Genomic DNA, 61503 nt, shown 5'->3' on the forward strand with positions numbered 1-61503 from the left:
ATTAGACACTGACACGTACCCCCCCGTCCCAGCAATTGGCCACATCTCTACAACAGCACCTGTTGCGTGTGTACAGAGTTAAGAGAGTACCGTAAGCTCAGTCCACAGCTAGCTTGAAATGTCGCCAATAGAGCTATCAAATTAGATGTTTCGACATCTCAAACGGCTGGTACGTTGTCAAGGAGGGTCACGTGTGTTAAGATCAGAGGATAACGGGTTGGAACCCAGTATGGGGACAGGAAGCTATACTGTTAGCAGCACATCTGTTTCACGTGTGGGTTTTTTTGTGGTTGTTTTTTTTTACCCCTTTTTTCTCCCCAATTTCGTGGTACAGTCTTGTCTCATCGCTGCAGCTCCCGTACGGACTCGGGAGAGGCGAAGTTCGAGAGCCATGCGTCCTCCGAAACACAACAGCCGCACTGCTTCTTGACACAATGCTTCCAACCCGGAAGCCAGCCGCACCAATGTGTCGGCTGGCGACCTGGTCAGCGTGCACTGCTGGCGACCTGGTCAGCATGCACTGCGCCCGGCCCGCCACAGGAGTCGCTAGTGCGCGATGAGACAAGGATATCCCTGCCGGCCAAACCCTCCCTAACCCGGATGACACTGGGCCAAATGTGCACAGCCCAATTCTATTAGAGACAGTTTGCTCTGTTCTGTGAAGGGAGTAGTACACAACGTTGTACGAGATCTTCTGTTTCTTGGCAATTTATTGCATGGAATATCCTTCATTTCTCAAAACAAGAATAGACTGACGAGTTTCAGAAGAAAGTTCTTTGTTTCTGGCCATTTTGAGCCTGTAATCGAACCCACAAATGCTGATGCTCCTGATACTCAACTAGTCTAAAGAAGGCCAGTTTTATTGCTTCTTTAATCAGAACAACAGTTTTCAGCTGTGCTAACTTAATTTCAAAAGGGTTTTCTAATGATCAATTAGCCTATTAAAATGATAAACTTGGATTAGCTAACAACGTCCCATTGGAACACAGGAGTGATGGTTGCTGATAATGTGCCTCTGTACGCCTATGTAGATATTCCATAAAAAAATTAGCCATCTAGCTACAATAGTAATTTACAACATTAACCATGTCTACACTGTATTTCTGATCAATTTGATGTTATTTTAATGGACAAAAAAATGTGCTTTTCTTTCGACATTTCTAAGTGACCCCAAACGTTTGAACAGTAGTGTACATTCAGAATGTTTGACACTTTCTCACATGTTTGTAACAAACATGAAAATGAAATCAATTGTCTTAAGATAAGTTTTGCATTGTTCTCTTGTTGCAGTTTGTTGCTGGTGCCAAAGAGATCTGTTATGCCCTGAGGACAGAAGGCTTCTGGGCTGACTTCATCGACCCATCATCAGGCATGGCGGTAAGACAACTCATAGCTGCTCAAGGATTAGCACTATGCTACAGAAATAGCTGTCTCATAACAAACAGTACATACAGTTGTGACACAGTGATGGCAATTGTGTGGTCTTCTTGCCAATTGAAATGGATTATAATTGTTAAACTAAAGTATTTCAAACATAAACAAGCAGTATTCAGATCTTTCCCTTAATGTCTTCTGTCTCTCTTCCAGTTCTTTGGGTCGTACACCAACAACACACTGTTTGAGACCGACGAGCGGTACTGTAACCTGGGCTTCAGCATCGAGGACCTGGGCTGCTGCAAAGTCATCCGCCACACCTTGTGGGGAACACATGTTTTTGTGGGGACAGTTTTCACCAACGCACCTCCCGATAGCCTTATCATGAAGAAGCTGCAAGGGAACTTAACCTGAATGATGGGAGAGTGTCTGGCATGTGGTTGCTATTATACCTTGATGTGTCATGGCCTCAACACAGGCCTCAACTACTGTTTGGAGAGCTGTTTGTTGTTCACATTTCTATAGAAACCCTCAAAATAGTGCTAGGGTGAAATACCCACACACATGGTCCCTGAGGGTATTACCATTAGAGTATATGTATTTTTTTGTGTCTGTGCCAGACAGTGTTTTTTTTCCCCTTCGGTGTGTTGTGGTTGAAGGCCTGATTTTGAAAAGTGTCTCTCGTGCAACATTTTTTTCTCAGAGACTTAACTGTAGAAATAAAGGTTATATTGAATGTGAAATAGAAAGTGGTTAAAGCTGGGTTGACTCTGTCCAGTTAGTAGAACAAGTCATGTAGTTATATATAAAGGTGGGTTGACTCTGTCCAGTTAGTAGAATAAGTCATGTAGTTAGATATAAAGGTGGGTTGACTGTCCAGTTAGTATAATAAGTCATGTAGTTAGATATAAAGCTGGGTTGACTCTGTCCAGTTAGTAGAATAAGTCATGTAGTTAGATATAAAGACAATAAGTCATGTAGTTAGATATAAAGACAACACGGGGGATCTGCTGCTGCACATGACTTGGGTTGATCACCCGCCATTTTTTTATCAGAAGATAAGGGTTTACTTTTCTGATGTCATGAGATGAATCTCAAGAGCTCTTATTTGATCCATGTTACCTTCAGAATAGAGACCTTGTGTCTTGTTCACAGGTCCTGAGATCCAGTTAACCCTCAAATCCTTGAATATTGTGCTCGTGACAGTAATCAGTGCACTTAGGTCTGAAAGAGACGGGTATTGTCTCGCTCTACAAAATCAGCTGTTTTAGAAACGGGTCTGTGATTCTTGAGGCTGCTTTAATCCAGAAGTTCACACGTGAAATGCAATAAACCAAATAATCTTGTCACTGTGGTCAGTTCTTTCAGGGTGAAGGGAAAGAGGTTATTGTTGATTAACTAACCTTCATAGTACTAATACATTGATATATATACTGAACAAAAATATAAACGCAACATGTAAAGTGTTGGTTTCATGAGCTGAAATAAAAGCACACAAAACATGTATTCTATATGCACAAAAAGCTTATGTGTCGTAAAAGGGAGGGATATAAAACTAAAATTATAACATTTAGATTGTAATTATTTGTCATCATGACCCACAGCTCTCATTGACTGTAAGAGGCACGTGTTGAACTTGATAAGCTGAAATGAGCACCTGTCGGTTCAGGCTGTTTTCCTGGAAGGTGTCAGTAGTAGGGAGTGTATGTGGTACCATTAACATTCATTAACCTCTACTGTTCCAACAATCACACAGCAGATGGGACATAATCTTCTTTTAGACACCGGGATTATTCCCTGCATCATTTAGATGGGTCCCTTGTCAACACACGATCTGAGATGAATTGCCGTTGTTGTCTTTTGTACCTAGTGGAAATAATGCGTTCAAATTCACTATCCTTGTTCTTGCAGTCTGAACGTTGTAAGTACGTTATTGCTATGAGCCCAAAATCTAACTCTAACAAACACCCAACAACATAGCATAGGCCAGTAAACTATCCCACAAAATTAACTTGGTCAACTTTGGTATTTTTGTTTGTTGGTATTTTATTAGGATCCCCATTAGCTGTTGCAAAAGTAGCAGCTACTCTTCCTGGAGTCCAACACAGAACATTAAACAAGACATAATACAGAACATTAATAGACAAGAACAGCTCAAGGACAGAACGACATAAAAAAAAAAGGGGTACTTACTTGTAATTAATGAGTACATTCTTCAGGCAGAAATTTCACTACTCTGGACGTCTCTGACTTAGAATACGTGGACAACTACAAATACCTAGGTGTCTGGTTAGACTGTAAACTCTCCTTCCAGACTCACATTAAGCATCTCCAATCCAAAATTAAATCTAGAATTGGCTTCCTATATCGCAACCAAGCATCCTTCACTCCTGCTGCCAAACATACCCTCGTAAAACTGACCATCCTACCGATCCTCGACTTTGGTGATGTCATCTATATATTAGCCTCCAACACTCTACTCAACAAACTGGATGCAGTCTATCACAGTGCCATCCATTTTGTCCCCAAAGCCCCATACACCACCCACCATTGCGACCTGTATGCTCTCGTTGGCTGGCCCTCGCTTCATACTCATCGCCAAACCCACTGGCTACAGGTTAACTACAAGTCTCTGCTAGGTAAAGCCCCGCCTTATCTCAGCTCACTGGTCACCATAGCAGCACCCACTTGTAGCATGCGCTCCAGCAGGTATATCTCACTGGGCACCCCCAAAGCCAATTCCCCCTTTGGTCATCTTTCCTTCCAGTTCTCTGCTGCCAATGACTGGAACGAACTGCAAAAATCTCTGAAGCTGGAGACTCATATCTCCCTCACTAGCTTTAAGTGCCAGCTGTCAGAGCAGCTCACAGATCACTGCACCTGTACATAGCCCATCTGTAAACAGCCCATCTATCTACCTACCTCATCCCCATACTGTATTTACTTATTTGTCTTGCACCTTTGCACCCCAGTATCTACTTGCACATTCATCTTCTGCACATCTACCATTCCAGTGTCTAATTGCTATATTGTAATTACTTCGCCACCATGGCCTATTTATTGCCTTAACTCCCTTATCTTACGTCATTTGCACTCACGGTATATAGACTTTTTGTTTTCTTTTGTTCTACTGTATTATTGACTGTATGTTTGTTTATTCCATGTGTAACTCTGTGTTGTTGTATGTGTCGAATTGCTATGCTGTATCTTGGCCAGGTCGCAGTTGCAAATGAGAACTTGTTCTCAACTAGCCTACCTGGTTAAATAAAGGTGAAATAAAATAAATAAAAATGAACTCTGTCGTAACCAGCCATGACCGGGAGGTCAGTGGGGCGACGCACAATTGGCCGGTAGGGATATCCTTGTCTCATCGCGCGGGCCGGGCGCAGTGCGCGCTAACCAAGGTTGCCAGGTGCATGGTGTTTCCTCCGACACATTGGTGCGCTGGCTTCCGGGTTGGATGCGCGCTGTGAAGCAGTGCGGCTTGGTTGGGTTGTGTATCGGAGGACGCATGACTTTCAACCTTCGTCTCTCCCGAGCCCGTACAGGAGTTGTAGCGATGAGACAAGATAGTAGCTACTAAACAATTGGATACCATGAAATTGGGGAGAAAAAGGGGTGAAATTCAAACAAAAAAATAATAAATGTGATTTGATTTGATTTGACAGAGAAGAGCTTGGACTGGACTGAGCTGGAGCTGCCCTCCTGTAGGGGTGGGAGGGACAAAGACCTGAGGTGGCAGAATGGAGTGCTCAGTTGGGGTGTAGGGTTTGAGCATAGCCTGAAGGTAGGGAGGGGCAGTTCCTCTTGCTGTTCTGTAGGTATGGTTTTGTAGTGGATGCACGCTTCGACTGGAAGCCAGTGGAGTGTGTGGAGGAGCGGGGTGACATGAGAGAACTTGGGAAGATTGAAAACCAGGCGGGCTGCAGCATTCTGGATAAGTTGCAGGGGTTTGATGGCACAAGCGGGGAACCCAGGCACATCTAGTTCCGGAGTATGGAACTAATCATGGGGGCCTGGAACTAATCATGGGGGCCTGGAACTAATCATGGGCCTAGAACTCTGGAACTCTAGTCGGTTTAGTTGTGTGCTAATCATGGGCCTAGAACTCTGGAACTCTAGTCTGTTTAGTTGTGTGATTTCTCTCCCATCAGACAGTGAAAGGTTAATGGGCGAAGCAAGGCCCCATGCTGCTGACAGATCAGGCCATGAGGCACACAACAATTAGCCCAAATTCCAGGCAGGTTGCGAGACAGAGACAGTGATGGTTGGCGAGTGCCAGGGAGCAAACAACTTAACCTGGTTGTACTATCTCTGAATCCCGCAACTCTTCTGAAGTCTGGTACTACCGGGCATCTCTAACCATGGCCTCCTAGGTTTTAGTCTCAAGTTCTCATCACTACATACAGCAGGCCTACCGACTGTGGTTGACTGGGTCTGTCAGTCTCACAGATCAGTCTCGGTTCAAACACGAAGTACTTCTTATTTCTGCTCACAACTCAATGTTGACACTGGCTTTGTATGCCAGTGTCAACACTTATTTTTTTCTGTCATTGTGATTTCTGCTATTGTGTTGATGGAATATGACATGAAAGTAAAGTGTTTAATGTACGATTAGTCAATCAGTGTGTATTTCCATTTATCGTCCCCACAACTGTAACCAAGGGGTTAGTGTAAATATTATACATACTGTACAGTATGTGGATGAAAACTCTATGGTCCCCGTTTCCTGTCTAAAGAATAGAGGTCGAGGAGGTTGTTCTGTTAGTGATGAGAGGGGTTCTTGTCATTTCCTAAAGTCTGACTCCCTCCTTGGAATTACTTTCTTAAGGAAATGGCAATGGCCCGCCAGACAAGAAAAAGCTGTCTGTCGGTCTTGATATGAGCTGATTATGGATTGATCCTGTCAGCAATACAAAAAATATCCGATACTGTTACTGTGGGGTTTCACACATGCCGGCAGAATTTATTACATTAATTCATCTTTATTCATATTTAGTCAAGGTTGATAGCTAGGTCAGACTAGTTGCTTGTTAGTTTGCATTAAAAAAAAGAGTAATTAACATCAAACCTGACTTCCAAAGACAAATCATTTCCGACATTCAATTGAAATAGGATAAAAACATGTTTAGCCTGTATTTATTATTAAAAGACCCCATTAATCAACTGTATCACGCACACACTTCTTGTGATAAACAGGCTCCAAGGACCACGTGCAAAAACATTAAGCATACAGTCATGAGAAATCAGCGCTTGCTAAGTTTATTGTTTCAAGTTTACTGAGTCAGGGCCAGTGTTCAGCCAGGCCAGGAGGATGTACCTTATTGTAGGGAGTGGGAAAGAACAATGAAGAAACAAAACTATCTATAATTCATTATTTCCTGTTTAATTAACTGTCTGAACTCTACTGCATTCCTTCAAATTGACATGAATCTATTTCAAAACATATGCCGGTACCTCGTCTGCATTACATTCATGTACAGAACATCTCTGTGGCAGAGCTTTCATTCAGATCCCCAGAACCAGTTTTCATGATCCACGTTCCAAACGTTACAGACCTGCTGCTGGCCCCAGTCAGTGACAGTGTAGTCAGTTACAGACCTGCTGCTGGCCCCAGTCAGTCAGAGACAGTGTAGTCAGTTACAGACCTGCTGCTGGCCCCAGTCAGTCAGAGACAGTGTAGTCAGTTACAGACCTGCTGCTGGCCCCAGTCAGTCAGAGACAGTGTAGTCAGTTACAGACCTGCTGCTGGCCCCAGTCAGTCAGAGACAGTGTAGTCAGTTACAGACCTGCTGCTGGCCCCAGTCAGTCAGAGACAGTGTAGTCAGTTACAGACCTGCTGCTGGCCCCAGTCAGTCAGAGACAGTGTAGTCAGTTACAGACCTGCTGCTGGCCCCAGTCAGTCAGAGACAGTGTAGTCAGTTACAGCCCTGCTGCTGGCCCCAGTCAGTCAGAGACAGTGTAGTCAGTTACAGACCTTCTGCTGGCCCCAGTCAGTCAGAGACAGTGTAGTCAGTTACAGACCTGCTGCTGGCCCCAATCAGTCAGAGACAGTGTAGTCAGTTACAGACCTGCTGCTGACCCCAGTCAGTCAGAGACAGTGTAGTCAGTTACAGACCTGCTGCTGACCCCAGTCAGTCAGAGACAGTGTAGTCAGTTAGAGACCTGCTCTGGCCCCAGTCAGATACTGTAGCCAGTGTAATTATATATACAGATGAAGTCGTAAGTTTACATACACCTTAGCCAAATACATTTCAACTCAGTTTTTCCTGACATTTAATCCTAGAAAAATGTACTGTCTTAGGTCAGTTAGGGTCACCACTTTCTTTTAAGAATGTGAAATGTCAGAATAATAGTAGAGAGAATGATTTATTTCAGCTTTTATTTCTTTCATCACATTCCCAGTGGGTCAGAAGTTTACATACACTCAATTAGTATTTGGTAGCATTGCCTTTAAATTGTTTAACTTGGGTAATATGTTTCGGGTAGCCTTCCACAAGCTTCCCACAATAAGTTGGGTGAATTTTGGCCCATTCCTCCTGACAGAGCTGGTGTAACTGAGTCAGGTTTGTAGGCCTCCTTGCTCGCACATTCTTTTTCAGTTCTGCCCACAAATTTTCTATGGGATTGAGGTCAGGGCTTTGTGATGGCCACTCTAATACCTTGACTTTGTTGCAAGCCTCACCCTTTTCCCTCCAAACATAACAATGGTCATTATGGCCAAACAGTTCTGTTTTTGTTTCATCAGATACTTTCTCCAAAAGTATGATCTTTGTCCTCATGTGCAGTTGCAAACCGTAGTCTGGCTTTTATGGCGGTTTTGGAGCAGTGGCTTCTTCCTTGCTGAGCGGACTTTCAGGTTATGTCGATATAGGACTCGTTTTACTGTGGATATAGACACTTTTGTACCTGTTTCCTCCAGCATCTTCACAAGGTCCTTTGCTGTTGTTCTGGGATTGATTTGCACTTTTCACACCAAAGTACGTTCATCTCTAGGAGACAGAACGTGTCTCCTTCCTGAGCGGTATGACGGCTGCGTGGCCCATGGTGTTTATACTTGCGTACTATTGTTTGTACAGATGAACGTGGTACCTTCAGGCGTTTGGAAATTGTTCCCAAGGATGAACCAGACTTGTGGAGGTCTACAATTTTTTTTCTGAGGTCTTGACTGATTTCTTTTGATTTTCCCATGATGTCAAGCAAAGAGGCACTGAGTTTGAAGGTTGGCCTTGAAATACACCCACAGGTACACCTCCAATTTACTCAAATTATGTAAATTAGCCTAATAAAAGCTTCTAAAGCCATGACATTATTTTCTGGAATTTTCCAAGCTATTTAAAGGAACAGTCAATTTAGTGTATGTAAACCTCTCAACTCACTGGAGTTGTGATACAGTGAGTTATAAGTTAAATAATCTATCTGTAAACAATTGTTGGAAAAATTACTTGGCTCATGCACAAAGTAGATGTCCTAACCGACTTGCCAGAACTATAGTTTGTTAACAAGAAATTTGTGGAGTGGTTGAAAAACAAGTTTTAATGACTCCAACCTAAGTGTATGTAAACTTCCAACTTAATTTTTTTTTTTTTTTTACTAGGCAAGTCAGCAAACTCTTATTTACAATGATGGCCTACAATAATCCCAGGGTTGTCCAGAGCCAGGACGGGTGCTCTGTCTTTTCATTCTCATACCCACAACCACTTAATCCTGTTAGACCTTCACGCCAGGGAATTCATTCAATTAAGACACAGATTAGCACAGGGGTTTGCAATGAACTACAGGACTGGGTTTTGGGCAGACAAAAGCAAACACAGTTTACCTGACATAGACAGAGGGTGCTTCTGGGAAAGCTGCGGTGTGGGAGTGCTGGGCATAGAGAGCTTTGCAGCATGGCACATAGTTGGATCAGTAGAGCACAAATGTGTGTTGCCAAATTGGAGGTTAGTGATTTCCTTCCATACCAACTTTCATAACAAGCAAGCAATTTTCTATTTTTTTACACTTATAATCAGGTGTGAAAAGTTGGTTCTGTTCTTCTGTTTTACTGTAAAGGGGTCAGAGAACCCCCTCCATCTATCCGTCCGTCACGCTCTCCCTAACAAGTTGCCATGACGCAAACTTCCATAATGCATCTAAAACAGTTACACTTCCTGGATCACTTCCAAAACCAGAAACAACACCCATAAATATGTTGGGGTTTCTCACAACATGCTTCCTTACTGTCAATGTCTTACTTCAATATCCACTTTATTGTTTCGTCGGTTACGCCTAGAGACAATATAGCTGTGCCATTTTACCACGTTCCCACGGTAATGTCTTCATTTATAGAAATCCTTCTCAGCAAGGCTGACATTTTCCCCTCATATCATTTCCTACACTAATACTTCCTATATGCTAGAAGCATTAACAACGACAAATCAGGGTGTTTGATCTTTAGGGCCAGGGCCCGGTTTCCCAAAAGTATCTTAAGGCTAAGTTCATGTTAGAACCTTGTGGGAAACCGGGCCCTGGGCTGTTCACTGATAATTCTAACATGCACCAAAGCCTTTCATCGATTTAAACATTTTATTAGCCAGACTCTTGAAAAAATAACTGTTTTCCTTTGACCTTTTTCTGTTCCTTTTATCAGTGGTTTGATCTGGAAAAAGTAACACATTGAAATGATTAAGCAGTCTGAGTGAGCTGGTGATTACGGCAATTAAATAAATATGGGAAAGAGTTGGAGGAGAACTTGTGTTGGCCTCCTAGGTGGGCATGGACTCTACAAAGTGGATGGCATGGACTCTACAGAGTGGAGGGCATAGACTCTACAAAGTGGAGGGCATAGACTCTACAAAGTGGAGGGCATGGACTCTAAAAAGTGGAGGGCATGGACTCTACAAAGTGGTGGGCATGGACTCTATAAAGTGGAGGGCATGGACTCTATAAAGTGGAGGGCATGGACTCTATAAAGTGGAGGGCATGGACTCTACAAAGTGGAGGGCATGGACTCTACAAAGTGGTGGGCATGGACTCTACAAAGTGGTGGGCATGGACTCTACAAAGTGGTGGGCATGGACTCTACAAAGTGGAGGGCATGGACTCTACAAAGTGGTGGGCATGGACTCTACAAAGTGGAGGGCATGGACTCTACAAAGTGGTGGGCATGGACTCTACAAAGTGGAGGGCATGGACTCTACAAAGTGGTGGGCATGGACTCTACAAAGTGGAGGGCATAGACTCTACAAAGTGGAGGGCATAGACTCTACAAAGTGGTGAGCATGGACTACACAGTGGAGGGCATGGACTCTACAAAGTGGTGGGCATGGACTCTACAAAGTGGAGGGCATGGACTCTACAAAGTGGTGGGCATGGACTCTACAAAGTGGAGGGCATGGACTCTACAAAGTGGTGGGCATGGACTCTACAAAGTGGAGGGCATGGACTCTACAAAGTGGTGGGCATGGACTCTACAAAGTGGAGGGCATGGACTCTACAAAGTGGAGGGCATAGACTCTACAAAGTGGTGAGCATGGACTCTACAAAGTGGTGGGCATGGACTCTACAAAGTGGAGGGCATGGACTCTACAAAGTGGAGGGCATGGACTCTACAAAGTGGTGGGCATGGACTCTACAAAGCGGTGAGCATGGACTCTACAAAGTGGTGAGCATGAACTCTACAAAGTGGTGGGCATGGACTCTACAAAGTGGAGGGCATGGACTCTACAAAGTGGTGAGCATGAACTCTACAAAGTGGAGGGCATGGACTCTACAAAGTGGAGGGCATGGACTCTACAAAGTGGTGGGCATGGACTCTACAAAGCGGTGAGCATGGACTCTACAAAGTGGTGAGCATGAACTCTACAAAGTGGTGGGCATGGACTCTACAAAGTGGTGAGCATGAACTCTACAAAGTGGTGGGCATGGACTCTACAAAGTGGAGGGCATGGACTCTACAAAGTGGAGGGCATGGACTCTACAAAGTGGTGGGCATGGACTCTACAACGTGGAGGGCATAGACTCTACAAAGTGGTGGGCATGGACTCTACAAAGTGGAGGGCATGGACTCTACAAAGTGGTGGGCATGGACTCTACAAAGTGGAGGGCATGGACTCTACAAAGTGGTGGGCATGGACTCTACAAAGTGGTGAGCATGGACTCTACAAAGTGGAGGGCATGGACTCTACAAAGTGGTGGGCATGGACTCTACAAAGTGGAGGGCATGGACTCTACAAAGTGGTGGGCATGGACTCTACAAAGTGGTGGGCATGGACTCTACAAAGTGGAGGACATAGACTCTACAAAGTGGAGGGCATAGACTCTACAAAGTGGTGAGCATGGACTACAAAGTGGAGGGCATGGACTCTACAAAGTGGTGGGCATGGACTCTACAAAGTGGAGGGCATGGACTCTACAAAGTGGTGGGCATGGACTCTACAAAGTGGAGGGCATGGACTCTACAAAGTGGTGGGCATGGACTCTACAAAGTGGAGGGCATGGACTCTACAAAGTGGAGGGCATGGACTCTACAAAGTGGTGAGCATGGACTCTACAAAGTGGAGGGCATGGACTCTACAAAGTGGAGGGCATAGACTCTACAAAGTGGTGAGCATGGACTCTATAAAGTGGAGGGCATGGACTCTACAAAGTGGTGGGCATGGACTCTACAAAGTGGAGGGCATGGACTCTACAAAGTGGAGGGCATGGACTCTACAAAGTGGAGGGCATGGACTCTACAAAGTGGAGGGCATGGACTCTACAAAGTGGTGGGCATGGACTCTATAAAGTGGAGGGCATAGACTCTACAAAGTGGAGGGCATGGACTCTACAAAGTGGTGGGCATGGACTCTACAAAGCGGTGAGCATGGACTCTACAAAGTGGTGAGCATGAACTCTACAAAGTGGTGGGCATGGACTCTACAAAGTGGTGGGCATGGACTCTACAAAGTGGAGGGCATGGACTCTACAAAGTGGAGGGCATGGACTCTACAAGGTGTCAAAACTGTTCCACAGGGATGCTGGTCCATGTTGATTCCAATGCTTGCCGCAATTGTGTCAAGTGGGCTGGATGTCCATTGGATGGTGGATCGTTCTTGATACACACGGGAAAATGTTGAGCATGAAAAACCCAGCAGCGTTGCAGTTCTTGACTCACTCAAACCGGCACACCTGGCACCTACTACTGTACCATACCCCGTTCAAAGGCACTTCAATATTTTGTCTTGCCCATTCACCCTCTGAATGGCACACATACACAATCCATGTCTCAATTTTCTCAAGGCTTAAAAATCCTTCTTTAACCTGTCTCCTCCCGTTCATCTACATTGATTGAAGTGGATTTAACAGGTGACTTCAATAAGGGTTCATAGCTTTCACCTGGATTCACCTGGTCAGTCTGTGTCATGGAAAGATTTCCTAATGTTTTGCACACTCATTGTATAACACAATGTCTCCAGAGTTCTTTAAACACACAACCTGGGTTCAAATACATGTGAATTTTAGTATTTTTTATTTAAAAATATATTTTCAATGTGTTTGAGTATCTTCAAATAATGTGGCGCAAATCAACTACTTCTATTGGAAGTGTTTGAAAGTATTTTCTAATACCTGGATGAAATGTATTTTTGTCATTTTGAGCCAGTGTGTATGAGTCAGTGTATTTTAGTCATTTTGAACCAGTGTGTATGAGTCAGTTTATTTTAGTCATTTTGAGCCAGTGTATTTGAGTCAGTGTATTTTAGTCAGTTTATTTGAGTCATTTTGAGTCAGTGTATTTGAGTCAGTTTATTTTAAATCAGTTTATTTGAGTCCTTTTGAGTATTTTCAATTTTAAAAAATCTAAATACTTACTTCCAAATGTCTTTGAAAGTAACTGAAATACCCCCAAATAGTATTTTAACCCAGGTCTGACACACACACACACACACACACACACACACACACACACACACACACACACACACACACACACACACACACACACACACACACACACACACACACACACTGTAATCTCATCTGGCCTGTGCTCCAGATACACTTTTAATCCCCTTCCCTGACATTCCAGGGGGATTGTGGTTCACAGCTGACCAACCCAGTCACCAGGGCACCCATATGCCCCTGTAATCATACCCCCCCATCCACCCCACGTACCCCCATCCACCCCCCGTACCCCCCATCCACCCCTGTACCCCCCTGTACTTATGTCCCCTTCCTCTCTTTCCTGTCTCATCCTTTCCATGGATCAGCAACCATCCATAAAATCTCTGTCATGGTTGTTCACGCTCCATTCTCTGCTTCTCTACAGTTCACAACACCCCTACCAATCCAGGTGCAACGGCTTCATCAGTCCTATCACTGTTTCATTACATCAATGTAAGAACATTAAAATAGGATCAAATTAACATTCGTATAAGGTAGTGTCCTAATCTCTGGCCATTTTCAGAATCACAAGCACTTCGACCTAGCTACACTGTCACCTCTTATTTAAAAAAATATATTAAGTTCCACAGACATGTGACTAACAGAAATTGAATAATATGTCCCTGAACAAAGGGGGGTCACAATCAAAAGTAACAGTCAGTATTTGGTGTGGCCACCAGCTGCATTAAGTACTGCAGTGCATCTCCTCCTCATGGGCTGCACCAGATTCGCCAGTTCTTGCTATGAGATGTTACCCCAGTCTTCCACCAAGGCACCTGCAAGTTCCCGGACATTTCTTGAGGGAATGGCCCTAGTCCTCACCCTCCAATCCAACAGGTCCCAGACGTGACCTTGAGATCCGGGCTCTTCGCTGGCCATGGCAGAACACTGATATTCCTGTCTTGCAGGAAATCACGCACAGAACGAGCAGTATGGCTGGTGGCATTGTCATGCTGGAGGGTCATGTCAGGATGAGCCTGCAGGAAGGGTACCACATGAGGGAGGAGGATGTCTTCCCTGTAATGCACAGCATTGAGATTGCTTACAATGGCAACATGCTCAGTCCGATGATGCTGTGACACACCGCCCCAGACCATGACAGACCCTCCACCTCCAAATCGATTCCGCTCCAGAGTACAGGCCTCGGTGTAACGCTCATTCCTTCAACGATAAACGTGAATCCGACCATCACCCTTGGAGAGAGATAACTGCGTCTTGTCAGTGAAGAGCACTTTTTGCCAGTCCTGTCTGGTCCAGCGACGGTGGGTTCGTGCCCATAGGCGACGTTGTTGCCGGTGATGTCTGGTGAGGACCTGCCTTACAACAGGCAGAGGCTGAGCATTGATGGAGGAATTGTGCGTTCCTGGTGTAACTCGGCAGTTGTTGTTGCCATCCTGTACCTGTCCCGCAGGTGTGATGTTCGGATGTACCGATCCTGTGCAGGTGTTGTTACACGTGGTCTGCCACTGCGAGGACGATCAGCTGTCCATCCTGTCTCCCTGTAGCACTGTCTTAGGCGTCTCACAGTATGGACATTACAATTTATTGCCCTGGCCACATCTGCTGTCCTCATGCCACCTTGCAGCATGCCTAAGGCACATTCACGCAGATGACCAGCGACCCTGGGCATCTTTCTTTTAGTGTTTTTCAGAGTCTGTAGAAAGGCCTCTTTAGTCTCCTAAGTTTTTGTAACTGTGACCTTAATTGCCTTCCGTCTGTAAGCTGTTAGTGTCTTAACGGCCGTTCCACAGGTGCGTGTTCATTCATTGTTTATGGTTCATTGAACAAGCATGGGGAAACAGTGTTTAAACCCTTTACAATGAAGATCTGTGAAGTTGGAGTTTTACAAATGATCTTTGAAAGACAGGGTCCTGAAAAAGGGATGTTTCTTTTTTTGCTGAGTTTAGATATGGAGACAATGGACAGCCTTGTTTTACTCCACTTAAAAGCTATGTCAGGTAACCATGTATACTGTAGTCTACTTTATGTCAGGTGAACATGTATACTGTAGCCTACTTTATGTCAGGTGACCATGTATACTGTAGTCTACTTTATGTCAGGTGATCATGTGTACTGTAGTCTACTTTATGTCAGGTGACCATGTATACTGTAGTCTACTTTATGTCAGGTGACCATGTGTACTGTAGTCTACTTTATGTCAGGTGACCATGTGTACTGTAGTCTACTTTATGTCAGGTGAACATGTATACTGTAGCCTACCTTATGTCAGGTGACCATGTGTACTGTAGTCTACTTTATGTCAGGTGACCATGTATACTGTAGTCTACTTTATGTCAGGTGACCATGTATACTGTAGTCTACTTTATGTCAGGTGACCATGTGTACTGTAGTCTACTTTATGTCAGGTGAACATGTATACTGTAGCCTACCTTATGTCAGGTGACCATGTGTACTGTAGTCTACTTTATGTCAGGTGACCATGTATACTGTAGTCTACTTTATGTCAGGTGACCATGTGTACTGTAGTCTACTTTATGTCAGGTGACCATGTATACTGTAGTCTACTTTATGTCAGGTGACCATGTGTACTGTAGCCTACCTTATGTCAGGTGACTATGTGTACTGTAGTCTACTTTATGTCAGGTGACCATGTGTACTGTAGTCTACTTTATGTCAGGTGATCATGTGTACTGTAGTCTACTTTATGTCAGGTGACCATGTATACTGTAGTCTACTTTATGTCAGGTGACCATGTATACTGTAGTCTACTTTATGTCAGGTGACCATGTATACTGTAGTCTACTTTATGTCAGGTGACCATGTATACTGTAGTCTACTTTATGTCAGGTGACCATGTATACTGTAGTCTACTTTATGTCAGGTGACCATGTGTACTGTAGTCTACTTTATGTCAGGTGACCATGTATACTGTAGTCTACTTTATGTCAGGTGACCATGTGTACTGTAGTCTACTTTATGTCAGGTGACCATGTGTACTGTAGTCTACTTTATGTCAGGTGAACATGTATACTGTAGCCTACCTTATGTCAGGTGACCATGTGTACTGTAGTCTACTTTATGTCAGGTGACCATGTATAATGTAGTCTACTTTATGTCAGGTGAACATGTATACTGTAGTCTACTTTATGTCAGGTGACCATGTGTACTGTAGCCTACCTTATGTCAGGTGACCATGTATACTGTAGCCTACTTTATGTCAGGTGATCATGTGTACTGTAGTCTACTTTATGTCAGGTGACCATGTATACTGTAGTCTACTTTATGTCAGGTGATCATGTGTACTGTAGCCTACCTTATGTCAGGTGACCATGTGTACTGTAGTCTACTTTATGTCAGGTGATCATGTATACTGTAGTCTACTTTATGTCAGGTGATCATGTGTACTGTAGCCTACCTTATGTCAGGTGACCATGTGTACTGTAGTCTACTTTATGTCAGGTGACCATGTGTACTGTAGTCTACTTTATGTCAGGTGATCATGTGTACTGTAGCCTACCTTATGTCAGGTGACCATGTGTACTGTAGTCTACTTTATGTCAGGTGACCATGTGTACTGTAGTCTACTTTATGTCAGGTGATCATGTATACTGTAGTCTACTTTATGTCAGGTGATCATGTGTACTGTAGCCTACCTTATGTCAGGTGACCATGTGTACTGTAGTCTACTTTATGTCAGGTGACCATGTATACTGTAGTCTACTTTATGTCAGGTGATCATGTATACTGTAGCCTACTTTATGTCAGGTGAACATGTATACTGTAGCCTACTTTATGTCAGGTGATCATGTGTACTGTAGCCTACCTTATGTCAGGTGAACATGTATACTGTAGTCTACTTTATGTCAGGTGAACATGTATACTGTAGCCTACTTTATGTCAGGTGATCATGTGTACTGTAGCCTACCTTATGTCAGGTGAACATGTATACTGTAGCCTACTTTATGTCAGGTGACCATTATTACCATTGCAAGAATACCATTGCCACCGGCAACCATTTGTTTCAATGCACAGCGTCTGCTAAATGGCACAGGAATCCAGAGAGCCCTGTACTGTGCTGTGTCGTTGGGTGTTTCCCCTGCAGTGAGAGAGGACTTGATGTGTTTCCATTGCAGATCCCTCTTCCCTGAGAGTCCTCGAAGGGTAATTAAAATCTCAGCAGGTAGAAGCTGAACAGGATATGCAGCCGTGCCCTCATACAATGAGGGTCATTCTTGAAACCCTGCACCAGCCAGGCATCCGACAACTAGGCCTGAAACAGCACTCAATCACAATCACTAAAAACATGTAATTTAACAACCAGGCCTGAAACAGCCCTGAATCACAACATTTATATAAGGGTCAAGCTCTATCTTTTCCTGTTGCAGGCTTCTCTCTCTGCTCTCTCTCTCTCTCTCTCTCTGCTCTCCCCTCTCTCTCTCTCTCTCTCTCTCTCTCTCTCTCTCTGCTCTCCCCTCTCTCTCTCTCTCTGCTCTCCCCCCCTCTCTCTCTCTCTGCTCCCCCCCCCTCTCTCTCTGCTCTCCCCTCTCTCTCTCTCTCTCTCTGCTCTCCCCCCCTCTCTCTCTCTCTCTCTCTGCTCTCCCCCTCTCTCTCTCTGCTCTCCCCCTCTCTCTCTCTCTCTCTGCTCTCCCCCTCTCTCTCTCTCTCTCTCTGCTCTCCCCCTCTCTCTCTCTCTGCTCTCCCCCTCTCTCTCTCTCTGCTCTCCCCCTCTCTCTCTCTCTGCTCTCCCCCTCTCTCTCTCTCTGCTCTCCCCCTCTCTCTCATGCTTCTGTATAGCTGTGGTTTCTTGTTGACTCCTCTAAACTCATGTTTCTGTGTTTCTCTTTTCCTACGATGAGAGGCTGTGAGAGCAGATCTCTGGGCACCACAACCACTCCACCGGTCACCTTTAAATGAACAAAGATCTTGAGGCAAAAGAGAAAGAGGTTAATCCCTTTGAAAAAAAAAGGATTGGAAATGACACTGCAGGGTCTAAAGCCTGAGAACGCTATTGCTGTTTTCACTGCCCCTGAAAGAGGAGAAGGCAAAAAAAAGAGAACAAGATATTTTTCTCCCACTGACTGCCATACATATACGGCTGTTTCCAGATTAGGACATCACCTAAGAACTCCAGCTACCACTGACGCCACCTCAGAGTGAAACCTAAAGCCTTTAGAATTTTCTACAAAGTCAACTTCATTTTCGCCGCGGAGTCCATATGCGGTAGGAAGAGGACAAAGGCCCCAGGATATTAACCCCCGACTCCCCTGGAGATCTATCCAACTGGGGTCATGTTCCCAAACAACGCCTCACTATGGGAGCAGTCTGAGGCCACTGGGACCAGACCATAACTCACCATGGAGGACATCACCCAGTCCCAACAGATTTTACTGTTGTATTGTATTTGACCACTTGTTTTGACTGTTTGCTCAAGTAATTTGGATCTGAATTGGAACAAAGCACCACAATTCACTTTATTTTCAATGTTAAACTGTCATATTTACTCTTGAATGCCTTCTCTGGAATGATGCACTTTTACCTAGTGGCTATTGCTTATACTGTTGCATTCCATCCCTTTGCAGTCCAATACACCAGACACTGTATACTACCAGTAGGGCTACCCTGCCCTGAGGATCAGCATAGCGACCATTCCTCACCCAAGGGGGACATAAACACTGTCCAGACTGAAGGGTTGTTTGTTTGCTTTGCCACCCCTAAGTATTAGAACGGGGAATCAGGGGCCTGTCAGAGGCACACAGGGGCCTGTCAGAGGCACACAGGGGCCTGTCAGAGGCACACAGGGGCCTGTCAGAGGCACACAGGGGCCCGATCAACACTCCAGACATGGCTTATCAGGAACTGCTGCCGATTCTACTGATGACATGGGTCTGCTCGGTTCCGAAGAGTCATCCTCAGATGTCACTTTTATATTTATGACCACTGAAAGTTGGACGGCTGGGACTGGGACTGGGGTTGGGGGCTGGGGTTGGGACTGGGGCTGGGACTGGGGTTGGGGACTGGGGTTGGGGACTGGGACTGGGACTGGGGTTGGGGCTGGGGCTGGGACTGGGGCTGGGGCTGGGACTGGGGCTGGGACTTGGACTGGGACTGGGGCTTGGACTGGGACTGGGGCTGGGGCTGGGACTGGGGCTGGGGCTGGGGCTGGGACTTGGGCCGCAATTGATGGAAATTCTGCAATCTGTGGAAAAGGGACGGATATGAATAGCAATGGAATGCAGATGCATGGCAAAAATGGGACATCTATCAAATGATCCTCACCTACAGGAATCTCCCACTAATTCCTATTGTAGTGAGAGGACGAAGCGTAGTGATTGAATGCTGATTCTCTTGTCTGACTCTGAATGGGTATTCAGGCCTAGTTTGGTCAGACCATTGGTTGAATTAGTATCCAGCACTACAGTAGTATTGTTTTGTTGCTCAAATAACACTTATCTCATACGCCATTGGCTAAGTGGCCATGTCTTCATCTTTAATATGAAGTTACAAAGTCGTTCACATCTATATATACACAGTTATTTACAAAAACATTGCATGTAAAAAAACAGAGATGATATTTACATGATATCAATTGGCACAACATAACATGCAACAGCCACGTTATCAATGTTGATAAACTCATGCAAACGCACTTGTACGGTGCTTCTCTAGAGTCAGATTAAGGCAACATCTGGCAAGATATGTTGGTGTAACTTAGTGTAATTTTAGACCGTCCCCTCGCGCGAACCAGGGACCCTCTGCACACATCAACAGTCACCCACGAAGCATCGTTACCCATCGCTCCACAAAAGCCGCAGCCCTTGCAGAGCAAGGGGAACTACTACTTCAAGGTCTCAGAGCAAGTGGCGTCACCAATTGAAACGCTATTTAGCGCGCACCACCGCTAACTAAGCTAGCGTTTCACATCCGTTACATTGGCTCTCAGGTCACAATGCAAAAGACCTTGTGAAATATTTTAAAGATAAACTCTAGTATTGCCTGATTGATTTAAAGGGGAACAACATGTTCTAGCCCTTAAAGGGATACTTCGGGATTTTGGCAATGAGGCCCTTTATCTATTTTCCTAGAGTCAGACGAACTCATGAATACCATTTTTATGACTCTGTGTCCAGTATGAAGGTTAGAGGTTATTTCGCGAGCCAATGTGAAGTAGCGTTAGCACAATGACTGGAAGTCTATGGGTATCTGCTAGCATGCTAACAGCGAAACTACCTCCAACGTCCTTCGTACTTGACACAGAGACATAAAATGGTGTCCATGAGTTCATCTGACTCTAGGAAAATAGATAAAGGGCCTCATTGCCAAAATCACAAAGAATTCCTTTGTTTACCCCATAAATAGGACCCTGTGTTTTGAGCAATCGTCACATGACCTGGATTTGAACCTTTATTTAAAGCTGCCCCCTTTTTCTGTTTGTTTCAGATGGTCCAGAACCATCCTCAGACAAATGCAAATCAGGTGCAATTCTCATTTCTGGATAAGCTCAGAATACAGGATAAAATCTTGCTGTGATAGTGGACAACACAAGGCCCACCATAAAAAAAAACGGAATGTTTATTTATCAAATGTGAACAGAGCAGACTACAGTAGATAAAAACGTTTGCCATCTGTAAATCACGCTTCACTCTTTTCCTCTTAGCATTTGCCTGTAAGTGAGAGAGAGAGAGATGAGATGGAGATGGAGAGAGATGGAGGCTTGCACACCTTGGTTCAAATACCATTTGAAATGACCGGTCTCCTCTATGTCTCGGGCGGTCGGCCTAAACAAATCATAAAAGCCTGGAGAACAATAACACTGTATTTGCTTACTCTGCATTTTTCTCGGCCAGCCAGGCAGCCACGCCGGCCAACAAAGTGTGATGGATGACAAACATGTCACGAAACACCGTATAAACACCAGAGGTATGTGTCACGAGAACGGAAAACATTAAAACAGGGGTGAGTGAAAGACTGTAGAGCATCCTGTGTGGCTCAGTTGGTTCAGCATGGTGTTTGCAACGCCAAGGTTGTGGGTTCAATTCCCACAGGGGACATGTATGAAAATGTATGCACTCACTACTGTAAGGAGCTCTGGTTAAGAGCATATGCAATGTAGTATCAGTAAATAATGGTGTCATGCATTGTTGCCTCTCACTAAAACTGCAGTGCTAGAATTACAGTACAGCTCCCGAAGCCTAGCCCAAGTGCTGTGCTTAGCTATGGGGGTTGCTTCCACTGTGTGGAAAGTCCGATTTATTTTTCATGATCGGAAAATGTTAAGCCAAAATAGACCTGTAATTAACTTTAATCCTTTTTAAGGTTTGAGGAAATAGTTTTTCCACAACAGAAACGCAAAGCGTTCTACGTTTGTTTGATGGGCACCAGGCTCTCATTCTGTTGTTAAAAAGACTCTCCACATACTACACATAAAAACATGAGCAGTGTTATCTGTTCCACTTTACCTAAATGCTAACATTTCACACATACATAATCACTGTCTAACAAACATGTTCCTCAAAAAAATAAATACTATGTATATGTACATAATGTGTCAAACATACAACATGGGGAAGCGACTCACAAATGTGAAAACATAAAAACACAAAAAAGGTTCAAGCTAAACTAATCCTCACAGAAGCTGCTGTCTGTCTGTCTGTTATTCTTCCTCCTCACTGGAAAATATGGCAGCTTTTACAATGACCTATAGCCTACTGACGAGTCCAGACACGCCACGGTTCCCCTCCTTCTGTCCCTGTGCAGAAGACTAGTAGGGGGAGAATACTGTGATATTTAGTATGTTTGATCCTTCACGATTGACAGCCATATTGCCTATTTCAGAAGCAGTGTCGAGCTCTAAGTGCTTGTTTTATTGAGGCCCTGCATAACGATGAAAGGTCATCAAAACTGGTTTCCTATTGAATTAAAAGGGAAATAAATTGTCCAAAACCTGCAGTGAGTCCTATCTCCATCGGGTGTATATTGAGTCCATCTAGTCGTATCAGACCTTCAACTGTTAAATAAAATGCTCTATATATGTGTGTTTCTTTCCACTGGTCAGACATAGGTGGAGATGAGCAGGGTGAAGTAGAGCAGGCTGGATGTTAGTGTGTAGCACTGTGAGAGCCCTGTGGTGCCGCTGAGGGGTGAGGTGGTGGCGAACACAGCCTCAGTCATGTTCCAGGGGAGAGGAAGGTTACAGATATTCCCCTCACAGCATGCTGTGCAAACCTAAGGAGAAACGTTTCACCATTAGATATCTCTCTCTCTCTCTCTCTCTCTCTCTCTCTCTCTCTCTCTCTCTCCCTCCCTCTCTCTCTCCCTCCCTCCCTCCCTCTCTCCCTCCCTCTCTCTCTCCCTCCCTCCCTCCCTCGCTCCCTCTCTCCCTCCCTCCCTCTCTCTCTCCCTCCCTCCCTCCCTCCCTCCCTCTCTCTCTCCCTCCCTCCCTCCCTCCCTCCCGTGGAATCAATTTCAGTTTTCCATTTTTACTAACAGACATCGGGCCGTTAGTATAGCCTTTGACAGACATATGGTCTATAGTATTGAATATGGCATTTACTTCTAAAGGGAATGCGCCTTATGAAATGTTTTACACATCCTTTCATAAAGTTAATGTCCAACTTTTATATAAGGGTCAAGCTCTATCTTTTCCTGTTGCAGGCTTCTCTCTCTCTCTCTCTCTCTCTGCTTTCTCTCTCTCTGCTTTCTCTCTCTCACTCTGCGCTCTCTCCCTCTCTCTCTCTCTCTCTCTTTCCCCTACTCTTTCTCTCTGCTCTCTCTCTCTCCCCCCCTCTCTCTGCTCTCTCTCTCTCCCCCTCTCTCTCTCTCTCTCTGCTCTCTCTCCCCTCTCTGTCTCTCCTCTCTCTCTCTCTCTCTCTCTGCTCTCTCTCCCCTCTCTGTCTCTCCTCTCTCTCTCTCTCTGCTCTCTCTCTCCTCTCTGTCTCCCCTCTCTGTCTCCCCTCTCTCTCTCTCCTCTCTGTCTCCCCTCTCTGTCTCCCCTCTCTCCCTCTCCTCCTTGTCTCCCCTCTCTCTCTCTCTGTCTCTCCTCTCTCTCCAGGGGAATCATGCAGACTTCCCAGGTTGTGAGGACACACCATGGCAGTGTACTGGAGTGGTGGTGGTGGTGACATGGACTGGGCTGTAACATAAAGGGCCATGTTCACATAGTCTGACCCTGGTTATTGACCCCCCGGACAATTTTAAGTAAATATCATTTAAAGTACTACTTGAGTAGTTTTGGGGGTATCTGTACTTGACTTTACTATTTCCTTGACACAAAAAAGTACTCGTTACATTTGTAATACTTTGCAGGACAGGAAAATGGTCCAATTCATACATGTATCAAGAGAACAACCCTGGTCATCCCTACTGTCTCTGATCTGGCATACTCACTAAGTGCGCATTCTTCATTTGTAAATAATGTCTGAGTGTGCCTCCAGTTTATCCATAAAAAAATAAGTTTTTTAAATGGTGTCTGTCTGGTTTGCTTAATATAAGATTTTTTTCTTATTTTCCAAGTAAGAAAATGCCATGCCCAAGGTCAACCAGAATAATTACGCCAGAGAAACCCCTACCCCACATCATTCCATTCTATCCTCCCAACACCAGGCCAAACTATTCCCCTCTTCCCATCTTGAATCTAACCTCCCAACACTATTCCCCTCTTCCCATCTTGAATCTAAACTCCCAACACTATTCCCCTTATTGAATACTCCCCACTCCTTACCCTGGTTCCTTCATTGTCTTCTTCAGAGCATCCAGTAGAGAGGCAGTCTCCCAAAGCCACACAACGCTTTGTCACAGAGACACTGTCCCCCTCCATGTCCATCTTGTGCCGCGTGTAACAGTATCTAGCCTCTGTTGAGAATAATAAAGATAGTAAATAAGACATATTGACCTGGTAGCTACAATGCCACTTTTTGGTTAGCATGGATGGATACTGAGTTAACTCAGCTTAACCAGGGACTAAGTATTGAGAGAAAAACTGTAGTTGTTTTTTTTCTGTTCAGTTTGTGGGATAAAAACACCACAGACTAACTCCATCTAACGCCTCTGCCATACGGTGTCTAAATTGAAGTCTCTGCCATACGGTATCTGAATTGAAGTCTCTGCCATACGGTATCTGAATTGAAGTCTCTGCCAAACGGTATCTGAATTGACACCTCTGCCATACGGTATCTGAATTGACACCTCTACCATACGGTATCTGAATTGACACCTCTGCCATACGGTATCTGAATTGACACCTCTGCCATACGGTATCTGAATTGAAGTCTCTGCCATACGGTATCTGAATTGAAGTCTGCCATACGGTATCTGAATTGAAGTCTCTGCCAAACGGTATCTGAATTGAAGTCTCTGCCTTACGGTATCTGAATTGACACCTCTACCATACGGTATCTGAATTGACACCTCTGCCATACGGTATCTGAATTGACACCTCTGCCATACGGTATCTGAATTGACACCTCTGCCATACGGTATCTGAATTGACACCTCTGCCATACGGTATCTGAATTGACACCTCTGCCATACGGTATCTGAATTGAAGTCTCTGCCATACGGTATCTGAATTGAAGTCTCTGCCATACGGTATCTGAATTGAAGTCTCTGCCAAACGGTATCTGAATTGACACCTCTGCCATACGGTATCTGAATTGACACCTCTACCATACGGTATCTGAATTGACACCTCTGCCATACGGTATCTGAATTGAAGTCTCTGCCATACGGTATCTGAATTGAAGTCTCTGCCAAACGGTATCTGAATTGACACCTCTGCCATACGGTATCTGAATTGACACCTCTACCATACAGTATCTGAATTGACACCTCTGCCATACGGTATCTGAATTGACACCTCTGCCATACGGTATCTGAATTGACACCTCTGCCAAACAGTATCTAAATTGACACCCTCTGCCATACAGTATCTGAATTGACACCCTCTGCCATACAGTATCTGAATTGACACCTCTGCCATACAGTATCTAAATTGACACCCTCTGCCATACGGTATCTGAATTGAAGTCTCTGCCAAACGGTATCTAAATTGACACCCTCTGCCAAACGGTATCTAAATTGACACCCTCTGCCATACGGTATCTAAATTGACACCCTCTGCCATACGGTATCTAAATTGACACCCTCTGCCATACGGTATCTGAATTGACACCTCTGCCATACGGTATCTAAATTGACACCCTCTGCCATACGGTATCTAAATTGACACCCTCTGCCATACGGTATCTAAATTGACACCCTCTGCCATACGGTATCTAAATTGACACCCCTGCCATACGGTATCTGAATTGACACCCCTGCCATACGGTATCTGAATTGACACCCCTGCCATACGGTATCTGATATACTCCAAAGTGACACATGACTGTAGGTCACCTTGGTCACTTTTAGTATCAAACCCACTAAAACCTGGAGGAAATGCCAATCATACCATGTTACACAGTGCATTCCAGGCAGTTTAGGTCAAGCACAGCATCTCTCCATCCCAAAATCTATGAAGTTGTTATTCATACAAAGAATGTGTCTTGGGCTCGGCCACAGTAATTTATTAGTCCTTAAGGGAGTGCTGTAAATCTGGCCTGATTGTGGTCGCGGCACGCTAACTCTCTTGATGAGGTTAGCTATTTATGAGCTAAACATGTCAACAGCAGGGTGACATTATACTCAATAATACACAGCTACAGATGCCTCCATTGAACCAACAGAGTGTTAATTTACAACTTTGTTGGAAGCACTCAGAGAAAGAACACCTAATGAGAACACCTAATCTAAATACAATATAAGAGTAGGCCTATCCGAGAGCAGAGGGAGTGTAGAATTTACACATTGAGTATTACTTCCTGAGCTTAAAGTCATAATGTAATCATCAACAGTGCTGAGAAGAACAATGGTTTGTCCTAGTGGTCTGACTCACCTTGTGGGCAGTACAGGTCTGGCGCCCAGCGATTACACTCATAGTTGTCAGGTGCTTCTTCACAGGTGAAGCACTTGAACCCGCCTGGGAATGGAGTAGCTGCGGAAACATACACACACTTAGAAGGGGTCATGCACAGGGCACTGGGACAGCCATAACGAATCACCTTAACAGACATGAATAAGCTATATACAGAGGTTCTGAAACGTTTCATAAGTTATACACTGAGTGTACAAAACATTAGGAACGTGATCGACTGACCAGGTGAATCCAGGTGATCCCTTATTGATGTCACTTGTTAAACCCACATCAATCAGTGTAGATGAAGGGGAGGAGACAGGTTAAATAATGATTTTTAAGCTTTTGAGACAATTGAGACATGGGTTGTGCCATTCAGAGGGTGAAAGGGCAAGACAAAATATTTAAGTTCCTTTGGTGGTAAGGGTCAGGCGCACCGGTTTGAGTGTGTCGAGAACTGCAACGTTGCTGGGTTTTTCACGCTCAACAGTTTTCTGTGTGTATCAAGAATGGTCCACCACCCAAAGGACATCCAGCCAACTTGACACAACTGTGGTAAGCATTGGAGTCAACATGGGCCAGCATCCCTTGCGGAACACTTGACATCTTGTAGAGTCCATGCCCTGACGAATTGAGGCTGTTCTGAGAGCAAGGGGCTGCCACTCAATAGTAGGAAGATGTTCCTTAATGTTTTGTACACTCAGTGTATACAGAGGTTCTGAAATGTTGAATAAGATTTGCAAGTTCATACCATAATCTGTGTTAATAACATTAGTTTAGGAAATCTGGACAGAAAAATATGAAGCATCTGGATAATTAAGATGGATAAAAAAGTTTGGAATGCATCGAAGGCCTTATTTTGGATTGGTTTAATATAGTCACACTTCTAATAAGGACTCTGAGAAACCATTGTCTGGGGGAACTCAGTCCTTCCAAACATATACTGTAGTTTAATCTATCTCTCTTTATAGCTGTTATCACCATCCAAGCCATTTATCTCTCTCCCACAATTGTTCTCATATAGACCTATAGTGTCAAGTACAGTTTAACCCATCATGCACTCTGCTAATCGAGTAAAACACTAAGACTAAGAGCATGTAGCCCAGTTGCTCCCTTCCCTTCTCAATTATTGGCCATATGTTGTGAGCAAACAGACGAGGAAGCTGTTAGTCTTTCCAATTTCGCACCATTACATTAATCTAATTGGCCAGGTCCACACCCTTCCCAAGTGACAGCTGAAGGTCTGCAGAGCAGGCAAACACCATTTAGAACACAAAGTATGTTGCCAATCACCATGGCTACATCTCCAATGACACCCTATTCCTCATGTAGTGCACTATATATCCTAAAGGGCTCTGCTCAAAAGTAGTGCAGTTCATAGGGAATAGGGTCCCCTTTGGGTCGCATGACATGATACTTTATTTCACCTTTATTTAACCAGGTAGGCAAGTTGAGAACAAGTTCTCATTTACAATTGCGACCTGGCCAAGATAAAGCAAAGCAGTTCGACACATACAACGACACAGAGTTACACATGGAGTAAAACAAACATACAGTCAATACTGCCATGTTATGTCTAGCTAGACCATGATACCGCCTTGCCATGTCTAGCTAGACCATGATACCGCCTTGCCATGTCTAGCTAGACCATGATACCGCCTTGCCATGTCTAGCTAGACCATGATATCGCCTTGCAATGTCTAGCTAGACCATAATATTGCTTTGTCATGGCTAGCTAGACCATGATACTGCCTTGCCATGGCTAGCTAGCTAGACCTTGATACCGCCTTGCCATGGCTAGCTAGCTAGACCATGATATCTCCTTGCCATGTCTAGCTAGCTAGACCATGATACCGCCTTGCCATGTCTAGCCAGACCATGATACCTCCTTGCTATGTCTAGTTAGACCATGATATCGCCTTGCAATGTCTAGCTAGACCATGATACTGCCTTGCCATGTCTAGCTAGACCACGATATCGCCTTGCCATGGTTAGCTAGACCATGATACTGCCTTGCCATGTCTAGCTAAACCATGAGACTGCCTTGCCATGTCTAGCTAGACCATAATATCGCCTTGTCATGGCTAGCTAGACCATGATACTGCCTTGCCATGGCTAGCTAGCTAGACCTTGATACCGTCTTGCCATGGCTAGCTAGCTAGACCATGATATCTCCTTGCCATGGCTAGCTAGCTAGACCATGATACCGCCTTGCCATGGCTAGCCAGACCATGATATCGCCTTGCCATGGCTAGCTAGACCATGATATCGCCTTGCCATGGCTAGCTAGACCATGATACTGCCTGGCCATGGCTAGCTAGACCATGATATCGCTTTGTCATGGCTAGCTAGACCATGATACTGCCTTGCCGTGGCTAGCTAGCTAGACCATGATACCGTCTTGCCATGGCTAGCTAGACCATGATACCGTCTGGCCATGGCTAGCTAGACCATGATATCTCCTTGCCATGGCTAGCTAGACCATGATACCGCCTTGCCATGGCTAGGTAGACCATGATACTGCCTTGCCATGGCTAGCTAGACTACTCCTTCATCTCCCCAGGAAATCTGTCTAGTTACCATATCACTCCCTAGCAGCCTCACTCACTCACTCTCTCACTCTCTCACTCTCTCACACACACACACACACACACACACACACACACACACACACACACTTACCCTTCCACATGCTCACATGTATACACTCACGCACACACACAGCTACCCACACAAGCCAACTCACTTGCGTACACACACACACCAAATCCCCAGTGGGGCTAGAGGGGTGGCCTCGAGCCGACACAGATATCTCCAGTATCCCGGAAACCTGATCCCGGGAGTTCTGTCGCTCTGTGATGAAAGAGACACAGATCTTAAGAGTTTGCTTTCTAGCTATGCAGGGGCTTGTTTCTGAGACGTGGGAGGGCTGACCTCTAACATGACCGCGACCGCGGCCTGGGGAGAGTTAGGGTTGTTTCAGACCATAATCTAGCGGCTTATACCTGGCATATGTCCTTCTCAGAGGCCTACAGTATAGTGACCCAGTCTGTTGTTGTACACTGACTGGGGTGAGGGGAGGGCCAGGGGAGAAAGAGAGAGTGAGAGGGAGAGAGACAGATTGACAGAGAGAGAGAGAGAGAGGAGAGAGAGAGAAAGCGTGAGAGAGAAAGAGAGAGAGAGAGAGAGAGAGAGAGAGAGAGAGAGAGAGAGAGAAAGCGTGAGAGAGAGAAAAGAGAGAAAAGAGAGAAAAGAGAGAGAGAAAAAGTTGTGGCTTGGGAACATGATCTAATTGACACTGAGGACCAATTAGTGAGTGTCCACATTCTGGCCACGCTGGAACATTCTGTTCGGGTCATAAGGACAGCCAAAGGACAATAATCAATCAGTTACCCTCAGCTGGGTCTTGTTGATCATCATCACATTGCTGGTTCATGCCACTAGAATTCTAATCCACATGACAGTTATTTGCTGTTAGAATTGTCTTTGATTTGTTGATAATGGAAGTCATAAACATCATACACGATAAGAGACAAAGCCACAGTGCTGTAAAAAAAAAATGTGTCCCCTTTCAGATTTTCTCTACTTTTGCATATTTTTTATACTGAATGTTATCAGATCTTCAAGCAAAACCTAATATTAGATAAAGGGAACCTGAGTTTACAAATAACAAACAAATATATATATATATATATATATATATATACTTATTTTATTTATTCAATAAACAATGTTATGCAACACCCAATTCGACTGTGTGAAAAAGTAATGACCCCCTTACACTAAGTAACTGGTTGTACCACCTTTAGCTACAATGACTGCAACCAAATGCTTCCTGTAGTTGTTGATCAATCTCTCACGTTGCTGTGGAGAAATTTCGTCCCACTCTTCCATGCAGAACTGGTTTAACTAAGCGACATTTGTGGGTTTTCAAGCATGAACTGCTTGTTTTAAGCCCTGCCACAACATCTCAATTGGGATTAGGTCTGGACTTTGACAAGACCATTTCAAAACTTCAAATGTGTTGACCATTTTCATGTCGACTTGATTGTGTGTTTTGGATCGTCTTGCTGCATGACTCAGCTGAGCTTCAGCTCACAGACAGATGGCCTGACATTCTCCTGTAGAATTCTCTGATACAGAGCAGAATTCATGGTTCCTTCTATTAAGGCAAGTTGTCCAGGTCCTGAGGCAGCAAAGCATCCCCAAACCATCACACTAGCACCACCATGCTTCAGCGTTGGTATGAGGTTCTGTGGAATGCAGTGTTTGGTTTTCGGCAGACATAATGGAACCCACCTCATCCAAAAAGTTAACTCAAGTTTGCCAAAAAGCACCTGGATGATCATCAAGAGTCTTGGAAGAATGTTCTATGGACAGATGAGACAAAAGTATAACATTTTGGACGACATGGAAATATTAAATAGCCATCAATAACATATAGATGCTAATATACAGTGTGTAAAATGTTGCTAATATGTGGATGAGACTAAAGAGGGCAGAAAGCACTGACAACATGGGGCGTCTGACTGCCCAGTAGCTATGCACGGAGTCACATGACCCTACACCTCAGATCAACGAGACGTGCCTGGTGGTGCAGAGGGGTGGGGGGTGGAGAAGGGTGTGGCGGGGTGCAGAGGGGTGGGGAGGCAGCAGACAGTTGCTGTGCCAGCTGTGGATCTGTCTGGTTAGGCTGGGGATCACAAGTTCACTGGATACCCCTAACTGCTATTCATGCATAGCCTCTGACCCACTTTTTCATAACCCTTAAAGAGATTCTCCGGTACTTTTGTTTACTTTTTTTTAGCAAATAGTCCTGAAAGTAGGCTCCCGAGCCAAAAGTGGTCCCCAAAAATATAATAATAAAAACTATTACTTGAGGGATGGAGGTAGATGATATCCTGTTCTGTGAAGTCCTTTGATTGGGCCATTTTCAGCCAATCAGCGAGGACCATCAGCAGTAGGACCCAGGCCACTGCAGGCCAGGGTTCCATTGCTGGCCGCGGCTTCACACATGCAGGTCTCTGATTGGACAACAACACGATGACACCTGCAGAGGAAAAGAGAGCCCACATGTAACCCGATTCTTAGTTAAAGTACCTGTTTGAGTCTATATAAAATCATGCTTCATTTTGCACAATGCAGACAATCCCTTTGGATGTCTGATCAAGGCTTCCTGACTGCCTATCCCAACTACATGCCATGGAACAGTGACCCATGGGTGTCTCCGGCCCTATTGGAAAACACAGAGGAAAGATACTAGACATCCACCAGACCAGAAACAACAGAGCAGTGTTCCTCATTACAGCTGCGTTCGAAATGGCATCCTTTTCCCTATGTAGTGCACTACTTTTGACCAGGGCCTGTACGTCTTTAGTCAAAAGTAGTGCACTGCGTATGGAATTAGGTGCCAGTTGGGACGCAACCTACATCTATTATCCCCCCCAGTCAAACATCTCCTCACTAGTTCCAAGGACAGTCCTCCTTTGCACCCCAGTATATCTACTTGCACATTCATCTTCTGCACATCTACCATTCTAGTGTTTAATTGCTATATTGTATTTACTTCGCCACCATGGCCTATTTATTGCCTTACCTCCCTTATCTCACCTCATTTGCTCACATCGTATATATACTTTTTTTTTCTTTTCTTTTGTTCTACTGTATTATTGACTGTATGTTTGTTTAATCCATGTGTAACTCTGTGTTGTTGTATGTGTCGAACTGCTTTGCTTTATCTTGGCCAGGTCGCAGTTGTAAATGAGAACTTGTTCTAAACTAGCCTACCTGGTTAAATAAAGGTAAAAAAAAAAATGTAAAAGTGAAATAAGTCAAGGGATATTAATATCTTTAACGGCACCGTATGAGTTTCCAGGTAAGTTATGAGAAAGAAGCAGCATTGCGATTCTCAGCTGACACCCACACAAACATGTTTCCCTAAAAGACATTCCAACTGATACAATCTAACACTGCACATTTCTGGTTGACAAGGTATCAAGAGATGAGCACATAATGGATTTCAACAACACGAGGTCACTAGCGTCATTGAAATGAAATATATTTGAGGGACAGTAGATACCAGAGCATTGGTGTCAGCAACTAGTAGACAAACATCTTTGAACGGAATGGGCTCCAATCACAAAGCTAGTCATTCTACTGGTTGTTGTAGACGGGACTTTCCTTGCAGGCCAAGAAACTAATCATATTCTTGAGGAAGGTGACGTTTATTAATTTGAAACTCCGTCAGAGGTACTGTGTGATCTTTAAATCCACTGGTGAAGAAAGCCTGCTGTTGTGGAACACGTCTAACCTTTCACTTAGTAATTACTAAATTAATAGCTTGTTCAATCTGGATTGTACAGGGTGGAGTGCTGGACAGCTGGCAATATTTCCCACCAACAACGTATTAGTCTCTCAGTTTGCAGGCATAATAGTAATGGAATATTCTGCCATTTAGGATGGACAGTAGACCTGCAATGTAAAGGTGCAAGTGGTGGTGACAGCATGACGGTTCAATGGTACACACAGGAAAATTCAAGATACATTAACCCGGAAGCCTCTCACGGGGGACCCAACTGGCAGAATCCAATTCATTGAGAATAACTCCTCTCTCCACATTACCAACTTTACCACGGAGGACATAGGCATTTACATCTGCCCTGTAGAGGAAGGATATCATTGTAGTAGTAACCTGATATTGACGTATGTTAAGGATCTGTATATGCACGGCTTTGTGGGAGAGAGGCCTGCACTACCTTGCTTTAACACTGACTCAAATACGACACAGATATGGTGGGACACCTACAAGAAGGGAAAAGGCATCACATCATTGCCATCTGAAAACCATTCGAGTGACCTCGCTGACCTCGGAAAGCAGATGCATGTGGTGGATGGAAGAGAGACTGGGAATTACTCGCTGGTAATCCCATTCCTGATGCTGAACCACTCTGAGGTTTACTCCTGTCTGAAGCATCACAATCAAGTGAAGAATCTCATCCAAAAGGTATATGCTAGTGGTCTGCCCAAAGTCTGACCAGCTCACACAGTTCTTCTCAGAAGGAGAGGAGGTTGCTCTCCGCTGTAACTCTAATTCTAGTCTAACCGGCTTGAGTGGAGAAGAAAGACTACTGAAGGGGACGATGTCATTCTGGTCAAATCTACTTGACAAATCAGAAAAGCAACCATATCGGAGGATTTGAATGGCCAAATAAATGCATCTCAACCTCACATCTCTCTGGTCCTCTCTAACCTGTCACTGGGGGACAGTGGGGAGAACTATGTCTGAACGGGGAGGTGAAGGGGTGTGTGTATGGATAACTACTACCTTCTTAATTCATGAGGAGAAAGACCCCTTTGGCATTGACTCAGCTTTCTACACAATGTGGTCTTTATTGATGGTCTGTGGTCTGCTGGTGATGGTCTGTGATGTGATCGCTATGAACCTGAAGACCAGGAGAAGAGACCAGTCTTCTCAAAAGAGCAGGAGGGTAGCAGCCCAGCCTTATGGAATGCCTGAAATATTATTGATTTGTTATTATACACGTCATGAGAGGGAAATTTGATTTAATCAAAAGTTATTCCGGAAGGCTTATGGAATGAAGTTATTCCGGAAGGCTTATGGAATGAAGTTATTCCGGAAGGCTTATGGAATGAAGTTATTCCGGAAGGCTTATGGAATGAAGTTATTCCGGAAGGCTTATGGAATGAAGTTATTCCGGAAGGCTTATGGAATGAAGTTATTCCGGAAGGCTTATGGAATGAAGTTATTCCGGAAGGCTTATGGAATGAAGTTATTCCGGAAGGCTTATGGAATGAAGTTATTCCGGAAGGCTTATGGAATGAAGTTATTCCGGAAGGCTTATGGAATGAAGTTATTCCGGAAGGCTTATGGAATGAAGTTATTCCGGAAGGCTTATGGAATGAAGTTATTCCGGAAGGCTTATGGAATGAAGTTATTCCGGAAGGCTTATGGAATGAAGTTATTCCGGAAGGCTTATGGAATGAAGTTATTCCGGAAGGCTTATGGAATGCCTGTGGCTGTCTGTCTTCAAAGCCTGAGGCATTGTGACGTACAGTAGGGTGACTGCCATTGGATAGACGTATCAAGACAAGGCTTGTCCATCAACCCCGAGGGAAATGTAGGGGTTGGCTGGTGTAATTGTGTTCTCCTCACCCTGAGAAAGACCTTGGGCCATTCTGTCAGAGAGAGAGAGAGCTGACAGGGATACAGAAGAGAGCCTTGTCAGGGGACAGCCCTGTGGTTGTTTTTTATTCTTTAAACAAAGATTGAAACCATTTATGCATTTGTCACATACAGTTGAATCAAGGTATGGAGGTACAAGACACAGAGAGGGGTTCAAAGCAAACTGATTAAGAAACTGTATTTGAGTAAGAAATTGTATTTGGCTCATTCCTAAGATCAATACAAACAAGAAACAACAACAAATACATTCCACTTAACTTCACATTCAGTTCAATTTAATCTGGTAAAATCTGACACCCCCAGTCATAAATCAAACGGATTCTTATTAGAAGATTTACCTCTGAGCCTCACTGGGTAATTTTAGGATTAGCTCTCAAAGTCAGGTGACCCAAACTGAGCAGTGAATTCACCAAACCAAATCAGATATTTCTCACAAATGGCAGCAAACTCCTTGAGACATTACACTTTAAAGTCTCCTGTAAGCCATCTTTTATACATCCCATTGGCTCTTCAGTTAACCGGTGATGTCATTAAGGACAGGCGTACAAAAACCATTAGCGCTTCTGTCGCCCAGGGCGACCAGGCCGCTGTGGTTGGGGGGGTGATAAAGAACTTTAATGTATTTAACCAAGCAGCACCATCTAAGAACACAGCCAAACCACAACCTTCTACTCTGGATTTATAAGCTTTAATATTTGACATTGTTATATCAAAGCTGCTAAACCAAGTTTACTGTGGATTAGGATTTGTATTGTGTATGAGCCTAGAGGCAGGTAGCTAAAGTAACATGGGCCAAAGAAATCTAAAAGACTAAGGAAATGATCTTTATCTTATTGACGCACTGTTTGATTTTCAGCATACCAAAACAAAACATCTTTCATTTTCTGGGCTCTGGCTCATAGCGTACTGCGAGTGTTTTCCCTTCTTTACGGCAAGCTGTTGTTGGAAAGATACGATACGTTTGTTTATCTTATCATGTTAAATCAGATTCTTTTTTTAACTAATGACCCAGAGCAAATATTTTCATTTTAGTCTGAGCTATTGGCAGGGTACCTGATTTATAAACACAACAGAACCTTTTGGTGTAGGGATGTTTCTGTGACAGAGAAGATGAGGGCTGGAGGTTGTGGTTGTGCTCGAAATTGTCATATGAAATATAATAAAGCCTTATGGGAATGCAGAAACCATCGTAATACTCAATGTAAGTCCGCAATAATGGATTTGATTTGAATAGATTAAGCAATAACTAAGAGCACAAAACGTTCCAACAGAGCCATCACGACGGCAGAGCCATCACGACGGCAGAGCCATCACGACGGCAGAGCCCTCACGACGGCAGAGCCCTCACGACGGCAGAGCCCTCACGACGGCAGGGCCATCACGACGGCAGGGCCATCACGACGGCAGGGCCATCACGACGAGAACAAGTGTGTTCAGACAACTGATATGTAATAGCAGAACACTTTATATATACAAGTAACTGCCATAATAAAGGAAACACTTCAGTAAATGAAGGATACAGATTATATTGAAAGCAGGAGCTTCCACACCGGTGGGGTTCCTGAGTTAATTAAGCAATAAATATCCCATCATGCTTAGGGTCATGTATAAAAACACCCAGTCGCCCATTATTTTGACTACCATGGTTAGAAGAAATGATCTCAGTGACTATGAAAGAGGGGTCTGAAAGAAGCTTAGGGGGTTTAAAGAGTGTGTGTGTGTGTGTGTGTCTCAGTCACCAGATCTCAACCCAACTGAACACTTATGGGAGATTCTGGAGCGGCACCTGAGACAGCGTTTTCCAACACCATCAACAAAACACTGAATTATGGAATTTATTGTGGGAGAATGGTGTCACATCTCTCCAATAGAGTTCCAGACACTTGTAGAATATATGTCAAGGAGCATTGAAGCTGTTCTTGTTCATGTTGGCCCAACAACCAATTAAGACACTTTATGTTAGTGTTTCCTTTATTTTGGCAGTTACCTGCAGGTTGTCAAAGTTATCAGAAAAAAAGGGGAATTCAAAAATATTCCTGCATTTGCTGAACAGTGGCATTCAAGCCTGAACTAATCTCTACAATCACACAGGACTCTTCCCTTCAGCAGCACACTAACCTGACTGCAGAGAACCATGTAGGATAATTTGTTAAGGTAAAGTACGTCAAGCCCCAAACGATAACAGCCCATCAGGTAAGAGTGCTCTCGAGCCAAATGTTCTTTACCATTTGGCCATCAGATTTGCCCCCAATGCTCCTTATAAGACACATCCCTGCACTCTATACTACTCTGTAAACTGGTCATCTCTGTGTACCCGTCACAAGACCCACTGGTTGATGCTTATTTATAAAACCCTCTTAGGCTTCACTCCCCCCTATCTGAGATATCTACTGCAGCCCTCATCCTCCACATACAACACCCGTTCTGCCAGTCACATTCTGTTAAAGGTCCCCAAAGCACACACATCCCTGGGTCGCTCCTCTTTTCAGTTCGCCGCAGCTAGTTCTAGTTTCAGTTCGCTGCAGACTGGAACGAGCTGCAACAAACACTCAAACTGGACAGTTTTATCTCAATCTCTTCATTCAAAGACTCAATCATGGACACTCTTACTCACACTTTGTGTGATGTATTGTTGTCTCTACCTTCTTGCCCTATGTGCTGTTGTCTGTGCTCAATAATGTTTGTACCATGTTTAGCGCTGCTACCATGTTGTGTTGCTACCATGCTGTGTTGTCATGTGTTGCTGCCTTGCTATGTTGTTGTCTTAGGTCTCTCTTTATGTAGTGTTGTGTTGTCTCTCTCGTCGTGATGTGTGTTTCGTCCTATATTATTATTTTCATTTGAATCCCAGCCCCCATCCCCCGCAGGGGGCCTTTTGACTATTGGTAGGCCGTCATTGTAAATAAGAATGTGTTCTTTAACTGACTTGCCAAGTTAAATAAATGTTAAATAAAAAAACACAAATAAAATCAGGGTTTGCCATTTGAATGCTACTAAAACATGTTGTTGACTGTGTTACAGTAACTGTGAGTACGATAACATGAGTATTGGCAACGCTTCACTGCAAACTGTCAAGGGAAGTCATGAGGGATGGTTGGTCGAGTAGTTTCTTTAGAAAACGACTTGTTTACATTCAACACCAGAATCAGTGCCGCTCAACTACACTTGTTCATTACAGCTCTCCTGTATACACATACATCGTGTAATGCAATTTCTACTTTCAATTTGATGCCAGGAAAACCAACACCCACCTATTTATTGAGCTAAGCATCACAAAACAAGAAACACAAAACAACATATACAGGCTATGCAGAGTCACCGCCCTATGTAACACACCTCCTGGCCCGCTGGACACTGGGCTGTGGCACTCTGTCGCCACCCTGGACTGCATTGACTTTCCTCCCAGAGATGTTATCATGGTTGAAGGTCCACAGTGTATTCAGGCAGAGACCAAAGAGAGAGGTGTACATATCAACCAGCGGCAACCCTGACCCATTTCCTGTTTCGGTCTGTCAACAGGGTAGACATTAGCAACTACTGTAGCAGGTAGACAGACACATACATGAAGCAATATTGACAGTACAGTAAACTGTCGACACACTAGAGGAAAAAAACGACCAATAGAAGTATGAAGTCTGACAAAAGTTCAAATACTTTTACTTAATCAGTTTGAGAGATGTGGTAAACACTAACTTGAAACCATTTTACTTACCTAAACTTTATGCCAACAGACACATTCTTGCATGACCTTACAGTATAAGCTCTAGGGCAAAGGGCTTTCTTTGTCAGGAGTTTCTTGACCACGAAGTCTGTCTTAGAACACGTATTTAGAAAATACCAGCATTCCAGACCTCCCCCATTTGGAGTGAAGTGATTACCTAATTCCATTATTTCCCCAGATGGAATCACTTTCTCAGTAGCACATTAAGTCCTTAGAGGACTGTTGAGGTTCTAAAACAAGCCAGAGAAACCGTTGACTCGCCACAGAACTGATGAGGCAGATCAGATGTGTGTTTCTGATAGACTAAACTCTGCCTGAACCTCTACAACTCTGGGGAATACAAAAGAATAGCTCCTATATGAATGAGGAGAAAGCTAACGGACACAACCCCACAGGCATCCCATTGACATGGGTAGTGGGGACAAGGGTCTGGTTTCAACCTTCAGGTCTCCACACAGAAGCCTGTGGACATCTTCTTTACCTCCATCTCTCTGCAAGGAGTCTAGATTTACATGTTACATGCTAATGTTTCTGTGTTGGGAGGTGACACTGTGACCTTGTCAGCAGGTGCCTGGCCTGATAAAGACCCCTCCCACTAGGACTGGGACTAACAAATAGACCAGATTCGAACAGAAATTGAGAAGGATTGAGAAAGACACAGGGCGACTAACAACATAGTTTATCTACAAAGGTCAAATGGATAACGGAATTACAAAGGAATTGCCTACAAATTGAGATAAAAATGACCACTAGCTAAAAGCTTCCCACAAACTATGGGTGTTTGCAAAAATAGATTTAAAATGGCATTTGATGTCGGTCTTCGTCTGTTTTGAGATCAGCACTAGGAATTTCTTTAACAGAGCTTCCTCTTCGATTAATTCATTAATAATCTTAACTAGAGGTCGAACGATTATGATTTTTCAACGCCGATACCGATTATTGGAGGACCAAAAAATATCGATTAATCGGACGATTTTTATATATATATATATATATTTGTAATAATGACAATTACAACAATACTGAAATAACACTTTTATTTTAACTTAATATAATACATCAACAAAATCAATTTAGTCTAAAATAAATAATGAAACATGTTCAAATTGGTTTAAATAATGCAAAAACAAAGTGTTGGAGGAGTAAAAGTGCAATATGAGCCATGTAAAAAAACTAACGTTTCAGTTCCTTGCTCAGAACATGAGAACATATGAAAGCTGGTGGTTCCTTTTAACATGAGTCTTCAATATTCCCAGGTAAAAAGTTTTAGGTTGTAGTTATTATAGGAATTATAGGACTATTTCTCTCTATACCATTTGTGTTTCATATACCTTTGACTATTGGATGTTCTTATAGGCACTATAGTATTGCCAGCATAATCTTTGGAGTTGATAGGCTTGAAGTCATAAACAGCGCAATGCTTGAAGCATTGTGAAGAGCTGCTGGCAAATGCAGGAAAGTGCTGTTTGAATGAATGCTTACGAGCCTGCTGGTGCCCACCACCACTCAGTCAGACTGCTCTATCAAATATTAAATCATAGACTTAATTATAATATAATAACACACAGAAATACGAGCCTTGGGTTAATAAAATGGTAAAGTCCGGAAACTATCATTTTGAAAACAAACCGTTTATTCTTTCAGTGAAATACAGAACCTTTCCATATTTTATCTAACGGGCGGCAACCCTAAGTCTAAATATTGCTGTTACATTGCACAACCTTCAACGTTGTGTCATAATTATGTAAAATTCTGGCAAATTAATTACGGTCTTTGTTAAGAAAAAATGATCTTCACACAGTTCGCAACGAGCCAGGCGCAGCCCAAACTGCTGCATATACCCTGACTCAGCTTGCACAGAACGCAACAGAAGTGTCACAATTTCCCTAGTTAAAATAAATTAATGTTAGCAGGCAATATTAACTAAATATGCAGGTTTAAAAATATATACTTGTGTATTGATTAGGTACATTGGTGCAACGACAGGGCTTTTTTTCACGAATGCGCTTGTTAACTCAAGTAGGCTGTGATTCAATGATAAATTAACAGGCACCGCATCGATTATATGCAACGCAGGACAAGTTAGATAAACTAGTAATATCATCAACCATGTGTAGTTAACTAGTGATTATGTTAAGATTGATTGTTTTTTACAAGATAAGTTTAATGCTGGCTAGCACCTTACCTTGGCTCCTTGCTGCACTCGCATAACAGGTAGTCAGCCTGCCACGCAGTCTCCTCATGGAGTGCAATGTAATCGGCCATGAACGGTGTCCAAAAATACCGATTAGCGATTGTTATGAAATCGTCCCTAATTAATTGGCCATTCTGATTAATCGGTCGACCTCTAATCTTAACATGCCATCTGAGATAAGCATCGATCCTTGGTCAAACAGAGAGCATTAAAAAAATATTTAAAAAATATATGAGAAACATTTTAATAAGTCATAATAATTAATAGATGGTTGAGAAGGGCAACCTTTCAGTCAGGAAATTCTTGGAGTAGAAGTTCAATGGCACCACCCTCCCTTAACCTCTGCCAGGTCATCTGCCATTAACTACACTTGTCATGAAAACCTTCATACCTGCCACCTGCTGGCAGGAAGCTGTGGTCAATTGTTTGTATAAGGTTGGAATGTTCCCTTTTGTTTAACAGGTCTGACGGCAGGGGCTGATACACTGTTGGTTGGCGGATCGCACAGCCGTAGAGGTTATCACTGTTGGAGAAGAAGAGGAGGAACCCACGGTCTCATTTCTTAGGTCTCATTTATTTACCTGTGTAGTATTTTTCACTCTCTCTTTATCCATTCCACCACACGGACAGGACGAATCTCACTCTGAGGTGACAGGTTAAAGGTCAAAGCATCACACTCCAGCCTTTAAAACATTTTAGAGCGGTTGCATTTCCCCAAACCTCTCCCTTTTAGTTTTTCACCAAAACAAGTGGCTGGTCGGAGCAACAGATCACAGACTCGGGATTGTGGCTTTAAATGCAAATGCATAGGAAAAAGGTGTGTGTCTAGGAGTGCCTTACGCTTAATTAGCCTGATGTGAGAGGTCAATAGGGAAGCAATGAACCAAAGTGGCCCTTCATCCTTATAAGGTCCCTCTCAGTGCCCCTCATGGCCCAAGGGGAGTAGTGAATAACTCCAGGTGGTTGTGGACATTGGAGGAGGGAAACATTAACACCACTCATAAACAAACAAACCCCATTCATCACACAACCTTAGTGAAATGTATTCTCTAGTTGCAGATCCACATACTGTAAGAAACAGAATGACATTTGCCTTGCCTCCGTACACCTGGACACACTGTCATCCCATCCCATTCTCCTTTCAGATATGTTGCCAAAGTCAGACCTCACGTTAATATTACTTCAGATATAAAAATCCAAACCCCAACCCAAAACGTTTAGGTTCCGTGCCTGAGCCTTGTGGGTGAGAGCAGTAGAGACCCTTTCTGTAATGCTGCCAGCATTGTAAGGCAACGTGTGGACCGCAACACCATCTCCTGGGCTGAGCAACGACCTGTGAACTGTGGTTCCTCCCTTCTGACTGAGCAGCAGAAATGCAAATCACCAGGAGTCTTGTGACTCCGAGAACTGGTCTGATCAGATTCAGTAAGGGAGGGAGGAATGGAGAAGGTAGGGAGGGAGGGGGGAGAGAAGGAGGGGAGAGTGGTAAGGTAGTACCTGCAAGCTTTTCTTCCTGTGCTGTGTGCCTTTTACATTTGTGCACATTTCAACCGCGTTGGACCCAGGGAACAGAAGGGAATAAAATACGATAAACGTTATTATTATAGCATAATAAGACCCAGTGTTATGTTACCGTAGGAGGGGTTTGCCTGAACTTGCCTTCTCTGCTGAAAAAAAAAGCTCAACAAATCTATGCAGTATGAAGACCTTTTGTCCCATAACAAATCCAATTATGCTATTCTCTCAGAGCGATTCAGAGTAACAAAGTAAAGCTGATTAAACGCAGGGCTGACATCCACAGTCGAGACAAACCCCCATTGATCCAAAAGAGCCAGAACAATGCTTCACCAACCACCATCTCTCTTGTCATTTGCCATATGGCAGCAGCCAACGATGCCCCAGCCCCTTGGTAGCCTACCCACAAACCCCGGGGTTGCATTCCACATGGCACCCAGTATTCCCGATAACATTTACATATTTTGCATTACTTGTCTCATATATACTGTATTCTATCCTATTCTACTGTATCTTATTCTATGCCACTCTGACTTCACTCGTCTATGTATTTATATATTCTTAATTCCATTCCATTACTTGAGATTTTTGTGTAATGTTGTGAATTGTTAGATATTACTGCGCCGTTGGAGCTAGAAACACAAGCATATCGATACACCCGCAATAACATCTGCTAAACGCACTGACAAATAAAATGTATACAGTGCACTACTTTTGACCAGGGCTTATAGAGCTCCGGTCAAAAGTAGGGCACTATATAGGGAATAGGGTGCCATTTGGGACGCAGATTGGGAGTCAGATCGGATCAGAATCACTGGCTGCTTCATTGAAATCCTACATGCGACCAGCACAAACCTAATTCAGCAGTTTTCTTTTGAAGTGCTCCAGGTCAGTTGTATAACTTTCTAATCCCCATCTCGACCGCTTGGCGCCTACGAAGACCCAGAGGATTAGCCATGTAGCTGGTACTCATGGAGGGAGCAGGCTGCTGGCTACAGCCTACAAATGCCATGGCCAGGAATAAAGGGTGTCCACTCTACAATAATGATACAGCGGAATGTCGCCTGCCTTGGCCTTGACATGGGATCTGCCTAGGTACTCCTTTTAAACCAGACTTAAGTCACATGATGATAGACACAAGCTATGAGATATGCAGATTTACCACAGTAGGGTGAAACTGTCTGGGCCTGTAATAAAAGAGAGTGTCAGGAAAGAGACACATTATATAATGAAGACTTAATTAGGATTGTATGGCTCAACAGTTTGGCAATATAGTCATTATAGTCAATGCCTGTTTGTGTTGGTGTATACAGTTTATTAGGTACACCACCCTGTTCACGAAAATGGTTTGCTCCTTTTCGAACCATATAAAGCAGGCATTGAGGCATTCAGTTACTGTTCAATTGAACGTTAGCCTGGGCAAAACGAGTGACCTAAGCAACTTTGAGTATGGTCTGATGGTGGGTGCTGGGCGCGCAGGTTCCAGTATCTCAGAAATGGCTGACCTCCTGGGCTTTTCACACACGACAGTGTCTAGGGTTTACAGAGAATGGTGCGGCAGACAAAAGACCTTCAGTCATCGGAAGTCCTGTGGGGGAAAACAGCTTGTTGATGAGAGGTCGAAGGAGAATGGCAAGAATCACGCAAGTTAACAGGCGGAATACAACAGGCAAATAACGGCGCAGTACAACAGTGGTGGGCAGAACGGCATCTAGGAACGCACAACTCGTCAGTCCTTGTCACGGATGGGCTATTGCAGCAGACGACCACACCAAGTTCCACTCCTATCAGCTAAAAACAAGAAGAATCAGCTCCAGTGGGCACACAATCACCAACACTGGACAATTGAGGAGAGAAAAAACATTGCCTGGTCCGACGAATCCCAGTTCCTGTTGTCAGGATTTGGCATAAGCAGCATGAGTCCATGGCCCCATCCTGCCTGGTGTTAATGGTACAGGCTGGAGGCAGTGGTTTAATGGTGTGAGGAATGTTTTCCTGGCACACGTTAGGTCCCTTGATTCCAATTGAGCAACGTTTCCATGCCCCGAAGAATTCAGGCTGGTCTGGAGGCAAAGGTGTGTCCGACCCGGTACTAGATGGGTGTACCTAATAAACTGTTCCATTCAATTGCTAGTGAGTAGGCTAGTTATATACTTTAGAAGACAAGACACCACTCCATTTAAAGGAGCAGGGAACTTTCAACTGTGGAGTTAATGTTTTAGGGCCTTCTAGAAAATAAAAGAATGCTCCAAGTGCAATGCGATCAAAGCTTCATTTACTTTTAACTAGAGGTCGACCGATTTATCGGAAATGTCCGATTAATTAGGGCCGATTTCAAGTTTTCATAACAATCGGAAATCGGTATTTATGGACACCGATTTGTCAGATTTTTTAAACATTTCTTATTATTATTTTTTTTCACACCTTTATTTAATCTGTATTTAACTAGGCAAGTCAGTTAAGAACACATTCTTATTTTCAATGACGGCCTAGGTGGGTTAACTGCCTCGTTCAGGGGCAGAACGACAGATTTTTACCTTGTCAGCTCGGGGGATTCAATCTTGCAACCTCACAGTTAACTTGTCCAACGCTCTAACCACCTGATTACATTGCGCTCCACGAGGAGACTGCCTTTTACGCGAATGCAGTAAGCCAGGATAAGTTGCTAGCTAGCATTAAACTTATCTTATAAAAAACAATCAATCACTCATAATCACTAGTTAACTACACATGGTTGATGATATTACTAGTTTATCTAGCATGTCCTGCGTTACATATAATCGATACGGTGCGCATCGTTGCTCCAATGTGTACCTAACCATAAACATCAATGCCTTTCTTAAAATCAATACACAGAAGTATATATTTTTAAACCTGCATATTTAGCTAAAAGAAATCCAGGTTAGCAGGCAATATTAAAAACAAAACGAGACATGACCTTTTTCAAGGTCAGTCTCGCAAAAAGACGCATTCTTGCGTTCTAACTACCCGCTATTCAAAGCGTTCTGAACAAATTAAGGGAATTGTTCACAAACATTGGCACATCCTAAAATCCGATGATAGTCTCGGTAATGTGTTTTCGGACCTTCCCTTGGTCGTATTCTCGCGGGGCAGAAATCTCAGAGACCAATTGGTAAACTCTGATTTACCACCCCAAGATATTCCTGAACAACGTCTATTTGCGCCCCTACTGGATGGAAATTACAAATGTAATGGCTGTGCTCAATGCAATGGCACTTATAAATGTAGATCCTTCAAACACCCACAAACAGGGAAATCGATCCCAATCAAAGGTGTTATTACGTGCTCCACTAAGGCAGTTATTTATCTTATAACTTGTTCTTGTGGTAAAAATTATGTAGGTAAAAAAAAAGCGAAAGTATTAAAAGTACGTATCTCAGAGCATCGTAGCACCATTAGGTGTAAAAACTTTACTTATCCACTTGCGGCCCACTTCTTGGAGACAGGCCACTCGATTTTGTCTCTGCGTTATATTGTCATCGAACATGTCACCCTCCCTAGGAGAGGGGGTGACCTTGATAATTTATTGTTAAAACGAGAGGCTGCCTGGATCTTTAATTTAAAGACCCTTGCGCCCTTCGGTCTCAACGTAGACTTTGATCTGAAGCCATTCTTGTGATTATTGTGACTTTGCCATTGTAATTGTGTGTAAACTTGTATAGTCAAATTAATCTACGATCGTATGCTATCCATTTGTTTGTATGCTGTTCTTTGTATGACATTTTAATATTTGATTATTAACCAATGATATTAGGCCACTCCTGGTCATGATTACAGACACCTGTGTCTTTTGACACTATATAAACGAGTCATCCCGCAGTGTTTGTGATTATACCCTGATGAAGACAGCTTGGCTGTTGAAACGTTGGTATTACATTTTTTGCATCTGAGCTCCAAGAGTGTGCGGCTCTCTTTTATTTTATTTAGCAGGCAATATTAACCAGGTGAAATTGTGTCACTTCTCTTGCGTTCATTGCACGCAGAGTCAGTGTATATGCAACAGCTTGGGCCGCCTAATTTGCCAGACTTTTACGTAATTATGACATAACATTAAAGGTTGTGCAATGTAACAGGAATATTTAGACTTATGGATGCCACCCGTTAGATAAAATACGGAACGGTTCTGTATTTCACTGAAAGAATAAACATCTTGTTTTTGAGATGATAGTTTCCGGATGCGACCATATTAATGACCTAAGGCTTGTATTTCTGTGTGTTATCATGTTATAACTAAGTCTATGATTTGATAGAGCAGTCTGACTGAGCGATGGTAGGCAGAAGCAGGCTCGTAATCATTCATTCGAACAGCACTTTCGTGCGTTTGCCAGCAGCTGTTTATGACTTCAAGCCTATCAACTCCCGAGATTGGGCTGGTGTAACCAATGTGAAATAGCTAGCTAGTTAGCGGGGTGCACGCTAATAGCGTTTCAAACGTCACTTGCTCTGAGACTTGGAGTAGTTGTTCCCCTTGCTCTGCAAGGGCCGCGGCTTTTGTGTAGCGATGGGTAACACTGCTTCGAGGGTGGCTGTTTTAATTGTGTTCCTGGTGGGATGGAATGGGATGGAAGCTATACTGTTACACTGGCAATACTAAAGTGCCTATAAGAAAATCCAATAGTCAAAGGTTAATGAAATACAAATGGTATAGAGAGAAATAGTCCTATAATTGCTATAATAACTACAACCTAAAACTTCTTACCTGGGAATATTGAAGACTCATGTTAAAAGGAACCACCAGCTTTCATATGTTCTCATGTTCTGAGCAAGGAACTTAAACGTTAGCTTTCTTACATTGCACATATTGCACTTTTACTTTCTTCTCCAACACTTTGTTTTTGCATTATTTAAACCAAATTGAACATGTTTCATTATTTATTTGAATCTAAATTGATTTTATTGATGTATTATATTAAGTTAAAATAAGTGTTCATTCAGTATTGTTGTAATTGTCATTATTACAAATAAATGTAAAAAAAAAAGAAGAATCGGCCGATTAATCGGTATCGGCTTTTTTTGTGTCCATTAATCGGTATCGGCGTTGAAAAATCATAATCGGTCGACCTCTACTTTTAACTTCATCCCATTAAAATATGATCAGTATTTATTGAAGCATTTAGGCCTACATAAATCACATTAACTCAAATGCTGTCGTGACATCACACAACAAAGACCAGGCGAGCACTCCTCTTAATCACAGGGTCATTTCCCAAATGTCTAAATAACGACCTTTATCCCGACATTCTGTGTTTTCTGGCCTGTAGCTGTAGCTTTTTTTTTTCTCAAACAAAGCTTGTAAAATTTGCCTGTATTTGGCTGTCCTTTAGTATTGAATCATGTTTACGACCTAACCTATGAATATGAAAACAGTAAATATATTATGATCATTAAAAAAAAGACACGTTCATTTCAAAGCAAACATGAGCAGGATTAAACAAAGTTCTATAGAAATGTGAACATTGATCATAACATCAAAAGAGGGTTAAACAGAATACTTTTTAATATCTCACATGTGACTGGGGTTTGGTGGGAAACAGAGGGGCTGAGGTGGGGGGTGATGTACCCCGTAACAGCTGTAGAAGGTTCGGACACAGCTGTAGAAGGTTCGGACACAGCTGTAGAAGGTTCAGACACAGCTGTAGAAGGTTCGGACACAGCTGTAGAAGGTTCGGACACAGCTGTAGAAGGTTCAGACACAGCTGTAGAAGGTTCGGACACAGCTGTAGAAGGTTCGGACACAGCTGTAGAAGGTTCGGACACAGCTGTAGAAGGTTCGGACACAGCTGTAGAAGGTTCGGACACAGCTGTAGAAGGTTCGGACACAGCTGTAGAAGGTTCGGACACAGCTGTAGAAGGTTCGGACACAGCTGTAGAAGGTTCGGACACAGCTGTAGAAGGTTCGGACACAGCTGTAGAAGGTTCGGACACAGCTGTAGAAGGTTCGGACACAGCTGTAGAAGGTTCGGACACAGCTGTAGAAGGTTCGGAGAGAGGGTCTGCACCTGATCCCTGTGAACTTGATGGCAACATGAAGCCATGGGTCCAGTTGAAGTCAACATAGGAGCTAATTGGGATTTATCCCTTTTGTTTAAATAGAGGTACAGTACACAGGACGGGACAAACCTCCCTGCTCAGTGACAAAATCATTTTACACCACATGTGCCGGGATTGGACAGGTGACTTTAAAGGTTTAATGAGGAAAGCTCCTCTTTGGTGTTCCCCAGGTGGATGAATAAATGTACAGTACAGTGTTATTGCTGAACAGCTATAAAACTGGACTGGTTCTGATTTTGTTTGAGATTGATTGAACATTTGAGGCCAACAGTGCTGAGGCTGGGCCTGCAGTAACGAGACAGACGACAAGACCCATATAAACAACCCGTCAACTGTTGATAAAAGACAGTTGGCACCCCCCCTAAATATATTGTTATTTTTTACTGCTGCTCTTTAACTACTTATTACTTTTATCTCTTATTCTTATCCATATTTTGTTTAAACTGCACTGTTGGTTAGGGGCTCGTAAGTAAGCATTTCACTGTAAGGTCTACACCTGTTGTATTCGGCCCATGTGACTAATACAATTTGATTTGATCTTTCCAACCAGAACTCAACAAATCTCTGCTTCTCCGATTTACTCCATAGCAGCCCGTGGAAGTGACACTGAAGTTACAGGAGATCTTACAGGTCTGCTCGCCTTGTGACGATCTCATTTCTCTCAGTAAATATGAGACCACATTTGAACATGAACTCCTTTCTTCCCAACAACAGAGTCTGTCAAAAAAAAAGCACACAATTAGACACAGTGCTTCAGCTTTAAACAATATGTTCTGTAAAGGCCTGACTTCAAAGTCGGAATGACTGGCCACTTCGTTTGGAAGAAAATGACCATGTAACCTGAGGAAAATTGGACTGATCGACTCACAGTCAGAAAATATCGTTTCAAGCGTTCAATTGAAGATGGGCTTAGGTCTTAGACAACTACAAAACAATGTTGAATGTTACATTTTACTATTGGAAATGCTCAGGTCATGGAAGGGAATTATTATTTTACTCATGGGAAGAACAACTGTGATTATTGTAGTATATCCAAGCTTAGGAATTCAATAAACAGAATGTAAAACAGGAAATGGCTTAATAGAAAGGAAATGAATGATCCTTTAATTTATTTGACTGAGTTTTATTGCTTGCTTTCCGTTTGCATGCCAGAAAAATGGGTAACTTTGCAGAAAAAAACCCCATGGATACTCCTAGTACTAGTACAAAGCATGATTTATGCATAAGACACCATCCAATCACATTCATGGCATAAAAGTGCTGAACTTCAAAGAAATATCATCAAACGACATTTCTCAAGAGACGTGCTTGTATCTCTGGTTGTGGATAGAAGAACCGTGCCCCTTTACGCTCTGTTCCATTCAAAGGGTTGAGCAGGGTGCCGAACTTGCCTGCACACTAAAATGGAGGTTAATCAGCGGTTCTTCATACTTCACTGCAATGCAAATGAACACCGCAACACTCTGTGATGAGAAAATACACAGCATGAAACCACCCAGATATCAAAACACAGAAAATTCATATCAGTTGAATATTTAGGATCTGCCACTCGGTCGATACAGCAGATTATGGTAATCAAGCATCCTTAACCCCAATATACCAGGACAATAAAATACAGCAGAATATGGTAATCAAGCATCCTTAACCCCAATATACCAGGACAATAAGAGACAGCAGGTTCACCCCAAGATGGAAGCCTCTTCCAGGCACACAGTGGCTTGAGGGATACGGTGTGGACAAATCAAATACATCTGTTTTCACGAAACCATTCGGAAAGATGCCAAGGGGTGGTAATTAGAATCAAAATCTGAAACTGAACTGGATTCTACAAGGACACACCCCTCTGCAGCCATGGGAAATCCTAGGAAAACCCTGCCAGAGGTTTTCTGTTAACTAATATACTGACTACACACACGTGCGTCCGCCATCGCGGTCATGACTACGCAGGTTAAAATACCATGTGTATGTGACCAATAACATTTGATTTGATTTGATTTGGTGATTTGTAGAATTATTACCCGGAGTCAAACAAAATCATGTGTTTCTCTTGTCCGATGATTAATCCACAGACAAAAAAAGTAAACCTAGTTAGTTTTTAGTTAATACTTATAATTATAAACTGCCCTGAATGCTGATTGGCTGACAGCCAAGGCGTTTGACAAAACATTTATTTTTACTGCTCTAATTACATTGGTAACCAGTTTATAATAGTTTATAATAAGGAACCTCAGGGGTTTGTGATATATGGCCAATATTCCACGGCTAAGTGGCTATGGGCTGTGTCCAGGCACTCTGTATTGCGTTGTGCTTGAAAACAGCCCCTAGCCGTGGTAAATTGGCCTATATACCACACCCCCTTGGGTATTATTGCTTAATTAAAGGGTGTCTACCCACGCTGCCCAGTGTGGGTGAGAACGCGCTTTGGTAATTACATTTCCCTTCCTTATGTTATAAAATACATTTCACCAGGACAAATAGGATTATGTTCTGATTATGTTCTGAATCGTCCAGTGGGGTCTTTCTCTCACATATCATTAACATTAAATCCAAAAAGTCAGATTTCATAATATATCCTACATTATAACCTGGGTGGTTCGAGCCTTGAATACATTTTGTAGTCGAGTTGTTCCCGCGGGTCGCAAAAAAACAAAATTAGAATGAGACGACCTGATGAGGATAAAGTCTTTGAAAATAAACAGCTTGGTACACGCTCAGTGCTCTGTTTGACATTTCATACAGGTACGCTTGTTTTTGTGCAAAATGAAAAATATGAACGTCTCAAAATCACCATCCCTCTTCCCTCTTATATTGTTTTATGTCCTGAAGGAAGATGAGTTCGACAGGAAAGTGAGCCGGTCAGGTAGCTAGTAGCCCAGAATCAAGCCGACACTATTAGAAAAAAGGGTTCCAAAAGGATTATTCAGCTGTCCCCATAGGAGGCCTCTTTGTGGTTCCAGGTACAGCCCTTTTTGGTTCCATGTAGAACCCTCTGTGGAAAGGGTTCTAAATGGAACTCAAAGGGGTTCTACCTGGAACCAAAAGGGTTCTACCTGGAACCAAAAAGGGTTCTTCAAATGGTTATATTATGAGGACAGCCAAAGAGCCCTTTGAGGTTCTAGATAGTGCCCTTTTTCCAGAAAAATGTAGCTGACACGATGCAGTTTTCCTGATTTCAAACCACTTTTTTTTCTCTGGCCTCCATTGATTTAGTCACCCTAATTCTGGCCATTCACAAAGATAAAAACTCACAAGGATAAAAACTGATTATGATAACAGACTGATTATAACAGACATGAGGTTTGGACCATTGGGTTTCTTATGCACACAGCCATGCCCTTATGATTCCACTAGATGTTAGAAGGGTTTCTACCCTGCAGTACGGAGCGTTGGAGCAGTGACCGAACAGATACATCTGGTCGTAAAAGTCATCCATGCGGTTAAACTTCCACAAACTTTGCCGAATAATTCCCAGAGAGCAGCATTATTAGTATGTCAGACTACAGGAATATACATCAGCTAAAGGGAACCACATAATCTACAGTAATTGTTGGTTAACACGCGTAGGCTACAGATTACAATTAAAGTACTGTCCTCAAAAATACAGTAACCGTGTGCATAATTTGATTGAGAATAATCAAAAGAGCCATCTTAAACCTGATTGGACTAATTTGTGAATGTTCTGAGTATTACAGATGCCGGATCATAGCTCGGAACTCAGATCTCGACCACCACTTACCTCCACTTTGAGCTGTGACCCAATTGAACATCATGGCGATGACAAGTGTGCACCTTTGATTTGAGAGGACTGTGTGAGGGCAGCTGAGAAGTTCCTGAGTCTCCTTGTGGAGTATTTCTGTATACTGTCTTTCAGTCCAGAGAGAGAAAGAGAGAACACAAACATACCACACAGAGTCCCAGGACAGCAACACAATTACACCCAACAAAATCAGGAGAAAACAAAAAGATAATTACTTGACACATTGGAAAGAATTAACAAAAAAACAGAGCAAACTAGAACGCTATGTGGCTCCAAACAGAGAGTACACAGTTGCAGAATACCTGACCACTGTGACTGACCCAAACTTAAGGAAAGCTTTGACTATGTACAGACTCAGTGAGCATAGCCTTTCTATTGAGAAAGGCCGCCGCAGGCAAAACTGGCTCTCAAGAGAAGACAGGCTATGTGCACACTGCCACAAAATGAGGTGGAAACTGAGCTGCACTTCCTAACCTCCTGTCAAATAAATGTATGACCATACTAGAGACATACATTTCCCTCAAATTACACAGACCCACAAAGAATTAAAAAACAAATCCAAATTTGATAAACTCCCATACCTTTTGGTTGAAATACCAGTGTGTCATCACAGCAGGAAGATTTGTGACCTGTTGCCACAAGAAAAGGGCAACCAGTGAAGAACAAACACCATTGTAAATACAACCCATATTTATGTTTATTTATTTTCACTTTTGTACTTTAACAATTTGTACATCGTTACAACACTGTATATATACATAATGTGACATTTGAAATGTCTTTAGTCTTTTGGAACTTGTGTGATTGTAATGTTTACTGTTCACTTTTTATAGTTTATTTCATATTTGTTTATCTATTTCACTTGCTTTGGCAATGCAAACATGTTTCCCATGCCAATAAAGACCCTTGAAATGAATTGAAAGAGAGAAAGAGAGATCAGAGAGAGAGGAGAGAGAGAGACCTATCCTAACCAAATATATATATGTGTGTGTGTGTGTGTGTGTGTGTGTGTGTGTGTGTGTGTGTGTGTGTGTGTGTGTGTGTGTGTGTGTGTGTGTGTGTGTGTGTGTCTATAAAAAAAGGGAGACAGAAAGACATGGCTACCCAAAGAGGAGGGTCTATGTGGTCACTGCACGACTTGGGAGGTAGAGACAGATGGTGCACTTTCCCTCTACTGTGGTAAATACTCCTCAATATGATCATATTTTTTCAAGAAATATCTAAATCAATTCCCAACTCCTGTCCATTTACTAATGACATATAGCTGGGAATTATTCTGGGTGAGGGAGGATCAGCAAATATTACAAAATGTACACCGCCCTATAGGACTCCCAATCACAGCCAGATGTGATAGAGCCTGGATTTGAACCAGGGATTGATGCCTCTTGCACTGAGATGCATTGCCTTAGACCGCTGCGCCACTCAGGAGCCCTTGTATGTATGTATATCATTGCCATAACCTGAGGGACATCCCATGACCAGTAATTCCCTGAAGTATTTACATTGTATTTAACTTACTAGTGGAACCATCATCATGTTGTTGTTTATTTATATTTACATTGTATATAACTGACAGTAATACATAGTGGAACCATCATTCATGTTGTTGTTTATTTATTAGCTATTATTTATTTTTATAATCGTATTTTCTTTAATTACATTTATCGAGCGAAGATTACAGAATACAACACCAGTAGTGTTATATCCTGTATACATGATTATATGTACTATTATTACTACTACTGAAATGAACTAGATTTCATTATACTTACTGCATTGTACTTTATTTACTGAAATACTGTACCACTATACTGCTTTGGCAATATCTACAAATTGTATTTCATGCCAATTAAGCAATCTGAATTCAAATTCAAGAGAGGGAGGAGGAGAAAACAGACAGAGAGAGCAAGAGAAGCAGAGAGCAGAGAGAGAGAGCAGAGAGAGAGAGCAGAGAGAGAGAGCAGAGAGAGAGAGCAGAGAGAGCGAAAGAGAGAGAGGACAGAGCGAGACAGAGAGAGAGAGAGAGAGAGAGAGAGAGAGAGAGCAGAGGGAGAAGGCGAGAGCAGAGGGAGAAGGAGAGATCAGAGGGAGCGAGAGAGAGAGAGAGAGAGACAGAGACAGAGGGAGAAGGAGAGAGCAGAGGGAGGGAGCGAGAGAGAGAGAGAGAGAGAGCAGAGGGAGAAGGCGAGAGCAAAGGGAGAAGGAGAGAGCAGAGGGAGCGAGAGAGAGAGCAGAGGGAGCGAGAGAGAGAGAGAGAGAGAGAGAGAGAGAGAGAGAAGGAGAGAGCAGAGGGAGAAGGAGAGAGCAGAGGGAGCGAGAGAGAGAGCAGAGGGAGCGAGAGAGAGAGAGAGAGAGAGAGAGAGAGAGAGAGAGGAGAGGGAGAAGGAGAGAGCAGAGGGAGAAGGAGAGAGCATAGGGAGAAGGAGAGAGCTGAGAGAGGAGTGAGCTGAGAGAGAAGGAGAGAGCTGAGAGAGAAGGAGAGTGCTGAGAGAGAAGGAGAGTGCAGATAGAGCTGGAGAGCGCAAGAAGGAGAGAGAGAGAGTGAAAGAGAGAGAGCGAAAGAGAGTGAAAGAGAAAGAGCGAAAGAGAGTAAAAGAGAGAAGAGAGCAGAGAGAAAGAGAGAGAGAGAGAGAGAGAGAGAGAGAGGGCGAGGGAGAGAAGAGAGAGAGAGAGAGAGAGAGGGCGAGGGAGAGAAGAGAGAGAGAGAGAGAGAAGCCTGCAACAGGAAAAGATAGAGCTTGACCCTTATAAAAAAGTTGGACATTAACTTTATGAAAGGATGTGTGAAACATTTCATAAGGCGCATTCCCTTTAGAAGTAAACGCCATATTCAATACTATAGACTATATGTCTGTCAAAGGCTATACTAAAGGCCCGATGTCTGTTAGTAAAAATGGAAAACTGAAATTTCTTTATCTGTCTGCTGATTAACTACCAGACATGCTCTGGTCTGCCATCCAGGTCTACACCAGGAAACAGGGTGGCATATTCCACCACGACTTCCTGTGTCAGTGCGTTCTCTCTCTCTCGCACGCACTATCACCATTCTCATGTTTTTTTCTCCAATAGCATCTCGTTCCTGGGGCTAAATTACTGCAGCTAACTCAGATACTGTAAACGGCAGGCAGAACCAATTTATCACTGAGAAAACAGTCAACACAGCATTCTAGCAAGACCAACACAGAGTTGAAAGCACTTAGAGTATACTTTAACAGGCCTAGTTTATCATGTGTTTGAAAGCAAAAAGGGACGGACGAAAGACCATCAGGCACGTTACACAAGCCATCCATCAACCTGGCAGGGAGGCTCAACAGCAGACCTGTCTGTCCCAGGACATAACTGAGTGAGGGTTCCTACAGTAGTCCATTACCATCCTCCACCAGCACCATACCTGCATCTTCCAGCCAGGTAACAGCCCCCATCCCCCATCCCCCTGCCAGGAGCCACCGAGGATAACGACCAGACAGCCTGCATCTTGCCTCCACATCCTTGTTGTTATTAACCACGTCTCAAATTACACCCGGGGGTGTCTCACCGTCCCCCATTCCTGGTCCATCACACCGCCACCTACAACTACACCCCCCCCCCCCCCCCCCAGGTGGCACATCTGTCTCTGCCCAGCCGCAGCGCCACGTTGACTGGTGATGATGTCACAATGGGTGACCGGGAGCACTTTCCACCAGAACACCACATAATGGACTGTGTCCAAGCTAATGAGGAGGAATAGTGTGGACAGAGGAATAGTATGGACAGAGGAATAATGTAGATAGAAGAATAGTGCAGATAGAGGAATAGGGTGGATAGAGGAATAGTATGGACAGAGGAATAATGTAGATAGAAGAATAACTGCCTTAATTTTGCTGGACCCCAGGAAGAGTACCTGCTGCCTTGGCAGGAACTAATGGGGATCCATAATAAATACAAATACAACATTAGGGCACTATGAAGGGAATAGGGTGCTCTTTGGGACGCATCCTCCGTTTACTGGAGGACCTTTCATCTCAGATGGTTCTTCACACTGAATTAAACACACTTATCCTCTATTCTGATGACATATCAGTTAATTTACTCCTCTATTCTGATCACATATCAGTTCATTTACTCCTCTATTCTGATCACATATCAGTTCATTTACTCCTGTTATTCTGATCACATATCAGTTCATTTACTCCTCTTATTCTGATCACATATAAGTTCATTTACTCCTCTTATTCTGATCACATATCAGTTCATTTACTCCTCTATTCTGATCACATATCAGTTCATTTACTCCTCTATTCTGATCACATATCAGTTCATAAGTAAGGTCGTTGTCGGTGATGACGTGCTAGGGATTTCAACTAGTTGCACAGATTGTCTAGAAGTGTATCGGTGTCCTTATCTAACCTTTGACACAGATGAAACCCCAGGGAAAATATCATACCCGGTGATAAAGTGGTCTATGCTACTATAGGAAGACAACAACATCTCATAGTTTCCCTTCTAAAATCTGCGTATTTTGGATAAACGTCTATTTTTGACACATTAATTCTGCTTTTTTGCAGGGTTCATTCCATGTGTTGACAGGGTTAAAACAGAGGCAACTCAAAAGGTTAACAGTTTAGTTTGGTTTGGGGAAGGGCTTTAAAAAAGTATTATAAAAAAACAACTCGCTATTACCATCAAGTACTCTCACGGCTTGCTAGATCATTGTGAACTGCAGTGGCACAGTGGTCTGAGCAGCGCACTTCGGCTCTGAGCATCACGAGCTCGTACCCAGTGTTGGCCAATCGTTTTCCTTTTTTTTTGTGTGTGAGTGCTGAGCAGGACGTTCTCAGGACCTTTTCAAACGTCCGAAATCAAAGTATATTTCTAGTGATCAGGCTGAGGAGGGACCCTCTTGTCATCAACAGACATTTTTCTCTGACCACCAGATTTTAGTGGCACTCATACATGGCATAAATGGGTACAGGGATGCACAGCAAAGTGATCTGAGCCAACCTGACAGGACTACCACCACAGTATGAGCACTCAGAGGGGAGCAGCCTAGCAGGAGGAAGGAGGAGGGAGGAGGAGGGAGCAGGGGTGACCAGGGGGGAGTAACCTCTGACTGCAGAATATGGAGCAACGAGAGACCACTCCCAAACAGATGCACTAAAATCCACATAGCAACAGCAGCAACCCCCCCGTGAACAAAGCCCCCTTCTCTCCACCACTGAGGGTGTTACGAACAACCTCTGGCCTCCGTGGATACATCTGTCTGGGGGTAGGGAAAACACTGTACATGGACAAGACAAGGGTATGGGAGCCTCCATGCTCATGTTAGTCTACATTAACATCCATTGCAATATTGAACAGTGGATCAGGACCCTGTAATACTGACCAAACGTGTGAAATTGAAGCTGCACGCATGGCATAGCACTGCACACAGAGGGTGGTATGTATTTAGTACAATCTGATAGGGGTGTGTTCTGTTCCAAATGGAGCTCATAGTTTCTACTCCTTGAATTAACCAACCTCTTGATTTAGGAATATAACACCTACAAAACGTAGAAATGTCATTATTGTGTAATAATAACAGTAACTAGTAATATGTAGCCTAATAATTATCTTGTGGAGAATCAAACAGTCCTCTTTTGTTCAGGGAGTATCATTTGTTAATATCAAACACGAAAACAGATTTTCAAATATATTTCACATTATAATCAATTTGAACGTCTCATTTTACTCAAATGACAGGCTACATTTTCTCCACCCATATAGGAAGTATTATTCATATAGTCATTAGATCATATTTTCTCTCTCTATTCTGGTTATCATGTTATAGTCCTGACTCCTGACACAGGAGGATGGGGGTCAAAGTGGGTCAACAAGAAGCGCATTACTACAGAAACTCAACACAAAAACATTACGCACTACATATAGTATCATATTGCACTCGGTTTTTCTATTCCTGTTGTACTATGCATTTTCTTTCTCAAATAATGAATCATGTAAATGTATCCAAAGCCTACTTGATGGGGGGGGGGGCTCCGTTCGCATTATATGCAACGGCATAGCCACTCGTATTGTCGCTTATTGATCCCATGTGTATTTGCGGTTCCTAAATAAACAAAACACTTTACTCACCAGGAATTCCTCCTGCAGCCTTCAAACTTCGCCTCGGGTCCAAGCTTTAGAATAGTCCAAAAACAAACATACACTCCTCCGTTTGTTAGCTTTTCGCGTTAGGTCGGTGTATTCGCTACGGATGTGACTCTTTGAACGTCTTTGAAATGGAATAGGCTGCATTAGGTGACGGGTTATTGGGATGATTTGCAACGCCGATCCTATCAGAGGTTGCGGGAGGCGTGTTCAGTACCGGCTGGGACGGTCCCAATAGGCTGCGCACCTCGATATTAGGAATACATTGAATTGAGGTAGACAGACAACACAAATTTCACTTATCCCTTATTCTTCCAGTAAAGTAATATTGCTGTCGTCTTTGAAATGCAAACAATACTTTTCTTTCAAAAATATAGGCCAATCCACATTTCTGTGTCCATCTTCTCCAGTTTGTCGGCAACATCAGAACTTGAGTGAAGGCTATTGTTCATTACAGCCACATTAGCATGTCAATTTCATTTTAAATTGTGTATTTTACTATTGATTAAAAAAAACGTTGATGACTCATTATTTTGTGGATCAAATCAAAGATCCAATTCAATCCAAAATTGTTCGATGGGATTGAGGTCAGGGCTCTGTGCAGGCCAGTAAAGTTCTTCCACACCAATCTCGACAAACCATTTCTGTATGGACCTTGCTTTGTGGACTGGGGCATTGTCATGCTGAAACAGGAAAGGACCTTCCCCAAACTGTTGCCACAAAGTTGGAAGCATAGAATTGTCTAGAATGTCATTGCATGCTGTAATGTTAAGATTTCCCTTCCCTGGAACTAGCCCGAACCATGAAAAACAGCTACAGACCATTATTCCTCCTCCACCAAACGTTCTACTGCCGATGTTTGTCTATGGAGATTGCATGGCTGTATGCTAGATGTTATACACCTGTCTTCAACGGGTGTGGCTGAAATAGCCGAATCCACTAACTTGAAGGGGTGTCCACATACTTTTGTATATATAGTGTATGTACATATACTGTAGGTAGTGGTCAATTGACTAGGCGACAGGATAGATAATAAACAGTAGCAGCAGCGTATGTGATGAGTCCAAAGAGTTAGTGCAAAGAGGGTCATTGCAGATAGTCCAGGTAGCTATTTGGTAGTCTGATGGCTCGGGGGTAGAAGCTGTTCAGGGTCCTGTTGGTTTCAGACTTGGTGCATCTGTACAAAGAGAACAGTCTGTGACTTGGGCGGCTGGAGTCTTTGACAATTCTTAGGTCCTTCCTCTGACACCGTCTGGCATAGATGTATTGGATGGTAGGGAGCTCGGCCCCAGTGATGTACTAGGCCATATGCACTGCCCTCTGTAGCTCCTTGCGGTTGGATGCCAAACTAAGCCTTACTAAGCGGTGATGCAGCCAGTCAATATACTCTCAATGATGTAGCTGTAGAACTTGTTGAGGATCTGAGGGCCAATGACACATATTTTCAGCCTCATGAGGTGGAAGAGGCGCTGACGTGCCCTCTTCACAACTGTGTGGGTGTCTGTGGACCATGTTAATTATTGAGTGATGTGGACACTGAGGAACTTGAAGCTCTCGGCCCGCTCCATTACCGCCCCGTCGATGTGGATGGGGGCGTGCTCTGCTCTCCATTTCCTGTAGTTACCGATCAGCTCCCTCCACTGGTCGAACTTTAATAGGAGGGAGAGCAAACAAACAAAACATCACTCATGCTTATAAGACTACTTACAGGGTAGGCTAACACTTTAAAAAAAATGTTTTACAGTGCGTGTGTTTGTTCTTGTGTGAATGCAGCTGTGTGTGTGTCAGGGTTGGAGTCAATTCGAATTGAAGGCAGTCAATTGAGGAAGTGATTTGAATTTAATTGAAAAAAAAGCCAAAATGTACTTTCTGAACTGACTGACTTAATTTCAAATTGACCCCAACCCTGGTGTGTGTGTGTGTGTGTGTGTGTGTGTGTGCGTGTGCGCGTGTGCGTGTGTGTGTGTGCATACGATAACTGTTGAACGACAGGTAGGCCTATTTGACATTTGATGACACTTCACAGTACCAACATGTACTAACACTGTAGGCCTGTATGCGAATCGACGCTATAACAGATTTACCACAGAGACATAAATGGGGGCATGATTTACGTGCTGATTATGTATTTTAAAGATCTCCGCTTCCTTTGCTGAAACCAAATGGGAGGGTTGCTCGCTCTTGATAAGTAAATAAATCAAGGACACATTAAACGATCTGCCTAAAGTTACACCTCAAATGGAATGTGCCCAGGTTCTACTGTATGTCTGGATGTTGAGTTTGATTTGTGTTGTGCGGATCTGAGAGTCAGCGGAACGGAACTGCTTGTGGATGAAAGTCATGTTATTTGGTGGAAGCGTTGATAGATATATGGCTGGTGCATTGTCCCATGAGGAGAGAAGGGATCCTTTTCTCTGGTGCTTCTTGTGATCTCGGTCTAGTCTTAACTCTAGAGTTAAGAGTTCTGTTGTTATTAGTAAATGTTGGGATTCAGCTGTTGAACGGTTTTGAAGCAGGCTTTCCAGCTCAACTATTATTTGTTTATCTTGTATAAGGGCAATTATTATGTAATTAATACATTGTTTAAAACATGAATTCATCATTATATTTCAAATCACGGCTTCAAGATTTTTTTTCAAATTTGATCACGTTCAGGGCGGGCGGCCTTTGATTTGCATACGTTTTATCAAGAGACCTCCTGTGTGTTCACGCGCTTGCCGGTTCACAATTTTTTGGGGTGTTATGGTAAAGAAAAGACCAGAGACAACTCATGAGTTTCAATTTTGGGGAAGCTTATAATTTAGCCTACCATTTCTACCGATCTGTGTGCCAGTTGAGATTATTTTATATGCGCATTTTCGTGGAACAGTTTAATTTCAATAATAACATTTTCGTTTCTCAAATTTATTGTCACATGGTTAATCATAAAAATCTGAATTAAAAAAATATAAAATATAAATGTTAAAATGTAACTCTGGCGATAGCACCAGCCTCTGCCATATTGACTCTTTGATAGATTACACTGTGATCCATTGGCGGCTAAAGAAATGAGCGCATGGAACTCAGAGATAGCCTATAATAGGCAGTAGGCCTGTAACTTCCATCATCAACTAAGTAAAATACATAGGCCTAAAGCCTTCATATATCCTAATGAAAATAAGATTTCTTTCAAATTATCATGAATCTCTCTACTCCGCATGTCTGCCTAGAATTTCTTGCACCTGTAAGCTCGGGACAGACAGCTGTTTTTTTGTGACGTTTCCACTGGATATACGAGATCATCAGATCCTGATTCTGTATGTTTCTCTTTCACATCGAGGCTTGGCGATTATCGAGGCCGGGAGAGTATGTTGAAAATATGTTTCAAATACTGTGAAGAACAATTATTATTCACAAAGGATGTAAAAAAAAATGTAAAGACTTCCTGTGTGAGGTGAAAAAAAAAGAATGATTAGTGGTGGGCGTGGTGAGTTAAGACAATCAGAAATCCCAAATGGGAACTTTCCTACATATGCAGGTAGGCCTACTTCTGTGGGTGCTCAGGCGGCACTTTGTGAGAGAAACCAGACACATGCTCATTGCTCACATGCAGCACTCCAAACAAAAGACCGTTTTAAAAAATTGACAAAACTCATAAATGGTTATGAAATAAACCAAGACTTGTTTCTCATAAGTGTAGCAGGTTGTGAACTCTGCAAACAAAGTTTCCACTCCGATAACATGCATTGTAGACCAA

The 61503-nt window shown here is 43.2% G+C and overlaps 2 protein-coding genes across 4 annotated transcripts in view; one reads left to right on the forward strand and one right to left on the reverse strand.

Moving 5' to 3' along the window:
- LOC110501877 (cobalamin trafficking protein CblD) overlaps positions 1-2723 on the forward strand; it is a 12345-nt gene extending 9622 nt beyond the window's left edge. For all 3 annotated transcript variants that reach the window (XM_036959325.1, XM_021579727.2, XM_021579728.2), the window contains exons 7-8: positions 1291-1377; positions 1588-2723. In XM_036959325.1, the coding sequence (XP_036815220.1) occupies positions 1291-1377; positions 1588-1788 (288 nt within the window). In that variant the 3' untranslated portion in view covers positions 1789-2723. The remainder of the gene's footprint in view (positions 1-1290; positions 1378-1587) is intronic.
- Positions 2724-19704: 16981 nt separating this feature from the next.
- On the reverse strand, positions 19705-57934 carry LOC110501878 (ly6/PLAUR domain-containing protein 6). Its single transcript, XM_036959327.1, has 5 exons — positions 57753-57934; positions 31059-31232; positions 26165-26263; positions 23954-24084; positions 19705-22458 (listed from the first exon to the last, which is right to left on the reverse strand). Exons 2-5 carry the CDS (start codon positions 31174-31176, stop codon positions 22285-22287), a joined length of 522 nt encoding a protein of 173 aa, XP_036815222.1. The 5' UTR covers positions 31177-31232; positions 57753-57934; the 3' UTR covers positions 19705-22284.
- Between the last annotated feature and the right edge of the window lie 3569 nt (positions 57935-61503).

Source organism: Oncorhynchus mykiss, chromosome 22 (genome assembly GCF_013265735.2).
Source record: "Oncorhynchus mykiss isolate Arlee chromosome 22, USDA_OmykA_1.1, whole genome shotgun sequence".
Lineage (NCBI taxonomy): Eukaryota > Metazoa > Chordata > Actinopteri > Salmoniformes > Salmonidae > Oncorhynchus > Oncorhynchus mykiss.

Bases quoted from the DNA above. Each gene is read 5' to 3' on its own strand.
- LOC110501878 (XM_036959327.1), bottom strand. From the start codon at position 31,176: ATGGAACCCTGGCCTGCAGTGGCCTGGGTCCTACTGCTGATGGTCCTC. The intron at 26,264-31,058 runs GTAATAGTTTTT...ATGTTTCCGCAG, and splicing joins CATCTACCTCCATCCCTCAA to CTACTCCATTCCCAGGCGGG. The intron at 22,459-23,953 runs GTAAGGAGTGGG...GTTTCTCCTTAG, and splicing joins AAGACAATGAAGGAACCAGG to GTTTGCACAGCATGCTGTGA.